General features: G+C 33.9%; 3 protein-coding genes and 2 long non-coding RNA genes across 5 annotated transcripts; 1 reads left to right on the forward strand and 4 right to left on the reverse strand.

Annotated features, from left to right (window-relative positions):
* Positions 1-1381: 1381 nt before the first annotated feature.
* Positions 1382-2066, reverse strand: LOC127711405 (uncharacterized). Its single transcript, XR_007986674.1, has 2 exons — positions 1722-2066; positions 1382-1427 (listed from the first exon to the last, which is right to left on the reverse strand). It is a non-coding gene; the product is annotated as an uncharacterized LOC127711405 (long non-coding RNA).
* A 3882-nt stretch (positions 2067-5948) lies between these two features.
* Positions 5949-6362, reverse strand: LOC127711408 (uncharacterized). The gene is made up of 2 exons (XR_007986678.1): positions 6289-6362; positions 5949-5994 (listed from the first exon to the last, which is right to left on the reverse strand). It is a non-coding gene; the product is annotated as an uncharacterized LOC127711408 (long non-coding RNA).
* Positions 6363-14088: 7726 nt separating this feature from the next.
* Positions 14089-15565, forward strand: LOC127711398 (E3 ubiquitin-protein ligase TRIM33-like). Its single transcript, XM_052217429.1, has one exon. The coding sequence runs from the start codon at positions 14099-14101 to the stop codon at positions 15449-15451; it is 1353 nt and encodes a 450-aa protein (XP_052073389.1). The 5' UTR covers positions 14089-14098; the 3' UTR covers positions 15452-15565.
* An 8224-nt stretch (positions 15566-23789) lies between these two features.
* Positions 23790-32977, reverse strand: LOC127711399 (uncharacterized). The gene is made up of 3 exons (XM_052217430.1): positions 32888-32977; positions 26643-26788; positions 23790-24508 (listed from the first exon to the last, which is right to left on the reverse strand). Exons 2-3 carry the CDS (start codon positions 26784-26786, stop codon positions 23831-23833), a joined length of 822 nt encoding a protein of 273 aa, XP_052073390.1. The 5' UTR covers positions 26787-26788; positions 32888-32977; the 3' UTR covers positions 23790-23830.
* A 10709-nt stretch (positions 32978-43686) lies between these two features.
* On the reverse strand, positions 43687-51150 carry LOC127712817 (uncharacterized). Its single transcript, XM_052219425.1, has 2 exons — positions 51097-51150; positions 43687-44421 (listed from the first exon to the last, which is right to left on the reverse strand). The coding sequence occupies exons 1-2, from the start codon at positions 51148-51150 to the stop codon at positions 43744-43746; spliced, it is 732 nt and encodes a 243-aa protein (XP_052075385.1). The 3' UTR covers positions 43687-43743.
* Positions 51151-58755: the final 7605 nt, after the last annotated feature.

The raw sequence follows: 58755 nt of genomic DNA on the forward strand, positions 1-58755 counted from the left end.
CAGAGAAGAAGATTTTTTAAAAAGTAATTAGACTTTCACAAAAAATGTATAAAAAAAAAATGTTTTAAGGACAATAACTTTTTAAGGGGTCAACTGACTATTTTGATCATGTTGACTTATTTGTAGATCTTACTTAGCTGAATATTTATTTCCATTTATATATTATATATACCTTTCTATCTATTATAATATTAAAGAAAATAACCAAAAATAGTAAAATTTAATAATAAACTGTTATCACAGAGATATGTCTCGGATAATGCAAATGTTGAAATTAAAACAGCAATACTTTTACATGTAAGTTATGTAAATTTTCAAAGTCGATGAACCATAACTGAAGGTACATGGCTAAACAATCTCCATGGAAATGAGATATGCCAATGCTAATAAAACTGCATACCAAATACCAAAGTCGTTCCCTTTAAACAAACCTAAACACAAACATTAACTTGTAAACTATGTAAAAGTTTCAAAGTCAATGAACCATGATGAGGGGGTTTGGGCTATATAACTCCATGGAAACCATACTTGCAAATGCCAATAAATTTGCAGACCAAATATCATTGACTAAACATAAGCAGTTCATCTTAAACTGATCTAAGCACAAACTAATACATGTAAACTAAGCAAAAGTTTCAAAGTCTATAGACCATGACTGAGGGGGCGGGGCCAAATATTCTCCATGGAATTGAGATGTGCTAATGCTTATACAACTGAATACCAATTAACATTGGCCTACCACAAATAGTTCCCCTTGAACTGACCTAATCACAAACTAATACATGTAAACTAAGCAAAAATTTTCAAAATCAATAGTCCATGAAAGGGGGCGGAGCCAAATAATCTCCATGGCAAGGAGATATGCCAATGCTTATACAACTGCATACCAAATATCATTCACCATAAACTAGACCTAATAACAAACTAATACATTGTTGACGCTGCCGCCGCCGCAAACAGCATACCTATGTCTTGCTTTTTGACTCCATCAAGGCGAGACAAAAATAAACTGTTTCCAACAGTAACCAACAATGGGTTGTCGAACTTGTCTGAAAATTTCATAACAGATAGATTATGACCCATTTATTACTTTAGCTCCCTTTCACTTCTGCTCTTACTGCTGTAGTTTTTGAGAAATGAGACAAAAAATGCATTTGACCCCTATGTTCTATTTTTAGCCATGGTGGCCATGTTTGTTGATGGATCAAAACTTTGGATACAATTTATAAACTAAGATACTATAAGGAACATTCAGTTTAAGTTTAAAGGTATTTTCAGAGGAGAAGATTCTTGAAATAGTTTATGACGAAGACGACGACGGATGTACTGGCCGGACCAGCGAGTTTAACCAAGATGACTGGGTTTATGTAAAGATAAAACAATCAGGAGCTGACTTTTATTTCACTACCAATCCAAATGGTGAAAAACTAAAAATACAAATATAAATACAATTTTACAATGTGTTCAATGATAATTAAAGTCCATTAAAAATACGGATAAACAGTTCGTAGATTTATAAAGCTGTTAATGTTCTTTATAATAATAAATAGATGAATATTCTTGCACACGTCGGGTTCTGTCTGAATTAAATTGTGTAATCGCAGATACGAACAGTTTGAACGGTTAAATGTTCATAGTTTCTTTATAACATAGGAAAACATATTAAAACAGTTCATCGCTGATGTAAAGACATAATTTGTAATGTTTTGAAGGTAACTCACGCTGTGGTTAGCCACGAATTGTTCCTTTGGACAACGTGTCCGCTGAATGTTCCTTGCAGTTGTGCACACGGCCTGCTGAGCAGTTTTCGTCACTCAGAAGAGAGGGGAAAGTAACATGGGTTCCTACACTGTCCTGTATAAAACTCCTAAAACTGGAGCATATAAAGTGATGTACGCAATGAAACATAAACAATATAAAATGATGATCACATGAAGAACAAATGATGAATGAGTTCCAGAACACTCCCCGTCTGAGGTCTATATGACATCACTATTCCATTATTAAAACAAATAAAATGTTAAATATATAACAGCAGTCCAAAGTTCCACTTATATGAACTTAGAATTAAGTAATCCAACGGGAGGCTGGGTATTTCACAGCTTCTTTCCTAGATAAGGTGGTGTTTCCGACGAGATCGCGGCGATCTAAGATCCAATTCCATTGCTGTAGTTCTGATGGATGAATCTCCTTTCGACACAGATATGCGATCCAACAGGGACGTCTTGCAAAACGGACGCTTTCCTTTACATTTACGGCATACAGTAGACCAGCCGGTGCCATGTTCCTTTTCTCTGTGACTTAAGTCCGAATTGTCTATTCTACTTTCCTCTTGTCCTTGCGTATCCAAAGGCAAATTGAAGCTTTCCTTGGGAATTGAATGTTTTCGGATGTACTTTTCTTTGTCGGCATTCACTTTGGTGATGTTGCTTCCGAAATGAACTTTTCGTCTTCTGCAAATTTGACGATCGAAGTCGCTGATTTCGTTTTTGGTTGCCAATGTAAACGGGAATATTGTTTAAACGAATCAGGTCGAATTCCATTTGACTGGGTGTTGGTTTTATTACACTCAGGTAATTTCTTTGTATGTGGTTTCACAACACTGCAAGTTGGATTTGTTTCCTTTGTAGTGAGTTCAAGGTGAACATGTTGCTTATCGGAGCGTATTTCACCAACGATAATCCAACCCAGGTTTAACTTTTGCGCAAATGGAGCCTTTGGTGGTCCTAGACGTTGATCAAGGACGTGATGTGCCTCTATTAGGTCTCTTCCAATGAGCAATAGGATTTTGCATTTTCCATCAATCGGGAGAATATTTTTTTGTAGTTCTTGCAAGTGTTGATATTGCAATATATCCTCAGTTGTAGCAATTTCGTTCCGATTATTGGGAATGTTATCGCATTCAATCAGTTCAGGCAGATTGAATCTAGTATTGTCTTGTACAGACTTTACGACAAAGCCGTTTCCTCGTTTTCCGGAAGTAACCTTGCTGCCGGAGCATGTGGATAACATATAGTCTTTTGTTTCTTCCTGTACGTTGAATAGGCTGAAGAATTCAGGAGCGGCGAGAGACCGGTTTCTTTGGTCGTCAATAATTGCATACATGCAAATTACTTTGTCCTGATTATTTTTGTGAAAGACATTCACAGGGAGTATCTTGGCACACGATTTACTACTGTTGCCATCTTTACAGATATCTGTGCAAGTTGAACTAACAGAGGTTAGCTATGTTTCAGCTTACTCAAGTTGCTCCCCGCCGTAGGCTGTATCAATTAGCTCCCCGCCGTCGACTGATCTAGGCGGTGAAGGCGGTGCACCTTTGGGTTGGTACACTCGATTTGTGTGTAATGCGGTGGTGTGTTGTTTACTTCCGCATTCATTGCAACTGATACTTGCCTTGCAATCACGACTTCTGTGCATAGTCGAATCACAGCATTTGTAACAAAGATTGTTTTGCCTCAACAGTTCCTTGCGTTCCTCGATTGATTTGGCACGGAACGCTCGGCATTCGTTTAAGGTATGCTTTGTATTATGCAAAATGCAAAGACTTTGTTGTTCACTGCTGTCTCCAGGTTGCTGTTCAACTGCTTTCTTATGAACATTGACTTTAGAATATGTTTGAGGTGTGAACTTTGGCGCAGCACCTTTTGTACTTGGTGTGACTCTTGACCCAAAAATGAACCCAGGATCGTTCTTTATTTTGCTAATTTCCCTGATGAAGGCAGAGAATTCTGTGAAAGGTGGAAATGCAACTTCATATTTAGACTTGTATCTTGAAGCCCTTGTTATCCACTTTTCTTGGAGTCCGTATGGCAGTTTTTTCCACTATAGGATTTATCCCGGATGAAGAGTCGAAATACGCAAGCAAACATCCCAGCTTGGGATTTTCCTTGTGATATTCTATTTCTGAGATAATATCAGACAAATCGTAAAGGAGTAAGTTGTCCTTATTCGTCAGTGTTGGGAAGTTGACGAGTTTGTTAACGAGAGACGCCTCCAACATTTCTGGAGCACCATATCGGTCGTCAAGTCTCTCCCATAGTCTCTGTAGGCCTCTTGTTGGGTTGTTGGCATTTGATGCCCTTATACTCATGGCATGTTTGGCAGACTCTGGTCCAAGCCATTTAATAAGTAGGTCTATCTGTTCCGAGTCCGAAACTTGTAATTCGTCTATGACGTTTTTAAAGCTGGCTTTCCATGTATGGAAGGATTCTGCCCGGTCGTTAAAGCTTGTTAGCCGGGAGAACAATAGGTCCTTGCGTAGGAGAAATCTGGTTATCTCCGACGTAGGATTGATTTGTTGCTGGTATGCAACAGGGTTCTCTTCTATTACGCCTTGTTTTTGGTGTGAAACAGGGATCTCTTCTATAACGCCTTGTTTTTGTTGTAAGACAGGGATCTCTTCTATAACGCCTTGTTTTTGTTGTAAGACAGGGATCTCTTCAATAATGCCTTGTTTTTGTTGTAAGACAGGGATCTTTTCTGAAACGCCCTGTTTTCCTATGCCAGTTATTGTTCCCAGATCTGGGAATACATTAACTTCTGGTGACTTAGCATGTGTAGGCAAGACCTCAGGTGTTTGTGATGGCAAGTTCAGTGCCACAGATGGCACGAACGCTGGTGCTTCATGACTCAGCTCAATCTTAACAGGAATTTGTTTTAACTTTTGAGGTCCTGTTACTTCCTGTACAGCAGTTGGTACAGGATGTTTATTGACGAAATCTTGCACACGCTGAAGAGGGTCTTCCGTTTCGCCAGGGAGATCGCTAAATGCTTGGCTGCCGTCGTGTTCAAGGATACGAGCCTCGGCTTCTGCGGTTGCGGCTTCTCTTTGTGCTTCTAGAATGTTCATAGCAGCCTTAATTTCGGCTTTTTCTCGTATTGCACGTGCAGCCTCTTGTTCCATTATAGTTTTCCTGCGTACGGCCTCACGCTTCAGCCTTTATTTCATTTTGCTTGAAAAGAGCCTGTTCTTCTATCATTGCCTCCTGCTTTAGTAGCAAGGCCTGTTTTTCAGCAAAGGCTATCTGAGATCTAGCAGCCTCTGCTTTGGCACGCTTCCTCTGTGCAAGACTTGACATGTTAGAGACGTTGGAGCTCCCACTGTGCGAGGTTTTCTTGCCCTTAGATGTCTTGGTTTTTGTAGATTTAGCCTTTGTCAGGGTGAGGCGATGCTCGTGTAAGGTTTCAATTGCTAGGTCAACTTTAGACATTCGGATATCTGTTGAAAGTTTACACGTATCAATGTCTTGAAGGCTGTCTAACGTTCTTGTATTTTTAAGAAATTTCAAGTACTCGTCTGTGAGCCTCCGATAATTAGTACAGGCTTGTACAATTCTATCTTGTGCTGTTAGCAATTGTTGGAGGTCGTTAGGAGGCGTGGTCGTTTCCAATAACTGAGATTCTAGGTCTGACCATAGGGCCTCTAAGTCATGATAGAACTTGTCACGTTTTTCTGTAAAAACTCCTTGTCCCTTTTCTGTGAGTTCACGTACTCGCCTAGTCTCAGCATCTTCATCTAAAGGTGTTGTAGTAGACGTATTCTCTATTTGTTCTTTAGAGACGTCTCCCTCTGGGTTTTGAATCTCGTCTTGCTGTTCCGCGTGGCTGGGATCCATGATGTAAATCAACTAACTGTAGGCAATGTTTGTTCAACGTTGTTGGTTTGCTGCCTAGGACACACAAGCTGTGTTGCGTAGTGTCAAGGTAACAGCTACGAACGATGCTCCGTTGTATTTCCTGTTCAGGAGATGTGTAGACAAGTTGTTGTCAATTTACTAGCACGAAACGTTGTCGTTGAAACTACGTTATAACTTATGGGTCTGCTGACTGTCGTGGAGTGGCGTACGTTATCCAAGAAAAACAACAGGCAAGTTGTAGCTTTTTCACTGTACTGGCCGGACCAGCGAGTTTAACCAAGATGACTGGGTTTATGTAAAGATAAAACAATCAGGAGCTGACTTTTATTTCACTACCAATCCAAATGGTGAAAAACTAAAAATACAAATATAAATACAATTTTACAATGTGTTCAATGATAATTAAAGTCCATTAAAAATACGGATAAACAGCTCGTAGATTTATAAAGCTGTTAATGTTCTTTATAATAATAAATAGATGAATATTCTTGCACACGTCGGGTTCTGTCTGAATTAAATTGTGTAATCGCAGATACGAACAGTTTGAACGGTTAAATGTTCATAGTTTCTTTATAACATAGGAAAACATATTAAAACAGTTCATCGCTGATGTAAAGACATAATTTGTAATGTTTTAAAGGTAACTCACGCTGTGGTTAGCCACGAATTGTTCCTTTGGACAACGTGTCCGCTGAATGTTCCTTGCAGTTGTGCACACGGCCTCCTGCTGAGCAGTTTTTCGTCACTCAGAAGAGAGGGGAAAGTAACATGGGTTCCTATACTGTCCTGTATAAAACTCCTAAAACTGGAGCATATAAAGTGATGTACGCAATGAAACATAAACAATATAAAATGATGATCACATGAAGAACAAATGATGAATGAGTTCCAGAACAACGGACGCCAAGTGAATGCATAAGCTCAAAATTCATCAAATGAAACTTATCATTGACCTTTGAATCATGAAAATGAGGTCATGGTCAGATGAAACCTTCACGTCCAATGTGTACACCTTACAATCATTCTATACACCAAAAATATTTGCCCTATTGCTGAAAGTATCTGGGAAATGGACCAAACCACAAAAACTTAATATTGTCCAATGAACCATAAAAAAAAAGGTGGAGGCCAGATGAAACCTGCCAGATGGACACCAAAAAACGCTATAGGAAAAAACCAACCTGTATTTTATCATAGTGTACAATTCATTTTTTGGTACAACCTTTATAAAATTGATGTCAAATACTACAAAATTATTCCAAAATAAAAGAAAGAATGTGTCTGAGGACACAAATGCCCCTGTTCAAGCTGGCTTATAATAAGTGAAAACACATATTGAGAGCATTTGATGTCACTGCCAGTGTGGAAACAAAAATATTTGCAATTTTCCAAGTTATAAAGGGCATAACTCTAGAATGGTAAGTGACTCACTGCCCAATTTTCCAACTGAGTGTTTTGGTTCTAAGCACTGTGCATGAATTTCGTAAAATTTGGATGAGAAAAAATTAAGTTAAGAGTGTGGAAACGAAAATGGGAGGACCTAGAGGCAGGGGGCATAAAATGCTTTAATGAGGGTGGTAAAAGGTTATTTTCGTGCAACGTGTTTTGCCATTTTTATTTCACGTGCAGCCGTGAAAAAGGTTTGTTATTCACCGTGTTTTGTGAAATCGGTAAAAAGATCAACGTGCAAAAATTTTTAATTGTTCATTCATCGTGAAATGGCAATTTTATTTCGTGTTCTTCCGTGCAGATACACCCCTTTACGCACGCCCCTCTTTAATACCTACCAACATGTTAACAGTATCAGATATCCAAGTCTTACTCCCAATTCCATGAAAACATTGTCATATTACAACCACCTAAAATAAAAATAAATAAGAAAATATATTGTTTTATTGATCAACCTAAAGAAGACAGATGAAATGATGCTGTGTTTTATTTTTTACAAAATTGTTGTATACAGTGGATTCATTATTTTTTGTGGGAAACAAAGTTTTGTGGATTTTGTGGGTATAGGTGAACCACAAATTCAAACGTTCCACAAAATATAAATTTTCTATAGGCTTTTATGCAGACTTTGGCCAAATTGTGAAATCAAATATCCATGAAAATACAATTTTTCCTCAATCCACGAAAATCGGTACCCACGAAAAACAAATGAATCCACAGTATTATCATCTTCAACATGTAAACTTGAAACCAAAGGTAGAAAACAAACAAGAATGTGTCCATAGTACACGGATGCCCCACTCGCACTATCATTTTCTATGTTCAGTGGACCGCGAAACTGGGGGTCAAAACTCTAATTTGACATTAAAATTAGAAAGATCATATCATAGGGAACATGTGTACTAAGCTTCAAGTTGATTGGACTTCAACTTCATCAAAAACTACCTTGACCAAAAACTTTAACCTGAAGCGGGACAGACGGACGGACGAACGGAAGGACGGACGGACGGACAAACGAACGGACGCACAGACCGAAAAACATAATGCCCCTAGGTGGGGCATAAAAATCATCAGCTGATCTTCTTTTTACTTGTCATTACTTTTGATTAAGTTAATGTCTGAATTTAAATAAAGTATGGTTTTAAATGATAAAATCTTGTACCCACCATAGATGCTTTTCTTGTAGAAGTAGGTCATTGTGATCTAATTTTCTATTGGAATTTGATAAGTTGAAATGCACTGTAGTGTATCAGTTCATTGAGTCTAGTATGTAGTAGCTGCCCTTCTGGCAAAAGTAGGTCACTGGGACCTAACTTGTACCAGACACATATGTGTTTATATGTCTCTGCTTTTACACATGTTTAAAACCTGATTAAGTCCAATTTAAACATGTAGCCACTGTTTAATGTCAGTGTCCAATTCACTACCTAAATGAATAGTTGAACTTGGTGAAAAGCAGGTAACAGAGACCTTATTTTTTAGGACACAAGGGAAATGTGATAGAATAACTTGGGGGAGGGGGGTTTAATGTATTTAGCTGAAGAACAAAACCATACACTTATACTGTAAACATATTTAAATGAGAGTGAATATATCCTGCATTTAGTCATTCAAACTTGATTTTAAGGGAGGTGAGATGGGGATAGATTAAGCATTTCTCATGGGTTACATCTAAGTTAAAATCTTTCTTGAAATTTTTCTGGGATTTAAATTTATATAGTTATACAAGTGATGAGTATTACAATTGTATGATAACTTAACTATGCATTTTTTTCCAAAATTAAGTTTTTAACTTTCATATATTTTTTGTGGAGAGGAAAAGGGGTTCAATATTTATTTAATTGCTCCCTTTTTTAAATTAACTGGTGAAAAACTGCATTGCTGTAAAAACAGGGTTTACTTAAATCAAATTTGCATTATGAATGTGCTACATGATTTGCAGATGGTGCGACCTTTTGCTGGCATGATGAGGTCATAAGTATTTGGCGTGTATGAAATAAGACCGTAAACTTGACCTGCTTCACATCAGATAGTTTCTGCACCATTTTATATTTGTAAATCCAAAATTCTACAATATAAAAGATTTATTTTTAGGAAAATTGGCTTTTTAAATTGTAGATCTATATTGTGTTTTGATTGAAATTTGGCAAATTTAACTTGATTATTCAATTTACATTACTGTACTTTTTTTTTCATATTTAATTCAAATTTGTTTATCTGTTTATTAAATCTATATTAACTTTTTTAATCAAACTTTCAATATTTATATCACTCCATGTTTTTTTTTTCTTTGTTGTGAGGGAGGTTCATTTATATTCTTCTGCTTATTTATTTGCGACTTTTTTTTTAATTTTATTTTTTACTGGTGAAAAAAAAAAAAATTTGTTTATTCTGGGGTGATATTGGTATCAATTCAACTGCATGTTAAGTAATGCAAATTTTTATCTGAAATAATATTTTTGTTGACAAATGGCTTTTGGTTGCATTTTTTTCAGTTGCAATTTGACCTTTCAATTGGTAAAATAACATATCTAATGGGGATTTCTACTAAACATTTTATGTTTTGGTTTGTGTTCATCTGTTAAAATTAATAGTAGCTTTTTTATATTTTACTGAGGAGTATTAATATTATGTTGTTGTCATTTGCTGAATATAGATAAAGGAAGATGTGGTATGAGTGCCAATGAGACAACTCTTCCATCCCAGTTACAATTTATAAAAGTAAACCATTATAGGTCAAGGTACGGCCTTCAACACGGAGCATTGGCTCCGACACCGACTGGTATTGTAAAAACAATAACGTATATATATGAATAAAAAGAGATGTGGGTTATACATCAATGACTTTTATATTTTAGACAGAAACCTAAACACAAACAAAAATACTATCTATAAGACATTTCGAGGAAAAACTGTAAATTCCGAGTTGAATGAGTGCATGCATTATTGCAAATCACTGATCATTACTGGTAAACATGACTTTTTGTGAGATCTTATTAATACGATTGCAAACATTTTGTGAAAATCCCTACTGAAATTATGCAAGTTTTTATTGCAAATCAAAACTGTCACATTTTTATTTATACATTGCGCATACATGAAAATTTACATATTTTTCAAAAATATAAAAATTACTTGAACAAGTTGTACCTCCGGTCTTTAAACATAATACAGTTTTTCGGTCTCTTTAAATTTGAAGTGTGATGGACAAATAACTCCTGAATGACAATAAAAAAAACTTAATATCGTTTTTTGTACTTCATCATTAACAGGTTATGTCATTTGGTCTCTGATGGAGAATTGTCTCATTGACAATTATACCACATCCTCTTACTTTTATATTCCAAGTTTAATTTTAGACCCTTTGGACCTTATTGTGAACCAATTTGAAAACGGGGTCCAAAAATTCAAAATCTCAATATACGGTTTGATTCGTCATATCAAAGAACTCCAATCATCCAATTTTTGTGGAAATCAAACAAAGTTTAATTTTGAACACTTTGGACCTTAATGTGTACCAATTTGAAAACGGGGCTCAAAATTAAAAACCTAAAGCTAAATTAACCAAAAACACAAATACTAGTAACCAAAATTATATATATGTAGGGCAACATACAGACTTCACCAAGGACAGGTGTTTATACAATACATGCAGCTATAAATCCCTTTGAATCCCAAAAGTTGTGAGTAAACTTAACAGCAATTGTAAAAGATCTGCCAAACCAGACAAGATTCCGACTTTGGACATGCACATACCTGAATATGTTAAAAGATGAGTTTGTGTTGTGGTAATCTACTTTTGACTTAATTACTATAAACTTGGGTAATTTTATTGGGTGTTATTTTTAAGAGTTATATGACTAAACTCATATGACAAGGGTAAAATTAGCATCAGTCAAGAATAACCCTTTCCCCTTTCTGCCCTACTTTTATAATTCCATGAGTCAGATTAACACCTCTTGAAATCAGTCAATGATAACAATTTAGTGCTGCCATAAATGGGGAGCACACCTGTTAAATTTAAAGATATTTCCTGTTTTTCCCACTGCAATTGTGGTTTATGCTCAGTGAAATTCAAAGCAAAAGTTCACAACCTAAGAACTCCCAGCTCCATAATCATGCAAATTGTTTGTGCTTATGATTCTAGGATATATTTATACTTCTCATAATAACCCTTTATTTCCAATCACTTCCCTCAAAATCAACATACTTGCCAACTTCATACTTACTGTATTTCTAAAATAAAATGCTCCGCAGTGCGCAGCTGGACACGACCGCAGAGGTCGAACCCTGAATAGCTTGGGCAAGTTTGGACACTACATTCAAGCTTGATACAGCTCTGATTTTGGAATATCCAAAATCTAAATACACGGTTAGATTGAGTATATCCAAGTACATCAACAATTCAATTTATTGATTTATTGATGGACAAAATTAGCTAAGTTTTCAAAGGAGTTCGCCTACCATAAAGTTCTTAAAAATATTTACAAAAAAAAAAAAAAAAAACAATTTCCGTAATAGCATATATCATTAATACAATGTCTTTAAAAATCTACAAAACTTACCTTTATTTTTCAAAATATCTAATAATGAACAGTAAATTTTAAACTATAATATTTATACATAATTTCTTGAATTAGAATATGATATTGATCTAATACTTACTATGATTCTACTTTCAATTTCTAATAATTGTGCAATACATCTCTGAATCTGAATTGTGATTAAATATTTGACTTAGCATAAGTTTCTGACCCAGAATAAATGTGGCCTAATAATATAAACATTCAAAATTGGACATATACCTTTTATGGTCCAATATCCAAAATCTAAATTTGACCCCAATTTGAACCAACTTGAAAAATGTGCCCAAAAATCAAAAATCTAAATACACGCTTAAATTCAGCATATCAAAGAACCCCAAGTGTTCAATTTTTGATAAAATCAAACTAAGTTTAATTTTGGACCCTTTGGACCTTAATCTTGACCAGTTTGAAAATCGGGCCCAAAATAAAAAATCTAAATACACTGTTAGATTGGGCATACCAAAGAACACCAATAATTCAATTTTGATAAAATCAAACAAAGTTTAATTTTTGACCCCAATTTGGACCAACTTAAATACTGTGCCCAAAATCAAAAATCTAAATACACGCTTAGATTCAGCATATAAAAGAAACCGAACAATTTTTTTTTTTAAATCAAACAAAGTTTAATTTTGGACCAAAATATGGATCAATTAAAAAACAGGGCCCAAAATCCAAATTCTAAATACTCGGTTAGATTCAGCATATTAAAGAACCCCTAGAATTCAAGACTTTTTTTTCATAGAGATCCATACTCTTGTACACAAATTATTGTCTCGAAACATGAAAAATGCTTGTTTGTGGCCCATTTTTAACCCCTAATTACTCAACAGCTACGACAATAACCTAAAATATAAATTCCAACCTTCCTATTGTGGTATGGAACCTTGTGCTAAAATTTGATAGAGATCTACACACTTATACTCAAGTTATTGTCTGCAAACCAGAAAAATAATTGTTTCTAGTCCCTTTTTGGCGCTTAATTACAAAACGGGTAGGACAATAACCCCAAAAATCAATCCATATGAATCAATTGTGGTAAAGCACCTTGTGGTAAACTTTCATACAGATAAATACACTTGTTCTCAAGTTATTGTCTGCGAACCAATTTATTGTCTATGAACCGGTAAACATGCTTGGTTTTTGGACACTTTTTGGCCCCTTATTACAAAACGGCTACGACAATACCCCCAAAATCAATCCCAACCTTCCTATTGTGGTAAGGAACCTTGTGCTAAAATTTCATAGAGATCCATACACTTACACTCAAGTTATTGTCTGCGAACCAAAAGTCTGCGGACGCCGACATCGCCATAACATTATACGAACGCAAAAAAATGCGGTTGTATAAAAAAAATGTATAATTGTCCACTGTTGGTCCATGTTATGACAAAATAAAAACATTACATATACGGCAATTGATTTTTGGCTTAGTACGACAAAATTATCTCAAATTTCTCAAGCGCATATTGTACTTTGTTGACCATTTAAAGATGTTGAAACAGATCATTTGAAAATAAAGATATTGTTGTTACTAAATTTTGGAAATTATTTAAAATCAAGGAATATATCTCCGTCATGCAAAGCTCTGATTCCTTGCCCGACTTTGGCTATACTTTTTGTCCTATTTGGTTTTATCATCTCTTCATTTTTTTTTTCAAGTTTTTGGAATTTAAAATATTTTGGCCTCATGCATCACTGAAGAGACATTAATTGTCGAAATGCGCATCTGGTGCAGTAAAAGTGTACCGTTAATGTTATAAAAAAAGTAAAATAACAAAAATACCGAACTCCACGGAAAATTCAAAATGGAAAGTCCTTTATCATATGGCAAAATCAAACCCTAAAACAAATGGAAAACAACTTCCATATTCCTGACTTGTTACAGGCATTTTCTTATGTAGAAAATTGTGGATTAAACCTGGTATCATAGCTGCTAAACCTCTCATTTGTATGACAGTCGCATAGAATTCCATTATATTACATGTATATTGAATTGGTGGTTTACATATACATCAGAGGTAATTATGCATTGTTCAAACGGGAATTTTACCGGGACCGAGAAATTACTTCGACTCATCCGAGTTTTCGACACAACCGAGTTCGACACAACGAGGTTCGACTGTATATTGAATTGGTGGTCTAAATATACATATGTATTCAAGACATCCAAGCAAATTGGTATCCAACAAATAATAATGAATCCACAGTATGACATATAGACCTCACATTTCTATAGTGCATGTATATCTTGTCTTGTTATACATGGTATATATGTGTTACCAGTTCTTTAAATATCTGAATGATCAAAACACTATTATTAACTTACTTAAATGTAAGCTATGACCTTGTGATAGTTTTCTTTCAATGAGGAAGTAAAACCTATTTTTAGATCACCAATAGTGACTGGATAATATACACAAAATGGCGTTTTCTCAGTCCATAGGGAAAGCACAAACTCCAGCTATGTGCCAATTCTGCGAAGAATCACCAGAGATTAAGTGGAAGTGTATAAACTGTGAACTATTTCTATGTAATCTGTGCTGTTCAAAGATACATAGTAAAAGTAAGGCCTCCATGGATCATGAAATTATAAATTTAAAAGATATTGATACAGAGAATTTTGCCAAAACAATGCGTAAAGTTGACCTCCAAAATTTGCAATGTACAATTCATAGTAACCAAAAGTGTTTTATCTATTGCAAAGACTGCAGTGAGCCTGTTTGTTCCAAATGTTTAACCGAGACTCATAAAATGCATGACTATAGAGAAATTGATGAAGTGTATAATAAAATTATCTCTGAAATGAAGGAACTTATAGACACATTTGAATCAAATCTTAAGTTCTTTACTAATGAAAGGGATCGACTGGAAATCAAGCTTTCGGATGGTGATAAAAAATTTCAAGAAACCAGGAATATAATTCTACAAACTGAGAAAGAGATGAAAGAGGCTATTTCAAAATATGCTAATGACCTCTTGCAAGATCTAGATGCAAAATGGAAACTGTCAGAAAATATGATCAAAATTGAACTTTCTGCCTTAAAACAGAATGGAGATGAGTTGGAAATCAGGAAGAAAAATCTATACCAAGCGCTGCAGACTCATCAGGTGACAGACATTTTCTCTACAACTCAAACTTTAGATAAGTCATTACCAAAATATTCAGTTAAACAATTCAAACAGAGCGAGACACAGTTCATTCCTAACAGTAGGCAAGTGAAAATAGGAAGTAACATTCTTGGTGACCTTTATTCAGTTCCAGACTTTGAACTTATAAAAAAATATCAAAGTAATAATAAAAGTGTGACAAATATTCTATTTTGTGATGACAATACTGCATTAATAGGAAGTATTGCAAGCCGAAAACTACAACAAGTCAAATTTGAAAATGACAACACGAAAGTAGAGAGAGACGTTGAGATAATAGTGAATGATATGGAAAAGACACAGGATGGTAAAGTAATTGTGTCATTTGGAGAAAGTGATCTAAAACTTTATACCTCAGATGGAACATTTAAGACTTTTATGGCCTTTACTCCCTTAAAAACTTTAGGTGTACATGTAACAAAAAACAATAACGTAATAGTAGGTTTGTCTGATTCCTTAGAGGTGATTGATACAGAAAATAGTATCAGAAGACTTGTGGTTATGAACCTGAATGGTGACTTACAACATACTATTGAATATGACAAAGATAATCAGAGATTGTTATCATGGCCTTATAGAATCAAAACTTTAAATGATAAGATAGTAGTTGTGGAGTTTTTAAAATAATGAATGGGACGGTCAAGTCGTAATGTTGGATAATTGTGAACAACTCCATTGGACCTACAATGGTTGTGAAAGTATCAGTTCTGGTCAGAATAAATTTATTCCAAGAGATTTGGCAATAACCTCTCTCGATATGATTTTAGTTTCTGATTTTATGAATCATGCTATACATGTATTAAATCATGCTGGAGAGATTATTGTATGCAAGGATGTAAGAAACTTAGGAATAGAGTATCCTGTAAGTCTTTGTATTGACAAAAATGAAGTTTTATGGATTGGGGAAGTGTCAAAAGAGAAACCTAAGACGGCTGGGATAAGCTGTGTTAAATTATCTTAAGAGTGTCTTACAAAATAGATCTGACATGTTCACTGAAGCTTCTTCTTCTTTATAATTCATCACTCCATCAACATACTGATGATAACGTGCCGAGCACTGATGTCACCTTGCCGCACGTGCATGGGATATAATTTCTATTTACATTTGATATATACAAATAAAAGTTCAAGTAATTTCTTTTTCTCTTCTGTTTTGTGCTATACATTTTGGTTAAAACTGTACACAGTGTATGTTTAATTTATATGTGAAGGTGTTTGTTGCATGAGAACAGATATTGGAATCTGTTCTCGGAAACAACCAAGTGTAGTACATTTACTGCAGTTACAATTAGAAGGTGCCATTGTTATATTGTTCTTGGATAAAATGAGTATTTATATGAGTCTTTAGTGGTCTGTGTTGGTCCTTAAGAATCATAGTGTGAATTTTGTCTTTTTCTTGTGTCGGATTGAATAAGCCACCAAACTTCTCCATAACATTCAAAGTTTAATTCTAGGATGTGATCTGCAAATATTATCAAAGAAGATCATCGGAACTGTAGTTTCATAGATTCATTTATACTTAAGGCAGCTAGATCATGTTATTGTGTAACTAGCTGCAGTGTTGGACTAGCTAAAAATCAATAATTGTTCACAAAGAATTCATCTGCCATTTTTAAATCAGTAAGTCATTGGTTCTCAAAAAGAATACAAACAGAATTTGCTTTGCATTTATACATCCTGCACAGTTACACTTTCTTCCGGATTTTAATTGCCAGATTGAGGATTTTAGTCAAATGTGACCAACTTCTTTACACATCACGTTGGCCACAGAGTGCTTAATAAAGGGATATTTCGGGTAGAGACCAATGAGCAACACTAAGACAATAAATGGGGAATTTGTCCACGGGACACAGATGATGCCCTCGCTTGTCTATCATATAAAGGGACATAACTGAAAAACAGCAATAGTGACGCTACCCAAATTTATACTTGATCTGAGTTTTGTGGAAATAACTATTGTGTATAAGTTTCATAACATTTGGTTGAGGCAAACTAAAGTAAGAGAACGAAAACGAAAAATTCAGCAATTTTTCCATTTGTAAAGGGGCATAACTCTAGAACAATAAGAGTGACACCCCAAAAAACAAACCTGATCTGTATTTTGTAGTAATAAGCATTGTGTATAAGTTTCATAACATTTGGTTGATGCTAACGTAAGTTAGAGAACGGAAACAAAAAATTCAGCAATTTTTCCATTTGTAAAGAGACCACAGAGGTCGAACCCTGAACAGTTGGGGCAAGTATGGACACTACATTCAAGCTTGATACAGCTCTGGATTTTGATTGTGATTAAATAGTTGACATAGCATAGGTTTCTGACACAGAATGAATGTGGTCGAAAAACTGAAAAAATTGAAATTGGACTTTTACCTATCACGAGCCAATTTGCAAAATCTAAATACACGGTTAGATTCAGCATATCAAAGAATCCCAAGAATTCAATTTTGTTTTAATTCAAACAAAGTTCAATTTTGGGCCCTTTGGGCATCAATGTGGACCATCTAAAGTTTAATTTTGGATCCCAATTTAGACCAACTGAAAAATTGGCCCGAAATCAAAAATCTAAATACATGCTTAGATTCATTTTAGCAAAGAACCCCTTGAATTCATTTTTTCATAAAATCAAAATAAGTTTAATTTTGGAATATGTGGACCAATTTGAAAATCGGTCCCAAAATCAAAAACTTAAAATACACAGTTAGATTCAGATTCAGATGTCAAAGAACCAAAATAATTCATTTTTTTTAAATCAAACAAAGTATAATTTTGACCCTTTGAGCCTTAATGTGGACCAATTTGAAAGAAGGCCCCAAAATTAAAATCTAAATACATTCTTAGATTCGGCATATCAAAGAACACCAATAATTGAATATTTGATGAAATCAAACAAAGTTAAATTTTGGATCCTTGTACCAATTCAAATATGGAGCCCAAAATCTGAAATCTAAATACACGGTTAGATACAGCATATCAAAGAACCACATGAATACAAGACTTTGAATTACACCACATTGAAGTTGGTCAAGAAATAAGCAATTTATACAAAGTAATTAGAAAAGTATTGTAAAAAAAAATGAAGAAAAAAACAATTCCAAAATATTATTCCTCATAAATGCAAAGTCTTTAATAAATCTATAAAACTTACCTTTAATTATTTTTTAAATATCTAATAATGAACAGTAAATTTCAAACTATATCAAAACATAATTTCTTCTCTAAAATTAGATATGATGCTGTATCTATTTTCAACTATGACTCAACTTAAAATTTCTGTTGCTTGCACAATACATCTCTGAATTTAGATTCTGATTGAATATTTAATAATAGCATAATTTCTGACACAGAATGAATGTGGTATTAGTTCTTAAATAATTTAAAATTGGACATTTACCAATTATGGTCAAATATCCAAATTCTAAATACATGGTTGAAAATCAGCATATCAAAGAACCCCAATAATTCAATGTTTGAAAAAATCCAACAAAGTTTTATTTTTGACCTTTTGGACCTCAATATTTTTTTACGATCATTTCTTATCATTAATGTAGATTTTCTTTTCAGTATGGGCATGGTATTTCACAGTTATCATAATGGAAAACAAACAACAACAAAAAGTTAAAGAAGGCAAATAAATTTTAGATCGTATAAAAACACTTACTGTAATCAAACTTTATTTATATAATTAATAGTTCCCGATATTTTTTTCTTTCATTTGTCACAAACTTTATCTACACATTAATGTATTGTAATGAAATATATCCTTTAATAAAAATAGATTATTATCTAAAAATAACATTTTTTTTTATCAAGATGTAACATAACATAATGTATGGCACAATTGTATTTAAAAACTTCACTTACCTACACTTCCACTTCAACAGATGCACAAAAGTCTATTTTAAGTTCCAAGGGAATTTTCAACCATAAGAAAATATTCAAGTATGTTAACAATCTTTAAATAGAACACAATGCATACACAATTATCACCACAAATAATATATCTAAAAGAGCAAATCTATTTTAAACTATTAGTTGTGCAATAAATCTATAAATGTAGAGCTTCATTAACTATTGAATATCCCAACCCTCCTATTGTGGTATGGAACCTTGTGTTAAAATTTCTTACACATCCATATACTTATACTAAAGTTATTGTCTGTGAACCAATTTATTTTCCATGAACCAGTGATGAAAACCACAAAAATAGTTCTCTAAAATTAGATATGATGTTATATCTATTTTCAACTATGACCCATAATTAATTGTGCAATAATATCTCTGAATTTAGATTCTGAGCAAATATGTAATAAAAGCATAGTTTCTGACACAGAATGAATGTGGTATAAGTTCTTAAATAATTTTAAAATTAGACATTTACCAATCATGGTCCAATATTCAAATTCTAAATACATGGTTGGATTCAACATATCAAATAACCACATTGTTTCATTTTTTGTTAAAATCAAACTAAGTTTTTTTTTTTTGATACTTTGGACCTTTATGGGGTCCAGTTTGAAAAACGGGGCCAAAATAAAAAATTTAAAACAATGCTAGATTGCACACATTAAAGAACACAAATGATTTAAATTTTGAAGAAATCAAACAAAGTTTAATTTTGGACCTAAATTTGGACCAACTTGGAAAACCAAGCACAAAATAAAAAAATCAAAAACACTGTTAGATTGACCATATCAAATAACGCAAACAATTTAATTTTTGATGAAATCAAACAATGTTCAATTTTGGACCCCAATTTGGACGTTCTTGAATATTATGCCCAAAATCAAATATCTAAATACCACTTAGATTCAGCATATCAAAGAACCCCAATCATTCTTTTTTTTCTTAAATCAAACAAAGTTTAATTTTGGACCCTTTGGACCTTAATGTGGGCCGACCATGCACCAATCAAAAATCTAAATACACGCTCAGATTCAGCATATCAAAGAGCCCGAAGAATTCAATTTTTTTTCTTAAATAAAAAAAAAGTTGTGTTTTGGACCCTTTGGACCTTAATGTGAACCAACTTGAAGACAAGCCTCAAAATTAAAAAAAAACCTAAATACACAATTAGATTCAGCATATCAAAGAACACCAATAATTTAATTTTTAAAGAAATCAAACAAAGTTTAATTTTAGACCCTTTGGACCTCAATATGAATCATTTCAAAAACAGACCCTAAAATCCAAATATTAAATACCCAATTATATTCAGCATATTTAAGACTCACAAGAATTCAAGACTTTTGAATTAAAGCCCATTGAAATTGCTAAAAAAATAAGCAATTTATACAAAGTATTGGTTTTTGTCCCTTTTAACTAAACCAATAGGGTCATAACCCCTAAAATCAATCCCAAACTTTATTTTATGGTATAACACCTTGTGGCACAATTAAATAGCAATAAATAGACTTATACTCAAGTTATTGTCCAGAAATAAGAAAATCCTAGTTTTTTGCCCCTTTTCAGCCCCTTATTATTAAACAGTTTGAACCGTGACCCCTAAAATCAATCCCAACTTTCCGTTTGAAGTATGGAACCTTGAGGTAAAATTTCATAGAAATCTATACTCTTATAAACCAATTATTGTCCTGAAACATGAAAAATGCTTCTTTTTGGCCCCTAATTCCTAAACAGGAACGACAATAACCCCCAAAATAAATCCCAATCTTCCTATTGTGGTATGAAACCTTGTGCTAAAATTTGATAGAGATCCATACACTTATACTCAAGTTTTTGTCTGTGAACCTGACAAAAATTGATTTTGTTAGACCCCAATTCCAAAAATTAATCCCAACCTTCCTATTGTGGTGTGGAACCTTGTGTTAGAATTTTGACCGAATAAATATCTCTTATACTCAAGTTATTGTCTTAAAACCAGACAAATAATTGTTTTGGCCCCTTTCTGGTCCCTAATTACAAAACATCTACGACAATAACCCCCAAAATCAATCCCAACCCTCCTATTGTGGTATGGAACCTTGTACTAAAATTTCTTACACATCCGTACACTTACACTAAAGTTATTGTCTGCGAACCAATTCATTTTCCGTGAACTAGTAAAACTGACCTTTTTTTGGCCCCTAATTACACAAGGACAATAGCCCCTAAAAAACAATCCCAACCATCCTTTACTGGTATGAAACCTTGTTTTAAAATTTTATAGAGATCCATGAACTTATACTCAAGTTATTGTCTGAGAACCAAAATGTCTTCAGACGCAGACGCAGACAACACCATAACATAATACTACCTGTGGTCGTATAAAAAATAAAAGAACATAGTTCCAATGTCCCCAGCATTGCACATATTTTATCTATCCAAGGTACAAGGACAATAACTTAATAAATGGGGAATGTGTCCATGGGACACAGATGATGCCCCCGCTTGCATATCATATAAAGTTATAAAGGGACATAACTCAAGGACGGTAAACGTGACACTACCCAAATTTGTACTTGATCTGAGTTTTGTGGTAATAAGTTTTGTGTATAAGTTTCATAACATTTGGTTTAAGCAAACTTAAGTTAGAGAACGGAAACGAAAAATTCAGCAATTTTTCCGTTTGTAAAGGGCAGAACTCTAGAACCCTTTTCACGAATGTGACCTACCGAATTAGACTATTTACCGGATTTGTAATAACATAAGCAACACGATGGGTGCCACATGTGGAGCAGGATCTGCTTACCCTTCTGGAGCACCTAAGATCACCCCCTGTTTTGGTGGGGTTCGTGTTGCTTAGTCTTTAGTTTTCTATGTTGTGTCATCTGTACTATTATTTGTCTGTTTGTCTTTTTATTTTTGGCCATGGCGTTGTCAGTTTGTTTTCGATCTATGAGTTTGACTGTCCCTCTGGTATCTTTCGTCCCTCTTTTAAAGTGATACCACCAAATTCCTACATGATCTGTATTTTGTGGTAATTAGCATTGTGTATAAGTTTCATAACATTTGGTTGAGGCAAACTAAAGTTAGAGAACGGAAACGAAAAATTCAGCAATTTTTATGTTTATAAAGGGGCATAACTCAAGAACCGTTATCGTGACGGATACGAATTTCAAACTTGATCTGTGTTTTGTGGTAATAAGCATTGTGTATAAGTTTCATAACATTTAGTTGAGGCAAACTAAAGTTAGAAAACGGAAACCAACTTTGGGACGTACGGACGGACGTACGTACAGACGGACAAGGCTAAAACTTAATGACCCCTCCGCTACGGCGAGGGCATAAAAAGTATTTCTTGAGGAATAATAATTTTGATGCAATATGTATGTCACAGATGACAGCAGATATGTTCCAGTTGTCATTAATACAATCTTGTCCTGTTTTCCTCTATTGTGACATCACCATATGAGACTTTTCACAAATATGCTTGTGTACTTAATTTATAAAATAAAGACATGTCTCAATAATTTGCAGTTACTTTTAGATAATTTATATCTCAACTGGTTAATGAAATGCAGGGCGCAGCTTGACACGACCACAGAGGTTGAACCCTGAACCGTTGGACCCAACATGCAAGCTTGATACAGCTCTGAATTCGGATTGTGATTACATATTTGACACAGCACAGGTTTCTGACACAGAATAAATGTGGTCGAAGAACTTAGGAATTTGAAATTGGACATTTATGTATTATGGTCCAATATCCAAAATCTAAATAAATGGTTATCAGCATATCAAAGAACCCGAAGAATTCAATTTGTGATGAAATCAAACAAAGTTTAATTTTGTACCCTTTTGACCTCAATGTGTACCAATTTGAAAACTGGGCCCAAAATCTAAAATCTAAATACCATAGATTCAGCATATCAAAAAACCCTAAGAATTCATTTTTTTTAAATCAAACTAACGCAACATTATGTGTGTGCCTGTAGTAAGTCAGGAGCCTGTAATTCAGTGGTTGTCGTTTGTTGCTGTATATCATATTTGTATTTCGTTCATTGTTTTTTTTTACATAACTCAGGCCGTTAGTTTTCTCGTTTGAATTGTTTTACATTTTTCATTTCGGGACCTTTTATAGCTGACTATGCGGTATGGGTTGTGCTCATTGTTGAAGGCTGCTGGCGGAGAGTTGTCTCATTTGCAATTTGACCACATCTTCTTATTTTTTATAAGTTTAATTTTGTACCCTTTGAACCAAATGTGGACCAATTTGAAAACAGGTCCCAAAATCCAAAATCTAAATACACGGTTAGATTCGGCATATTAAAGAAACCAAAAAATTCAAGACTGTGAATTAAACACCATTGAAATCGGTCAAGAAATAAGCAATTTATCTTAGAAAAGTATTGTTTTTTACCCCTTTTTCCTACACGGTTAGGGCCATAACCTGCTAAATCAACTCCAACCTTCCATTTTTAGTATGGAACCTTGTGGTACAATTTGAAAAAGATCCACAGATTTATTATCAATTTATTGTCCGGAAACAAGAAAATCCCTGCTATTGGCCCCTTTTTGGCCCTTTATTCCTGAATGGTTTGGGCCATAACCCCGAAAATCAATCCCAACCTTCCTTTTGATGTACGGACCCTTGTGGTAAAATTTCATAGAGATCCATACACTTATACACAAGGTATTGTCCTGAAACAAGAAAAAAATTGCGGTCTTATAAAAAGTTCATATATATAGTTGGGAGTTTTTATCTAACAAGCATTCTGAGAGTATTGCATGACAATACATAGTCCCCTACCGGTTAAAAATTCATTGTACTGGAACAAAATGCCAACTTGGTCTATAACTTGTCATGGTGTAAACATTATAGCAAAAATCAAGTCAATATCTTCAAACATGACGAAAAAAAGTGTGGAAAACTGATTATTTGAGTGTCAGTTTTTCATCGACTAATGAGGTTTGAATATCCCATTGGTATTTTCTGTCTCACTTTTATAATAAACAATTTGAAAATAAAAATAAAGTTATCAGCTTCAAATAACAAATGAATTATATGTATTATACAACACTTACAACCAGTATTTAAAGATTTATTATTGACTTTTTTCGAACTTATTAGAAAGCACAATCATAGCCTGTATCTTTTAGAGTAGTTTTCCCATTTTTTTCAATTACATGGTCTTGCTCACTTCCACCCACTACACGACAAAAACTGTGAACTTTTATGCCATCATTATATTTTCTTACGTTGAATCCACCATACATCATTGGAACTGAATAATGAAACGGACCTTTTTCATATAAAAATACAAGCTGTGGGAGTTGAACTCCATGTTCTTGGATTAGTTTCTCCGCTCTTCCCAATATAACAGTATGTAGAGATTTTTCCATTGTTGCGATAGATTCTGAATTTTTCTGTATATTTTCTGGTACCTCAAGAAGTCTTAATATATCATCATCTAAGGATTTTTTCACTGCTAAATCATATGCTGTTTCTCCATTTGTTGTTTTCAGGCATTTAGATGCACCTTTTTCCAAAAGATCTTCAAAGACATGTTTTGGGGCTTTCCCTGCAGCAGCATGGTGAAGTGGTGTGTACAAAGATGCTAAAGAATTTGAATCATCTTTAATGGGGAGTCTACAGTAGTATACATTTCCAGTGTTAACCAAAGAAACGAGCTCGTCCCAGTTCCTGTCTTCACCGAGTTTGTCAAGTTTTTGATGGGATTCGGCAACTCCTTCATGGAAGAGATTCTTATATAAATTTATTGGATAGTCGTATAAGGAAAACATCTGAATAAAATGAAATAGGTACCTTATAATAAACCTCAAGTGGAAAAGATAAGATAAGTATATACTAAAGAGCGACGGTTACAAAGACACGGGTGTTTATTATAGTAGTACAAGTTGTACTCAGTATTATAGATACAATGGATATATCGTTGGTTCTTGAAACATAAACCGTGAGCCCGGTGGACGAATGTTTTTTTTCATGAATTAACGATTATCCATTATGTCTCTAACTTAAACTATTGTATTGATGTATTTTCAAAATTAAAGCCTTTTCTTAATTAGAAGGTATTGTAATTGAGTTTAAATAACCATGTTATCATGTTCAACTATGCATTAATAAATCAAAGACCACAATTAATTGGTTAGAGAAATTCAACTATAACATAACACGTCTGTCTTTAAATTATTATGCATCTGAATATTATATGTAATTTACAAAATGAGACAGATTCGAACTGATTTTTAAGTATATATAAGTATGTTATCAAAATTTCTAGCAAGAAACATAATTCTGGGCACATCACGATTTATTCGCAAAACAGATGAAATCATACTATATTTATAAAACAATCAAATGATCCGCGGGGCGCAGCTTGAAACCCTGAAAAACTGGGCAAGTATGGACACTACAATCAAGCTTAATACAGCTCTGAATTTGGATTGACCATGTGATTAAATATTTGAGACAACACAGGTTTCTGACACAGAAGGAAAGTGGTCAAAGAACTGAAAAATTTAAAGTTTACTTTTACCTTTTATGGTCAAATATTCAAAATTTAAATACACACGTGTATATTCAGCCTATCCAAATACACAAATGGTTAATTTATTTATTTATTAATGGACAATATAAGCTAAGTTTTTCAAGGGGTTTACTACATAAAAAAAGATAAGAATAAATGGGGAATGTGTCCGTGGGGCACAGATGATGCCCCCGCTTGCATAGCATATAAAGTTATAAAAGGACATAACTGAAGAACGGAAAAAGCGACTCTACCCAAATTTGTACTTGATCTGAGTTTTGTGGAAATAAGTATTGTGTATAAGTTTCATAACATTTGGTTGAGGTTAACTTAAGTAAGAGAACGGAAACGAAAAATTCAGATATTTTCGAATTGTGAAGGGGCATAACTCTAGAACTGTTAAAGTGACACCACAAAAATTCAAACTTGATCAGTATGTTGTGGTAATTAGCAATGTGTATAAGTTTCATAACATTTGGTTGAGGCAAACTAAAGTTAGAGAACAGAAACGAAAATTTCGGCATTTTTTTACATTTGTAAAGGGACATAACTCTAGAACGGTAAAAGTGACGCAACTAAAATTCCTACTTGATCTGTGTTTTTGTGGTTATAAGCATTGTGTATAAGTTTCATAACATTTGGTTGAGGCTAACTTAGTCAGAAAACGAAAACGGAAAAAAATCAGCAATTTTTCCATTTGTAAAGGGGCATAACTCTAGAACAGTAAAAGTGACGCCACCAAAATTCAAACTTGATCTGTGTTTTGTGGTAATAAGCATTGTGTATAAGTTTCATAACATTGGTTGAGGTATACAAAAGTTAGTGAACGGAAACCAAATTTGGGACGTACGGACGGACAAGGGTAAAACTTAATGCCCCTTCCGCTACGGCGGGGGCATACAAAATCACTTTTTTATGTGTTCTTTAAAACTTTGTATTAATATCTTAAGAGAAATGAAGGCTTCAGAGCAAATGCAATGTTAAATTTCCATTCTAATTTATATTTCTTAAAGTTAGAAATTGGTAAACAAATAAGCAATTTATGCAAAGTATTAGAAAAAGTATTGTTTTTGGTCCCTTTTTAGGACCATTAACCCCCCCCCCCCCCCCCCCCCAAAAAGAAAATAAATAAATCCCAAGCTTTCTTTTTCGGTATGGAACCTTGTGGTACAATTTCATAGAGATCCATAGATTAATACTCAAGTTATTGTCCGTAAACCAGAAAATCCGGATTGTTTGCCTCTTTTTCTTAAACAGTTTGGGCCACAACCCAACCAATATGTAAGTACATACGTAAGCTAGTACGTCGGACGCATCAAGTTTATAAAGTCTTGTTTTTCATTTTTTATAAGCCTGGTAACTTTCAAGGGTTTTAATACAGGTGTACAAACCTGTAAATCTTCAATCTCCCCTGTCAAAGCAAGTCCTTTTGATGAAGAGACATCCCTGTCTTTTCTATCGCATAAGCGCCTACAACAGCATGTATTGTTGACCCAGTTGAGTACACGAAGAAATAAGTTATTTGAACGGACCATATCTGGAAAATATAAATGTTATGATTTTCTTGCGAAAAACACATGTTTCCGGAAAAAACCACAATCAGGAACAATCCAAATCAATGTTTGGAAAGCACAAAATATGAAACATTTGTGAACATAGAAATTTAACAAAATTTAGATAAACAATTAAAACTGAAGACTGAGTGACACTAATCACGTCAAGTTGATGAGATATGGTTGTTATAACCCATTTCAACGGCATGATCACATATAAAACTTTAACTAAATTGCAGCAAGGTCTGATCCATAGTTCTTGAGAAAAATGGGACGAACATTTCATTTATGGCCATCATATATTTGTAAGCATCCGGTCAACAGAACATTGATAAGTGATACATCTGAAAACGCTTCACAATGTATAGCCAATTAAACTTAAGCTCGATACCATATTCCAGGAAGCTATAATTCGCAGGTCCTCAGAAAAGTGTGCTAAAAAAAACATGCTCACATTTTAAGAGGCTTGAGAAAAATGAAACAGAATTTAGAAGGACGGACGGGCGAACGGATAGAATGATGCATAGACCGACGGATGGGCATACGGACAGAAGGATACGGGACCCGACGGACGGGTATACGGATAGATGGATACAGGGACGGACGGACGGACGGGCGTTAACTAGTACACAGAATTTAATTTCAATATCTATACATAAATTATTATTTCTGATTAATGACAAGTTATAATTAAAAAAAATAATAAAGATGAAAACAGTACACGATGTTGTTTAAAAAAAATGTATTTTATATGAAGTATATAGGTGAATTACCGAGCGAAAGTGCAAGACCAGAACTACATTATAACATGTACACACGTTTGAACGACGACATGTATGAGGTGCCGTTTTACTATTTATTCCAAATTTTCTGATATCAAAAAATATTTCTTGATATCAAAAAATTGAATTCCTGGTATCAAAAATTGATTTTTTATATCAGGAATTCAATTTTTATATATCAAAAAATCATTTATATCTCTTGATATCAGAAATTCGATTTTTCTTATATCAAAAAATCCATTTTTTTTATATCAAAAAATAGATTTTCTGATATCAAATAATACTGAATTTTGATATCAAGAAATACATTTTCTAAAATCTAAAAATGATTTTATTGATATAAAAAATTCGAATTCCACAATAAGAAAAAATTAATGATGGATCCCTGTGTGTCAATAAAAGCATCCGAGCTCATCCATGATTCCTAACATAATATCTCGAGTTTCGGTCGTGTTTAAGGAAAGAATATCTCTGAGTTCGGCTTCATCAGCCATAAGAAGTTTTGTGTTTTTGTGTTTCACATATTAATTACTTTAAGGTTTATAGTCAATAATTCTTGTAAGTTCCCGTTTCTTTCATAAGCAATTATTGGTTTCCTCTGAAACAGATTTGTGCAGCCATGAAAAATATGAAACAATTCATTTGAGAAAACTAACAGCCTAATTTATAATAAAACAATGTGCGAAAAACAAATATGACAAACATGAACCAACGACAACCACTGAACAACAGGCTCCTGACTTGGGGCAGGCACATAAAGAATATGGCGGGGTTAAACAAGTTTGAGCCCCTTAACCTGGGACACTGGAGTTACACCACAACATAAGAAATAAAATGCTCCGCGGGGCGCAGCTTGATACGACAGCAGAGGTCGAACCCCGAACAGTAGTGGCAAGTGTGGACACTTACATTCAAACTTGATGCAGCTCTGAATTTGGATTGTGATTAAATATTTGACACATCATAGGTTTCTGACACATAAAAATGTGGTCAAAGAACTAAAAATTTAGAAATTGGACATTTACCTATTATGGTCCAATATGCAAAATTAAATACACGATTAGATTCAGCATATCATTGAACCCCAAGAATTTTAACAATTTTTTATGAAATCAAACAAAGTTTAATTTTGGACCCTCTGGACCTCAATGTGGACCAATTTGATAACAGGCCCCAAATCAAAAATCTAAATACACGGTTAGATTCATTATATCAAAGAACCCGATATATTCAATTTTTGTTAAAATCAAACGAAGTTTAATTTTGGACTCCGATTTCGACCAACTTGAAAGCTGGGCCCAAAAATCAAAAATCTAGATACATGGTTAGATTCAGCATATCAAAGAACCTCATATATTCAATTTTGTTAAAATCAAATAAAGTTTAATTTTGGACCCCAATTTGGATCAACTTGAATACTGGGCCCAAAATCAAAAATCTTAACACATGTTTAGAATTAGCATATCAAAGAACCCCTTGAACTCAATTTTTGTTAAAATCAAACAAAGTTTAATTTTGGACCCTTTCGACTTTAATGTAAACCAATTTGAAAACTGGTCCCAAAATCAAAAATCTAAATACACATGATACACGGTTAGATTCAGCATATCAAAGAACCCCAAATATTCAAAACTTTGAATTAAACTCCATTGAAATTGGTCAAGAAATAATCAATTTATATAAAGTATTACAAAAGTATTGTTTTTGGCCCCTTTTTCCTAAACCGTTAGGGTCATAACCCCCAAAATAAATCCCAACCTTCCTTTTACGGAACTTTGCGGTATAATTTCATAGCGATCCATAGACGTATACTCAAGTTATTGTCCAGAAACCAGAAAATCCTAGTTTTTTGGCCCACTTTCGGCCAGTAATTCCTAAACGGTTTGGGCCATGACCCCCAAAATAAATCCCAATTTTACTTTAGAGGTATAGAACCTTGTGGTAAATTTCATAGAGATCCATACTCTTATACACAAATTATTGTCCTGAAACATGAAAAATGGTATTTTTTGGCCCCATTTTGGCCATTAATCCCTACACAGCTAAAACAATAACCCCCCAAAATAAATCCCAACCTTCCTATTGTGGTGTGGAACCTAGTGCTAAAATTTAACAGAGATATATATCCTTATACTCAAGTTATTGTCTTAAAACCAGACAAATAATTGTTTTTGGCCCTTTTCTAGTCCCTAATAACAAAACAGCTAAGACAATACCCCCAAAAACAATCCCAACCATCCTTTAGTGGTATGGAACCTTGTGCTAAAATTTCATAGAGATCCATACTTATACACAAGTTATTGTCTGAGAACCAACATGTCTTCAGACGCAGCCAACGCCATAACCATGATAAAATAATACGAACGTATTAGAATGTAAAAGGCTTAACTCATCAGATCGATAGAAAGAAGAACAAGCATTCTGTGAGTATTGCATGGCAATACATGGTCCCCTTCCGGTTACAAATTCATTGTAATGGAATGAAATTCTAACTTGATCTATAACTTGTCATTGGGTAAACTACATAAAAGTATCAAGTCAAAATCTTCAAGCATGACGAAAAAAAACTGTTGAAAACTGATTATTTAAGTGAATTTTCTATGTCCGAAGACCATAACTCTGCACAAATTAATCAGACTGGAACAAAATTCCAACTTGATCTGTAACTTGTCATGATAAAACTATATACTAATTATTAAATCAATATCTTCAAGAATGACAAACAAACCCACCACTAAATTCTTCAAACAATTTACCAAAGAAAAGGAAAAAATCCTAAATTTCAATTTGTCATTTAAAAATCTTTTAAAAAAAGAGTTATTTCCCTTTGAACAGAAATCTACCAATTAATAAGTATTCCATCAAACATTTAATTCTAGGGAAAGGGCTTTACTGAACAAAGAGAAAAACTAAAATCGTGAAAATTGAACTTGACCTGTACCTTGTCATGATAAATCAATAAACCAAATATCAAATCAATATCTTCAAGCACGATGAAAAAAAGTCTGGAAAACTGATTTGCTGGACTGACAGATGGACAGACAGACAGACGGACGGAGTGCAAACCTAAAGTTCCCTTCGACTTCGTCGGTAGGGGACTAACAAGCATTCTGTGAGTATTGCATGGCAATACATAGTCCCCTACCGGTTAAAAATTCATTGTATTGGAACATAATTCTAACTTGATCTATAACTTGTCATGGTATAAACTATTTAACAAATATCAAGTCAATATATTGAAACATGACGAAAAAAAGTGTTGAACACTGACTATTTAAGTGAATTTTCTAAGTCCAAGGACCATAACTCTGCACAAAATCACCAGACCGGAACAAAATTCGAACTTGAACTGCAACTTGGCATGATAAAACTGTATACAATTATCAAAACAATATCTTCAAGAATGAAGAAGAAAAAGTGTGGAAAACGGATTTGCCGGACTGACGGATGGACAGACAGACATACGGACGGAGTGCAAACCTAAAGTCCCCTTCGACTTCGTCGGTAGGGGACTAAAAACAGCTAACAAAAAACACAGACCGGACGTGGCAAGGTATTTTATACATTCGAAACAACAACAAAAAGACACGAAGTACAGATGTGAGAGTACTTGCAGTTACTGAAAGCTAGTTCAAAGCCAAAAACAACTAATAAAAAATATTGCATGTCTTGTATTTTCAAATACTTCGTCTATTTCGTCTTTTTAAGAGACTTTTGTTAAAGACTGCTAGTATGTCTTATGTGCGCGCATTGCATAAATCCTTTTATATAAGTTTTTCCTGTGAAGTATTGAAAAGTTTGAGTTTGATGTACATGTACGTTTTTATATCTAAAATACCTTCATTTTGGAAGCGTTTGTCTTTGTATTAGGGGGCCTCGGTGGTCGAGTGGTCTAAGTAGTTACTACTGTAATCACTAGCCAGTCAACACTGAGGTTGTGAGTTCGAACCCCGCTCGTGCGGGTGCACTCGACTCCAATCTTAATTGACTAGGATTGTCAGTTTTCCTATCGTAGGTCGGTGGTTTTCTCCGGGCACTCCGGCTTCCTCCACCAATAAAAACTGGCCGCCACGAAATAGCCCAAAAGCGGTGCTTAAAAGTGGCGTTAAAACACAAAAAATCAATAAAATCAATCTTTGTATTAGAACGACTGTCAAGAAAGTTAACTTCATTTTGAGAAAATTGGTATGTAAAACTTAAGTTGTTATGTATTGTATTAGATATATAAGTAAGGCGAAAAGATCGTGTATTACGTCAGTTGAACCTGAATATATCATCCAGCCATCGTATCTAGATCTTGAACATATCAGTGTTTTGTTTCAAAGACTGTGTCAAGCTTGGTAAAACTTTTTCCAGTAAATTCTTAGGTCGACTAATTCTGCCGATTGAGATTCTAAGTGTTCGACGCAAAAGAAAATATGTTATATTTTAGAATAATTTCTAAAAGTTTCAATATATTGTATTTTAGTGCATGGGACTCGAATTTCGTAAATAGTTGGATCGAGGTAATTCATTACTCGTTCAGTTTCGTCAAACTGAAAACAAGTGTACATGATTTTTGCTTCAAATGTTATTAAATAGCAGTTTTCTGGAGACTAAATCATGTTTATAAAACTTGAGTGTCCTTGATATAAGTATTTTGTTTTGTAACAAGGAACCCTATATCATCAATATAATGACCAATATCATGTAGCGGTACTCCACATTATAAAACAATTGGTCTACCGGAAACATTATTTGCACAAATTTCCTTCTGCTTGGACTCATGGGTGAGCTTGGATGCTTTAATTGACACACGAGGAGCCTTCATTTATTTATTTCTTATTTCTTGATATAAAAAATTCGCGTATTTCTGATATCAAAAAATCGATTTCCTGATACATCAAAAAATTGAATTTTTGATATCAGAAAATAAGGAATAAATAGTAAAACGGCGCATCATAGAAATGATGTTTACCTAGTACACACATTTTAAACATCAATATTTTTATTATGAAATCGAGTGTAATGATAACAGTAAAGAATGATCATAGTTACTGTAATTCTTGAAGTCAATTATAGAAAAACGTATTTAAGTAAACATGATGTTGATGTGTAAATAGCACAAAGCTTTGTCAAATAAAATATATGGCTACATGAAAATGAAATTACACACAAGTATAACATGTGTAATTTATAAGAGAATCGATAAGTTATTATGGTGTATTTTACACAGTAAATACACAGTAAAATAACGTAAACATGGTAAACCTATAGATTTCAATATTAAGTCTTAATCATAAGTTCTATTTAAATAAATACCTTCTATAACATTCCACTTGAACGAATGTAAACAATAATCCACTATAAAGTCTATCTTTAGTAACACACTACCAAATGATGTAATCGCTAAAAATGTTTCCCGTATAATGAGGGATTATGGTAAAGGTTGCACTTTGTATTAAAGACAGCCGATTAAAAAACCTTAATGTTAATAGATTTTTGTTTTGGTGACTTACTATAGTTGCCGCAGATATGCTCTCCACAAGTATAGCTTGTCAAAAAAAAAAATACAATTTACAAAACAAAGTTTATAAAAAAAAAGCGGGAAATACAAAGGAGACATTTAAAACACACTAGTAAAAAAAAAAAAAAAAAAAAAAACCAACAGCGCCATGCATGCCATGGTAAAAAAAAAATCAACAAAAAACGAACAAATCCAAAAACAATGAACAGAAAACTAAATATTGAGAAACATAATTCCCACCGAAACCCGGGGTAAACATGTAAACTCAAGCAGGTGTTCTGGAAGGGCAAGCAGTATACCTGCTCCTCGATTCAAAAATCTGTTAAGCAATAGTTCTTGTCCTCAGTTTAATTGACCGTTTTGTACCTGTTGAGCGTTTGTTGGATTGAGTTTATATCATAGCTTTTTTGTAGGTGAATCGTTTGAGAGACCAGTTCAGAGAAATAGTTGTTTCCATCATTTTTATTTCTTTCTCGATGGAAGAAGAAATGAAATCTTTATCATATATCTAGAGCAAACATAACATAGTCTTTTTTTTTATTGGTATTAATATTGATTTTGTTATCAGTAAATTAAAATCAAACTAAATATTATTTTTAAACAATCTGTCGATACCTGTATCTTTGCATTGCACAAGATCATGTTTTTCTCTGGCTGTTTATGACGTCTTTATACTTTTTTGTTGTGGGGATGTATAAGTACCGCGCCATGTCCTCTCTGTTTTTTTTTTTGTTTTTTTTTGTTACTTGATTTGGCCTTGTATCTATCTGATGAGTTAAGCCTTTTTTAACTGATTTTTTATAGTTTGTTCATATGTTGTACTGTTACACCACTGTCCCAGGTTAGGGGGAGGGTTGGGCATCCGCTAACATGTTTAACCCCGCCACATTCTGTATGTGCCTGTCCCAAATCATGAGCCTGTAATTCAGTGGTTGTCGTTTGTTGCTGTACATCATATTTGTTTTTCATTCATTATTTTGTACATAAATCAGGCCGTCAATTTTCTCGTTTGAATAGTTAAACATTTTTCATTTCGGGGCCTTTTATAGCTGACTATGCGGTATGGGCTTTGCTCATTATTGAAGGCCGTACGGTGACCTATAATTGTTAATTTCTGTGTCATTTGGTCTCTTGTGGAGAGTTGCCTCATTGGCAATCATACCACATCTTATTTTTATAATTAGAATACAATTTTCCTATATTTTATATATCTACCCAATCCAAGATCAAGATTATAATATGATCACATATTCTAATTATCGTAATAAGTTACGAAATTGAAAGTTTGATTTTGATAAGTAAAGTTCTCTCCGAGGCTCTGTATCTTTAATCTCATAGAGAGCTCAGACACATATGTCAGGCACGGTCCAGGCAATTTTAAAAGGGGGGGGGTCCAACCTCCGGAACACCATGAAACTTTCACATAATAAAAAAAAGAGAAAAAGAAAAAGGTGGAAGGGGGTTCAACCCCCGGAACAACCCCTGGAACCGCCAATGTATGTACAATTTGGGAATTTTACCATTATAAAAACAGTTTACAAATGGTTTAAAAGGGGTCAAATTGAACTCCCAGAAATATACTTAAAGTAAGAGAGGATGTAATAGAATTAAGTATACTATGAATCGTTCAAGGCATATAACAAAGACTTTCAAAATTCTGGATCTGCACCTGAGTAACTAGTAGTTTCAGAGAAAATTTGTGTGAAAGTGAACGACGACAGACGAGGATGAGGGACGCCAAGTGAGGAGAAAATTTTAAAATTGGTAAAAATCGTCATCAAAGGGCATTAACTCTAATAAGGAGTCGACTGACGACTTCGACCAAGCAAACTTATTTGTAGAACATGTCTTGCTGATCATTTTTGCAATTTAAAGTTTCTCTACATCTATTATAGTTTTCAAGATAATAGGCAAAAATGAAAAAAAAAATGGTTAAATATGTCATTTGAGGGCAATAACTCCTATAAGAAGTTGTCTGACAGTTTTGACGTATATGAACAATTGGTAGAGCTCAACATTCTGAACATATCAGCTCGTGTCAGATTTTCTCTATTTATAAAGTTTTTCAAAATAATGGACAAAACTTGCATTTTACCCCCATGTTCTATTTTTTGCCATGCCAGGCATTTTGGTTGGCAGGCAGGCTAATCGGAAACATTTTTTAAGCAAGATACTCCAATGATGATTGTGGCCAAGTTTGGCTAAATATGATCCAGTAGTTTCAGAGGAGAAGGTGTTTGTAAGTTAATGACGACGGACGAGGACTCCTATAAGAAGTCTTCAGACAGTTTTGAAATAATGGTACTCCGTCTTTTTGTGCTTAGTATCAATCCAACAAGTAAAAACTTTTCAAATCGATCTATACTCTTTGTTCTGGTGTTGTTACATCACTTGTTAAGGTTAAGGGGAGGATTAAGCACTCACACACATGTTCAAACCAGTAACATTCTGTATGTGGTATTGTTGGTTGCTGTTCGTCATATTTTTATCATTATTGTTGTAACACAAATAAGGCTGTTATGTTTTCTCTTTTGAATTGTGTCACAGTCATACCTTTTATAGCTTACTATATGGTAGAGGTTTTGCTTATTATTGAAGGCATTACAATGATGTGTAACTATTCACACCTTTGTCCTTTGGAATTATGGATAGTTGTCTCATAACAATATCAAATCTCCTTATTCTAATACTTCTTTTTAACTAGATCAAGAAAGATCATGTTTAATCAGATTAAGTTGGTTTTTTAAACATTATTATTCTTCTAAGGAAAACAAGACTACACACACTCAAATGTCTGGCCTGTTTTACTATTCATAACTTATTTTATGTTGATAATCTTGGGTCATGGTCAGATAAACCAAGCCAGAAAGGCATGTACAACTTACAATCATTATATACACCAAATATAATTGACCTATTGCTTACAGTATACAAGAAACAGACCAAACCATGAATACTAGATACTGACCAATGAAAATGAGGTCAAGGTCAGATAAACCCTTCCACAGATATGCACACCTTACAATCATTCCATACATCATAAACACCTATGCGTAGGAACTATTTTGTTTTTAATATGTACTACTTTCCAGTATGTTTTGTATTGACCGGTGGTGTTACATCTTAGTCTATCAGAATCATTTTGCAAAGAATTCCACTTAAACCGGTCCTAAGGGCCGTCTTAAACCTCCATGTTGAAGCCTCACTGTGACTTTGAGATGGAGAACAGCAATAAAAGCGCTGTTCCTTTGCTTTTTGCTGTGCATGTACTGATTTTGTGTCATAGATGGATACTCCATATATATACTTCTTTTAAACTGAGTTTTACTGTGCGTGTGTTTCTTTATTCTACATTGGCTAGAGGTATAGGGGGAGGGTTGAGATCTCACAAAACATGTTTAACCCCGACGCATTTTTGCGCCTGTCCCAAGTCAGGAGCCTCTGGCCTTTGTTAGTCTAGTATGTTTTTTAATTTAAGTTCATTTATATGTTTTGGAGTTTAGTGTGACGTCCATTTTCACTGAACTAGCACACAATTTTAGTTAGGGGCCAGCTGAGGACCACCTCCGGGTGCGGGATTTTCTCGCTGCATTGAAGACCCATTGGTGGCCTTCGGCTGTTGTCTGCTCTTTGGTCGGGTTGTTGTCCCTTGACATATTCCCCATTTCCATTCTCAAATATAGCTTTGTTTTTTCTATCATATATATAGATATAAGAAGATGTGGTATGAGTGCCAACATTAGCCTACCACTAATGGTTCCCCTTGAACTGACCTAATCACAAACCAATACATGCAAACTCAGCAAAAAACCTCAAAGTCAATAGACCATGACTGCGGGGGCGGGACCAAATATTCTCCATGGAAATGAGATATGCCAATGCTTATACAACTGCATACCACATATCACTGACTTACCACTAGTGGTTCCCCTTGAACTGACCTAATCACAAACTAATACATGTAAACTAAGCAAAAATTTTAAAGTCAGTAGACCATGACTGAGGGGGCGTAGACAAATAATCTTCATGGAAATCAGATATGCCAATCCTTATACAACTGCATACCAAATATCATTGACTTACCACTAGTGATTTCCCATAAACTGACCTAATCACAAACTAATACATGTAAACTAAGCAAAAGCTTCAGTCAATAGACCATGACTGAGGAGACAGGGCCAAATAATCTCCATGGAAATGAGATGTGCCAGTGCTAATACACCTGCATACCAAATATTATTGACCAACCACCAGTGGTTCACCTTAAACTAGACCTAATCACAAACTAATACATTGTTGACGCCGCCGCCGCCACCGACGCCGGAAACAGCATACCTTTGTCTCGCTTTTTGACTCCGTCAAGGCGAGACAAAAATTATATAGTTGACCTTATTGCTTATAGTATCTGAGGAACAGACTTAACCAGGAAACTAAACACTGACCGATGAACCGCAACTATGAGGTCAAGGTCAGATAAAACCTGCTAGACTGACATATACGCCTCACAATCATTCCATACACCAACTAAAGTTGACGTACTGCTTACAGTATCTGAGAAACGGATCTAATCATGTAACTTTACCTTTGAATTTGGAGCCATGAAATGAGGTCATGATTAGGTGAACCCTGTCTGACAGACATATAGACCTTGCAAGGAAACCATATATCAAATATAGTTATCCTATTACTCATAATGATAGAGAAATTCACATAAAAATTTTGTTTAAAATGTTTCTTTGAGCGAAGATGTCTTGTGAGAGGACAGTTTTTGTTGGTTTTATACCATGAACGATGGTTATTAAGCCGAATATTAAATTTATTCATTGTTTCTCTCACATACTGAATGCCACAAGTGTTACATGTTAGTACATAAATTGAGGCCTCCTTTTTACAGTTGGAATTTGAGTAGATGGTATAACTTTGTTTTGTAAAGGAGCTGACGAAAGAACTGCTTGTATTGGCAACTTTACAATATAAGCAATTCCTTCTGCCACATTGTTTGTAGCAACCGGGAGGTGGAGAATACAACTGTCACTAATTTGTCACGGATGTTTTTTAGTCTTCTGAAGGCAATGACTGGTGGTGTTGAAAATAATTTTTTTAAATTGGGGTCATTTTCTACAATTTTCCAATGCTTTTGAACAATGGATGACACATTTTCAACATCAGGATGGTAAGTGAGTACAAGAGGTGTTCTGTTGACTCTTTTATTTTTATCCTTGTACTCCAGAAGTTCATGGCGACTAGTGTTGTTTGCTTTTTCGAAAGCTGTATCAATGATGTTGTTATTGTATCCTCGAACAACTAGATGTTTACGTAGTTGTCCAAGTCTAGCATTTTGCTTATTTTCGGTTGAGCATATTCTCTTGATTCGCAATGCCTGACTAAATGGGATACCCCGGGAGCAGTGTTTAGGATGGCAACTTTTAGGAGAAAGAAATTGATGTTTGTCCGTTTTTTTCGTATGAAGGTGCGTTATAATGGTTCCGTTCTGGATGTAACTCGTAGTATCAAGGAAGTTTATTTTCTCCATAGATGTATAGTGTGTAAATTTAATTGAATGGTGGAAAGAGTTACAGTGTTGTAGAAATTCATTCAGATGGTCTTGTGAATCTGTCCTTTTAAAATCAATATCGTCAATAAAACGAAACCATGATAATTGCTGGTATGGAGCAGTGGCCAATAGGCGTTTTTCAAGTTGGCCCATAAATATGTTAGCATATGACGGGGCCATTTTTGTGCCCATACTAGTGCCGTCTATCTGAAGATAGTGTTTGTCATTGAAAGAGAAGTTGTTGTTCTGCAGCGCAAGACTTTTAATATATTTACAGAGCTAGACTTTACATTTGCAGCGCTGGAGTTTACATCTACAGGGCTGGTATTTACATCTTCAACGCTTGACTTTACTTCAACGCTGGCCTGTGCATCAACAGCGCTGGACTTCACATCTACAGCACTGGACTTAGCATCTACAGTGCTGGACTTTATATCTACAGCGCTAGACTTTACATCTTCAGCCCTTGGCTTTAAAAACCACAACTTTACTCTTTATCTGTATAAGACCATCAAGGCTATGTGGTAGTTAGATTCATGATTTATTCGGAGTTATTTTTATTGAAATTAAAAGCTTATAAATCTATTCATTCAATAGTTATTTGGAAAACAGTACTATATTTTACATTTGCAGTCCTGGATATAAAAATAAGAAGATGTGGTATAATTAATTGAGACAACTCTACACCAGAGACCAAATGACATAGAAGTTAACAATTAGTGTTCACCGTACGGCCGTCAACAATGAGCTATAAAAGGCCCCGTATGACATATGTAAAATAATTCAAACGAGAAAACTTACGGCCGGATTTATGTAAAAAACAATGAAGGAAATACAAATATGATATACAACAACAAACGACAACCACTGAATTACAGGCTTCTGACTTGGGACAGGCACATACATAATTTGACGGGGTTAAACATGTTAGCGGGCGTCCACTAACCTGGGACAGAGATGTAACAGTACAACTTATGAACAAACTATAAAAATCAGTTGAAAAAGGTTTAACTCGTCAGATCGATACAATGCAGAAAAAACAAGTAACAAAAACACAGACCGGACGTGGCAGGGTATTTATCCGTCCCTTCAACAAAAAAGACACTAAGTAAAGAGCTGAGAGTACTTGCAGTTACTGACAGCTAGTTCGAAGCCAATAACAACTAATAAAAAAGTCATGTATCTAAGACTAAAGTATCAATCAGTACACAACCAACATCCAATGGATTTAGTGTAAAGACTTCATTAACAGGTAGAGAAAAACATGACCTCGTGCAATGCCAAAACACATCTTCAGCGCTGGACTCTAAATCTACAGTGCTTGACTTTACATCTCCAAAGCTGGACTTTATATTTTCAGCGCGGGACTTACATCTATAGCACTAGACTTTAGATCTAAGCGCTGGACTTCAGATCTCCAGAGCTTGACTTTAAATCTACAGACGGCGGTAGACTTTTCATCTCCAGCGCTTGGCTCTAAAAACCACAACTCTACTCTTTTATCTGTATGAGACCAACAGGGCTCCGAAGTTGTTTGCTACATGATTTATTCGGGAGTTATTTAACTTATTGTCATTCACAAAAATATATTTATTAAATAGTTATTTAGAAAACAGTACACAGTACCCATGTAAATATTAACAACATTTGTACATTTGAAACTATGCATGAAGGAGTGACGTAAGGATCAATATTGTGCCCTGTACTTATATACTGTAAATTCAGAAATTATTGCGTGCATTTATTATTGCGATTTTGTCATTTTAGACTAAAATGCGATTTTAATTTTTGCGATATACAGAAAAATCCTGTTTGGATTCATACAACAAATTTCAAAATGCGAGTTTTAATTATTGCGATTATAACCCTGTCGCATTTTTCGCAATAATAAAAACATCGCAATAATTTCTGAATTTACAGTACATAATTTTTAAAACATGACGGTATTATTTATCATGTTGTAGATGCTATTTTTCATTGGGAATTTGTACATTTTTTCCTTTGATCTTACTGCCTAATATTTTTAAGATTCTGGACAGGATTTGATACTCGAAAATATTAGGCAATGACATCATGTATCAGTGCAGCAACGTCCCGTCCTCAAGTTCACCCGCGTCAATTTATCAATGAAATGCACGCGACTTCAATAATACAACCGAACAACTATCCCAACGTTTTGTACGCGTACAAGTAGTTTTACCTACTATTTCATTTTACTTCATATTCTCAACAACAAAAAACATACAGTTATAAGACAAATTGCCGATAAAAGAATAATGGCATTTTACTTTTTGATACTAACTTCATCAGCTCGAACATCAGCTCGCCCTAGCGGGCTCGCTTGATATTCATGATATTCTTGATGATAAAAGTCAGTATCAAAAACAAAAATGCCATTATTCTATATGTATTATCATGACAGTCCCGAAAATGTAATTAAAAATCTGGAAAATGATGGATTAGTGTGCAATAATTTAATGCAGGCCACTGCAGACAAATTTCAGCGACTTTGGCCATTGGAATTAAAACTTATAATCATAGTTTTGTATTTAATTTGAATTAGAAAAATACAGGAGAGCGAATGTATATAGAGATGTAAAACTATGTAAAGAGCCACAATAGTTTATAAATTAAATTTTGCAAGATAAACAGGTATTAGAAATTTGTGAAAAAAGGGTATCAAGAAGAAGATGCGTTCTGTATCTTTTTAATTCATATTATTAATAATTTAAAAACGCCATGACGGTTTACACACACTAATGCAGATTGTTTTGTCACGAGATAGATTTCAAAAAAAGAAAACCCATTTATGACGATTCATGATCGATTTTTGTTTGAAACATTGCATTTCATATAAAATTCATAAACAAAATATCATGCATTGGGTATGGATAAAAATACGATCTTAAGCAGACGACATAAAAAAATAGAAAGCAAAAGACAAGAAGGTTTACATGAAACGATGAGCTTAAATTAAAAGAGTATTCCTACATTTTATTGTTGTATGAATTTAACAAACTGAAGTTCTCTGCACTCATTTACAAACATTGCAGATTTCATTTTGATTGAAACAGCAAGTGGACATTTTGATCTATGAGTTTGACTGTCCCTCTGGTATCTTTCGCCCCTCTTTTATATATGCATTTAATATATAAAATGGATTTAAAAAGTAAGTATACTGTTGGCATAGAGATATGTCTCTTCTTTTTTGTAATTTTTATAGTTAAATGCAAATGTTGAATTTGAGTATTATTAATTGAGATTAAGAAGTTCGCTACTCTTGTTTTGACATTTTGTCAGATATTCGGAATCCTCTAGTTTTATCCATGAAGTGCCAATAAAAAAATTGCCCGCTAAACCCTACTTTTCCTTTCATATTTTTTTTTACATATTGTTTAAAAAGCCATGTTTGAAAATCTCATAAAATCCTTGTTATTTTTTCATAGTTTTTAAAAGAAATAAAAGTGTCAACGTTAAATGTATGAAAAATCTAGAGAGAATATTTCCCGCCAAATTTTCAATTGATTATATCTCAAAAACAAGGACACGAACATATCATTTTTTCTCTACTTTTTAAATTCCGTTATTTATATACTTTCAATATCTTTTGAAAAGCTTGTTATTTTCATACTGAGCAGCGAACATCCTTAATGCATATTTCATATTTTTGAAGATCCCAATGTCTCTGTCAAATACTTACTGTATCATAAGTTCTGGTAGATCAACTAATACTAATTATGGGTAATAGAAAGATAAACTATTGACAGAGACATTTCTTACTTTTTTGTAATTTTGATAATAAAATGCAAATATTGAAATTAAAATGTCTTAAAAATAGAATAATAACATTTAAGCATGTAATCTATGCAAAACATTCAAAGTCAATGAACAATGACTAAAGATGCAGGGCCGAATAATCTCCATTGAAATGAGACTTGCAAATGCTTATGCAACTGCATACCAACTAATATCGACTTGATATTTGTAGTTTATCTTAAACTGTTATAATCGTAAACTTTGCAAATATTCAAAGTCAATAGATCATGACTGAGGGAAACCCAAATAATCTCTTTGCAAATGGTATGGGCCAATGCTAATACATTTGCATACCAAATAACATTGACCTACAACTAATGGTACCCCTTAAGCTGACATTATCACAAGCTAATATATGTAGAATAAGCAAAAGTTTTAAAGTCAATAGACCATGACTAAGGGAGCGGGGCCAAATAATCTCTGGAAATAAAATATGCCAATGCTTATACATCTGCATGCCAAAGCCATTGACAGACCACTAATGATACCCCATAAACTGAACTTATCATAAACTAATACAGGTAAACTAAGAAAGATTTAAAGTAAATTGACCACGACTGAGGGGGCGGGGACAACAAATCTCCACGGAAATGAGATGTCACTGTGTCAATGCTAGTACAACTATACCATATATCATGGACCTACCATTAGTTGTTCCCCATAAACTGACCTAATCAAAAACTAATACATTGTTGACGCCGCCGCTAGAAACTGCTCGCCTAAACCTGGTTTTTTGTCAAAGCCATCCAATAAAGAAAGACTTTACGGTATTGTTTTCTTTCAAACATGGTTTTAAATAGCTTATATTTTTCTTCGTATTGAATAGCCGATAGAAATTACCTTTCGACTAACAGGCAGCAAGAAATACGATTGGAGTGGGATGTGTCGATAAAAATTGAAAAACAACACTTAGACATCAAATAATTAGATGATTGTGTACTCACATCAGAAACACGACGGGTGCACATGTGGAGCAGGATCTGCTTACCCCTCCTGAAAATCTAAGATCACCATGGTTTTGATGGGGTTCATGTTGTTCAGTTTATATTTTTCTACGTTGTGTGTGTATGCGGTCGTTTTTCTTTTTTGGCCTTTGCTTTGTCAGTTTTTCATCGACTAATGAGTTTGAATATCCCATTGGTATCTTCCGTCTCCCTTTTATAATATACAATTTGAAAATAAAAATAAAGTTATCAGCTTCAAATAACAAATGAACTATATGTATTATACAAAACTTTAAACCACTTTTTAAAGATTTATTATTGACCTTTTTCGTACTTATTAGAAAGCACAATCATAGCCTGTAGCTTTTAGAGTAGTTTTGCCATTTCTTTCAATTACATGGTCTTGCTCACTTCCACCCCATACACGACAAAAACTGTGAACTTTTATGCCATCGTTATATTTCTTTACGTTAAACCCACCATACATCATTGGAACTGAATAATGAAACGGACCTTTTTCATATAAAAAGACTAGCTGTGGGAGTTGAACTCCGTGTTCTTGGATTAGTTTCTCCACTCTTCCCAATATAACAGTATGTAGAGATTTTTCCATTATAGCTATAGATTCTGAATTATTCTTTACATTTTCTGGTAACTCAAGAAGTCTTAATATATCATCATCTAAGGAATTTTTCACTGCTAAATCATATGCCGTTTCTCCATTTGTTGTTTTTAGGCATTTAGATGCACCTTTTTTCAAAAGATCTTCAAAGACATGTTTTGGGGCTTTCCCTGCAGCAGCATGGTGAAGTGGTGTGTACAAGGAAGGTAAAGAATTTGAATCATCTTCAAAGGGGAGTCTGCTGTACAGTACATTTCCACTGTTAACCAAAGTGACGAGCTCGTCCCAGTTCCTGTCTTCACCGAGTTTGTCAAGTTTTTGATGGCATTCTGAAACTCCTTTATGGAAGATATTCGCATATACATTTAGTGGATAGTCATAAGAGACAAACACCTGAATCAAATAAAAAAGGTACATTATTATACACTTCAAATGGAAAAGATAAGATACATAAAAACTAAAGAGGAACGGTTACAAAGACACGAATATAATAATAAAAAAAAAACACTCTAAAGAATGACCAGTTCAAAAACTTCATCACTACTACCAGAACCACTAGTATAATACTTGTGACGTCATGAAACGGATTTATACACGTATAATATATGTTATTTGGGATACTCACATATTCCCTGTTAGTGTATTATATCTCCTGGGCCGTCAGGCGAAGGGGATATAGGACACTGATATGGAATAAGAGCCCATATCCCATGCGAAGCCCGAATAACAATTATATTATACTGGAGTGACCTGATTTCAACATGATATACCATTCTGATCTTCGTTTTTGTTCACAGAGTATATGGGTTCATATACCCTGTTAAAGGGAAATCACACTATTGTTTATACGCATCGCTCTCGGCGCCGCTATAGTGTCGTGACCGTATTATGACGTCGCCGTTTCGAGTCCGTCGTAAAGGTTGCTAATTTCTAAAATGGCGGCCCGCTCAAAGGGACGTTCACTAAAGCAAGAGAAAGCAAATGATGTTTTGATTTAAGTGCAAAAAATGAAAATGCTACTCGAAACAGACAAAATGTATGGCAAAAAAATAGCCGAAAGTGGTCTTGATATGGGTCTTGAATTACCTTACGATTGGGTTTAATTCAAATGAGTTACTCTCTTTAAATAAAGATATTATTATTATTATTATTGAGTTAGTATTTACATACAATACCATTTATACATCTATTTTTCTTAAAGGTTTATTAATTTCACCGAAAAATATTGTTAGATATGAGAAATATCAACATTTTTTTGTTGATCTGGTCTTTATTATTTGTAGCGAAATCCGTCAGATCAACTTTTTTTTGTAGAAAATCTTTTTTTATTTACTGTAAAGTTTATATTTTCATATATTAACAAATTTTTTGATCTCGCAGATTTCGTAGTTTCACGAAGAAAAAAAATATTTAAAAACAAAAGAGATATTTATAACACTTTTTGTCGACCATTTCAGTATAATCAAAGCGTACATCGGCGAATGTAAAATCCGTCCGGTCAACTTTTTTTTTTAGAAAAAACATTTTGTTTTACTATGAAGTTTAAATTTTCATATAAGATAACTATTAATCTCGCAGATTTCTTAGTTGTATGAAAAAATATTGTAAAAACAAAAGAGATATTACTAGTAACACTTTTTGTCGATCAGTTCAATATTGTAAAGCGTACATCAGTGAGTGTGAAATCCGTCCGGTCAACTTTTATTTGTTAGATTTTCATAAAATATAGTCTAATATTTCTAAGGTCTTCAAATATTAAAATAATCTATCAAATCACAAAAAAGTTCTGACTATTTATATCTCATCCGGTCAATACGGGCAATTGTCCTGTCATTAGTGTAACCCAACTGTTGGCAGCGTATCGTCGCGATGCGGTATGTGGGAATATACTGGAAAAAATAACAATATACCAAGAGTAACAGCATGTAAGCGTACAGCTTCCGGAATTTGTAGTTTTCTGTCCAACAGAGGGATGTAAATAAGAACAATGAGTTTCGATGTTCCTTTGGTGTCAAACGCCTCTCTCTCTATATATATATCTCTCTCCCTCTCTCTCTTAGTTTCTTTTTTTTTTGGGAAGTGGGGTATGGGGGGCACAAACACATGAACACGAGTGATTCGTAGAGTAATCATATTTGTTGAAATATCAAACGTTATTTAAGAATAACGCCAGTTAAACATCACTGTAAAAGAAGCATACAAAATTTTACATCGGTTGCTGGCTGTCGAAATCAAAGAAAATTTAGCACCGTATTATATAGTACATTATACGCAATCTTCCTTTAATGCTTTGTACAGGCTTACATAATTTGGGCACAAAAAAAAAATCATATTTTGTAGTATTTCTTCAAACTGTCAATTATAGCGAACTGTACGACCAGCAAGTTAAAAATTAAGGCCGCTAGACGTCAGAGCAATCTGGAAATATCAAACACTATGCCTAGTTATTTTTGTACTATTGATGACCGTACTGCCTACAACAACAACAAAAAATCCACACTGTATATTTGGCTTTACAAGACTTCAACAAGAGAAATATTTAACACACACATGTATTTATGTAAAGTAACATGTCTTTCAGAGTGCTAATCTGTAACCATCACATTAAGGTCCGTCTTGTGAAAGAGTATTCATCTCATATAGAAAAAAATTTTGTGCTGATATTCATGTAATATTTGCCACTGAAAGTTTTGCAAAAATCAAGAAAAAAACGAAAACAAAAACAAAACAAAAACTAGTAATTCAGATGTAGGTTCGTGTTCAGATCACTCAATGTGATCACTTGCCTGCCAACAAACAGTGATATAGGTAGATTGTCAGATTCCGATCATGACTGTAAAGGACAACCATTTGTTTAATACAAAGGTAGCTAATTTACTCTTGATACCTTGGTTCTTTAAAAAAAACCGGCCAACATGATATAGCAGAGTGCTGAAAGTGGCACAAACAATCAATCAGTTATTTTCAAATTACCTATCATTAATCAGTTTTGGCAAAAAAAGTATATAGGCTATACCATACTGACACATAAATGTGATAAAAGAATATACAATTCAAGAAAGAGAGGTGCACCAACAGAAAATAGAAACTGCAATCTTTCTTTTAATTTCATCCGATCTCAGATCTCAAAATTTTAACTCTTACCAGAATTTATTCTATCTTACAGTATAACTCGGAAGTTTCTAAGTGAAACTCGAGCTTTAACTAGAAATCTTACTCGAATAAACATTCGAACTAAAAATAAAACTGGAACTTTAACTCTAAATTTAGCTGGAACTTGAACTCTTATTCTACATCAAAGGTTATCCACACTCTCATTTGTCATCTGATAAAAAAATTCGTAAGGGTTCCACAGAACACTGTGTCTCGCCTACTTTTGCTGTTAATCGCAGGCTCAACAAAAATGAGGAAAAAATCAATAAAAATATTCCTCTCGATACTATCTTTTGATTATAAGAAGCTTCTGTCCAAGTTTGGTATAAATCTAGGATAGTTTATGGGTCTAACAAATGTTTTAAAAACTTTAACTGCATACTGTATGTAATGTTAACTGGAAGAAAAACTAAGTCCATTTATAAGTAAAATACGCATAAACAGGTACAAAATTTTGACAAAATTTTCTTCGAGATACAAGCTTTTGATCATAAACAAGCTTCTGTCCAAGTTTGGTACATATCCAGGATAGTTTAAGAAAGTTATTGAAATCTTGAAAACTTTAACCTCAGAGTGAATGTATTGTTTCCTGGCAGAAAAACTAAGTCAATTTATAAGTAAAATACGGAAAAAATAGATTTTTTTTTACAAAATTTACTTCTGGATACTATCTTATGATCATAAATAAGCTTCTGACAAATTTTGGTACAAATCCAGGATAGTTTAAGAAAGTTATTAAAAATTTAAAAACTCTAACCACAGAGTAAATGTATTGTTTCCTGGCAGAAAAACTAAGTCCATTTATAAGTCAAATATGGAAAAACAGGAATTTTGTTTTTACAAAATTTACTTCTAGATACTATCTTATGATCATAAACAAGCTTCTGTTCAAGTTTGGTAGAAATCCAGGATAGTTTATGAAAGTTATTAAAACTTCAAAAACTTTAACCACAGAGTGAATATTTGTGGACGCCGCCGCCGCCGCCGCCGCCGACGACGACGACGCCGACGCCGACAACGGAATGTAGGATCGCTATGTCTCGCTTTTTTCGACTAAAGTCGAAGGCTCGACAAAAAACTAGAGTTAGATAAAATATATCGACATGTCCACAGAAACACGGATAGATGTAGCAGAACAAGAACAAAAACTAGATCCGTTTATTACAAATTAAAATATTTTTTTAAATACATCAACTGGGAACATTATATGTTCCTGATATCAATATGGCGATGTGTATTTCATTGTCAATTAACTCTAAATTATCAGATGCATTGTTTTTCTCATAACATACCAACGTTGAGCGATTAATCGAACGGTAATAAGATATACGTAATACATAAAGTTTTAATACACAGGCGATGAACATTGAACATATTATGTACAATGAACATGAAACGATGTATGAAAAATGGGTGCGGGATGATAGAACTCAGAAAAAAATTTGGTTTCCACAGTTCAAATAAATTATGAAGCGTTGTGTAATTACGGAACCAATTTTAAATTCCTACCGAAAAAATGTTTCTTTTAACGTGCTGAGTTTGTGGCATTTTTAACACGGCATTTCAGGTTTTATCTTCCCGGTGCGAATGGACAAGCTAGTGAAATTATGATAACGAAATTATTCTGCCTGCAGTCTAAAAAGAACGTGTTACTTTTTCAGCCCGGATACCCTCAGTCTTCCGAGGTAGAAGATTCTTTATCTGGAAGCCGAAAATTATTTCTATAATATGGCATGAGGCAAACATTCGTTTTCCCCATACAACAAATGCAATTTAAAAAATGAGATGACTTCAACTTTTGACAATTACTTTATAATAAACTGTTCAGTATTGTATCTATGTTTAACGATTCGATAGATTGATAAAGATATCAATGAATAATCAAAATACCTTAAAAAATGTTCAAAAATAATATTATATTTTGTAGTGAAAAGGTTTAATTCAACCCAAGCGTTACAAGAAATGCTGTTATGCCAGCAACGTCGTTCTATAACGTTAAAAGGTTATAGTTCCCGCCAAAATTCAATAATAAAGATTATTTCCGTTTTAGCGGATTTAAAACATCGGTGACCCCCCTTTTTTATTTATGCTTTTAAAATCTTCCTTGAAGCTGCAACTTATGCAGAAGTTTGAAGGGAAAAACATTAGTAGATTTTTTTTATTTCAAGAAAAATCTATTATAAATAGCAATTAAAAAAGGCGGGAAATGTTCAAATGCCTTCAAAAATAAAGAAACCGAGACAAACAAATGTTCATAAGGTACAAGTTACATTTGACTGTTTTTGTTATTCCAGTTAAACATGGTTTTTCAATAAGTTTGTCTTTTTTTAACAATTTAGAGCGGTATTTCTATATTTCGTTATAACGCGATTCTTTAAGTTTTTGATGACGTCATATCTCGAAAACAACATCGGTGACCCCAATTTTTTTTTCGCTTAAAATATCTTAATAAGTATGATCTGTCTACATGCAAAATTTCAATGAATTATTATTAGTAGTATAAATAGTGTGATTTCCCTATCAAATTGCAGGATTAACCCAGATGTTTCACTCCAGTATAATATATGTATAAATGAACAATATTCAAATCCATCTTCATGCCTAATAAATCATGTACTGTGTTACAACTCTAGATTCTACTGACGAGGAAAGGTAACACTAGGCCACCCAAAGCTAAATTTTTAGTTCAGTCTAGGTGGCCGAGTGGTCTAGAGCGCTGGACACGGGGCAGGCGGTGTTGTCTCGATATCTCAATAGCATGAGTTCGAATCACGGCGAGGGAAGAACAGAAGTTTGCTTCCACAGATTTAACATTGTTGTTCTGATATTTAGAGTAATTATAAACAACATTATATATATAGTCGGAAAATATAAAATTCATTTGCTCGAATAGCGAGGCTCGCATGGCTATTCTCCTGTTTAGTAGCGAGTATAAATACAATATTTATTTTCTGATAATGTACATATATTGTTTTATCCTGTAATTTACACCCGACACATACAGGTTTAGTTGTTTAATTTCAAAAAGCCGTCGCTCATTTTCCAAAACATTAGACGGACTTTAAACGCGGACCGCGAAGAGGACACCGAAATGAACTGTCATCCAGTTTTAATAAACAAATACTTACAAAAAAAAAAAAAAAAAAAATATATATGCCTGCTATGTAGATTTCAAAAAGGCATTTGATTCTGTCTGGAGAAAAGTCTTACTTTATAATCTCTATAATGCAGGAGCAGGGAAAAAATATTTAATATTATTAAAGAGCAGTATGAGGAAACAAAATCTGCTTATAAGCACGAAGAGTGGCATTCATCATATTTTGAGGTCACACAAGGGGTTATACAAGGGGATTCATTTGAGTCCTACTTTATTTAATTTATTTATATATATATATTTATATACAGCTTAGAAAAATATTGTGAAAAGTGGCAATTGACTTTAAATATTAATAAAACTAAAACAATGATTCTGCATCAATCTAATAAAAAAGTGGAACCATCTTTTACAAAATATAAAAATGAAAATTTAACAAATGTCTCTGAATATTCATTTCTTGGAATTCTTGTAAAAACAAAGTTACAATTCAGAAATTACTTACATGGATACATATGTTTCAAAATTTAGAGCAGAAAACGTGCAAATATTTCAAAACGAATATAAACTGATAAATATAATTTAACTGATAAATCATGTTTAGAAAAATTACATTTGTCTTTCTGTAAGTATATCCTAGGAACAAGAAAATCTTCATCAAACATAGCCGTGAGAACAGAGCTAGGAAGATACCCACTAGAGATGCATATAAAAACTCAGAGTATACTTTACCTAACAAGATTACTAAATTCTGAAATTAATCCATTATTATATGAATCCTTTTTACCTTCTAAAAGTTTGGATGAATCAGGTTGCTATACCTGGTTGACATATGCTAAAAATATTTTGAAAGAGGTAAACATGGAAGTATCCATTCTTAAGGGAAACAAAGGAAAAAATTACTCAAAGTTGTTAAATAAAAAAACAAACCTTAAAACACCAATTTTTAAATTTCTGAAAAAATATATTTGAACAAAAATTTGAAAAAATAGATAAAAAAAGTAAAGTATATTTATATAAAAGTTTGAAGCAAAATTTAGAAATGGAAAATTACTTAAACTGTAAGTCTTTTGAAAAGAGGAGTAACATAACAAAAATGAGAAATAGCGACCATAATTTATTGATAGAAAATGGAAGACATTTAAAAATACCTAGAGAAAAAAAACTATGCCCATCCTGTAATACATTGGAGGATGAAGCTCACTTTATTTTTAGACTGTAAAAAAATTCTAAACTAAGAGATAACATTTTAGGAAATGTAGATAAACATATGCCAGATTTTATGTCCTAGCAAGAAAATGAGAAAGTTAAATATCTTCTTTGCCCATCAACCTCAAAAGAAATAGAAGGCTTAGGGTCATTTTTTAAACAAGAACTAAGGACAGGGGACTCTTGTTTTTTTATATACAGTCCGCCAAAAGTTAAGTACCACCTAAATATAACTGGCAATATTTTTTTTAACTATTGCGAACAAATTATTAATGTTTGGTGTAATGAATTGCCTTTAACATACACTAAGAAAATTCATTACGACCTAAAAGATTGAACACCGATAAACCCGTCAAGCAACTTTTTATTAAAGGTCATCTGCACTTTTACAAATACACTGTTTCGATACCTTTAAATCATCTTCCTATGGTCCCGCGTACAGGTGAAATTTGACCTTTATCAAGTAATTGCGTAATATGGCAAGGCGTAAGTTATCTGTGACTGAACGTTGGCAAGCAATTGGCATGTCAAATGCCGGTAGGAGCACTATAGGAGCATAGGTAACCATTTCAATGTTAATCACACCGTCATTGTCAAACTTTTACAACTTCATGTTGACACAGGAACTGTAAATGATAGGCACAAGGATAATAGTTACGCTGAACGGTGCCCACTGGTCACCTGAACAGAAACGGTTAAAATTGAGTCTATACGCGACAAAAAATAGTACATGATTTCCGGTTTAAAGTGAAAGTACGTTACTAAGGGGATACTCAGTGCAGCATACTCAGTTTATAATTGCTGTTATACAATACGGATATGAGCTGAATGCAAAGTTCTGGAATCACCATATTTCAAAGGATACTGTTGAGAGAGGTACAAAAAGTAAAAAATAATACACAAATAATCAATAATCATAATGATTCACTCAAAACAAACAATTGAAAATGCAAAGAAGATTCATCTGTAACTCTATTAACGAGTGATATGGCTTATTTTTCAGAAAAAAAAATAACCTAATGGCCTATATTGCACTCTCATGAAATATAACTAAAAAGATGGTATGCCTCGAACTCGGGTACCTTTAAACTGCCATTGGTTACCTCTGGTCACCCTATACAGAAAATAATAGTGCATACAGTTACACTGGTCATTTGATACAAAATGCATAGTAACTTTATTAACCTTACTTCCTTTGCAGATAAATTTACAGTGGTTCTTCTAATTAATTGACACAGATATAGATATTGAATGGCCCTTAAACAGATATTGAATTTCTATACATCTTGTCACCTTTTACATAATTAATTATTGTGGTGACCTCTGGTCACCGAACACATGTATTGAATTGCAATAAACATTATAAGATATTGAATTTGGTTACCTCTTGTCAACCCGGCAAGCCTTCACAGATATTGAATTTTGTTGCACCTTGTCACCTTTTACATAATTAATTGTGGTGACCTCTGGTCACCCTACACATATATTCTATTTTTTATCTTTAGACACTGTGCATAACTATTGAATTTATTTAACTTTAATAACCCTACTTAGATGTTTAATTTGGTAATATATGGACACCCTACCAAGATGTTGTATATGGTTAACCCTAATCACTCTACAATGATGTTGAATATGGTTACCTCTGGGCACCCTACAAAGATATTGAATATGGTGACCTCTGGTCACCCTACCAAAATTTTGAATATGGTTCTTTCTGGTCACCCTACACATATATTGAATAAGGTTACCTCTAGTCATCTTACAAAGATATTGCATATGGTTACCTCTGGTCACCCTTCACATATACTGAATATGGAAACCTCTGGTCACCCAACACAGATGTTTGAATTAGTTATAAACTTGCCATCCTACACAGATAATGATCACGGTTATATCTGGACATCTTTCAAATACTTTTAATTGAGTTATGTTCGGTTTCAAAACCTATATACTGGCTTTAACTACCTCTTGTTACCCTAAATATGTCTTGATTTTGGTAATCTCTGGTCACCCTACTAAGACAAATACAATCAAAACCAAGGAGTAAACAGATATACCAAAAGAAATTTACAACAACATTAAAAAAGTAAGGAACAACAGGAATCTTCTTAATCATGTCTTGAACGCTCCCATCGTGTGAGTTCTTTCTTAAGTCCGGTAATAATGAAAATGTACTGATGACTGTGCAAGAGTTTTAATATGATTAATCATACATAAATTACTAAAATATTGAATTTGGTGACCTCTGGTCACCCTATACATATATGAACTTTAAATACCTCAAGTTACCCTACACAAATACTGAATTGGGTTACCTCTGGTCACCCTTCACATATTTTGAATGTGGTTACCTCTTATCTTACACAGATAGAAAACTTGATTACCTCTAGTCACCGTGCATAAATATTTAATTTGGTTACCTATAGTTAGCCTACTTAAATATTTAATTTTGTAAACTTCGGTCATAAATTGAACGTGGTAACCTCTGATCAACGTACACAAATATTGAAAAAGGTAACCTCTGGTAAACAATTACAGATATTGAAAATGGTTACCTCTGGTCAACCTACATTAAATTGGCTTATATTACCTATGGTTACAATTCATAAATAATGAATTTGGTAAGCATCGGTTATCCCGGTTCACACTTTTGCGCTACTTTTATAATTAATATAGCAACTTCTGGTCGCTGTACACATACATTGAATTATATTGCCATTGTCAACACACACATATATATATAGCAATTGCCTTTTTTGAATGTGGTAACCTCGGGTCGCCATACACAGATATAAAGTTATTTATCTTTAGACACCATACTTAAATATTGAATGTAGATACCTTTATTAAACCTACTAGTAAGCTGTTTATTTTGGTAATCTCTGGTCACACTGCCAAGATGATGAATGTGGTAACCTCTTGTCACCCTCCAAAGATATTGAATATGGTTACCTCTGGTCACCCAACCAAAACTTTGAATATGGTTACCTCTGGTCACCCTACACATATATTGAATAAGGTTACTTCTGTTCACCCAACCAAAACTTTAAATATGGTTACCTCTGGTCACCCTACACATATATTGAATAAGATTACTTCTGGTCACCCAACCAAAACTTTAAATATGGTTACCTCTGGTCACCCTCCAAAGATATTGAATATGGTTACCTCTGGTCACCCTACAAAGATATTGAATAGGGTGACCTCTGGTCACCCAACCAAAACTTTGAATATGGTTACCTCTGGTCACCCTACACAGATATTGAATAAGGTTACCTCTGGTCACCCAACTAAAACTTTGAATATGGTTACCTCTGGTCACCCTACACAGATATTGAATAAGGTTACCTCTGGTCACCCAACCAAAACTTTGAATATGGTTACCTCTGGTCACCCTACACATATATTGAATAATGTTACTTCTGGTCACTCAACCAAAACTTTAAATATGGTTACCTCTGGTCACCCTACACAAATATTGAATAAGGTTACCTCTGGTCACTTTACAAAGATATTGCATATGGTTATCTTTGGTCACCTAAAAAGATATTATATGTGGTAACCTCTGGTCTCCCTACACATATATTGACTATGGTTACCTCTGGTCACCCTACACATATTTTGAACATGGTAACCTCTGGTCACCTTACCAAAACTTTGAATATGGTTACCTCTGGTCACCTAACAAAGATATTGGATATGGTTTTTTTTGTCATCTAAAAAGATATTGATTGTGGTTACTTCTGGTCACCCTACAAAATATTGAGTATGGTTAGCTCTTGTTACTCTACACAGATATTGACAATGGTAACCTCTGGTCAACCTACAATAAATTGGCTTATGTTACCTATGGTTACAATTCATAAATAATGTATTTAGTTAGCATCTGTTATCCCGGTTCACACTTTGCGCTACTTTTATAATTAATATAGCAACTTCTGGTCGCTGTACACATACATTGAATTATGTTGCCATTGTCAACACACACACATATATATAGCAATTGCCTTTTTTGAATGTGGTAACCTCGGGTCGCCATACACAGATATAAAGTTATTTATCTTTAGACACCATACATAAATATTGAATGTAGATACCTTTATTAAACCTACTAGTAAGCTGTTTATTTTGGTAATCTCTGGTCACACTGCCAAGATGATGAATGTGGTTACCTCTGGTCACCCTCCAAAGATATTGAATATGGTTACCTCTGGTCGCCCTACAAAGATATTGAATAGGGTGACCTCTGGTCACCCAACCAAAACTTTGAATATGGTTACCTCTGGTCACCCTACACAGATATTGAATAAGGTTACCTCTGGTCACCCAACCAAAACTTTGAATATGGTTACCTCTGGTCACGGTGCACCCTACACATATATTGGATAAGGTTACTTCTGGTCACCCAACCAAAACTTTAAATATGGTTACCTCTGGTCACCCTACACAGATATTGAATAAGGTTACCTCTGGTCACTTTACAAAGATATTGCACATGGTTATCTTTGGTCACCTAAAAAGATATTATATGTGGTAACCTCTGGTCTCCTTACACATATATTGACTATGGTTACCTCTGGTCACCCTACACATGTTTTGAACATGGTAACCTCTGGTCACCTTACCAAAACTTTGAATATGGTTACCTCTGGTCACCTAACAAAGATATTGGATATGGTTTTTTTTGTCATCTAAAAAGATATTGATTGTGGTTACTTCTGGTCACCCTACAAAATATTGAGTATGGTTAGCTCTTGTTACTCTACACAGATATTGAAAATGGTAACCTCTGGTCAACCTACAATAAATTGGCTTATGTTACCTATGGTTACAATTCATAAATAATGTATTTGGTTAGCATCTGTTATCCCGGTTCACACTTTTGCGCTACTTTTATAATTAATATAGCAACTTCTGGTCGCTGTACACATACATTGAATTATGTTGCCATTGTCAACACACACATATATATATAGCAATTGCCTTTTTTGAATGTGGTAACCTCTGGTCACCCTACACATATATTGAAAAAGGTTACCTTTGGTCACCCAACCAAAACTTTGAATATGGTTACTTCTGGTCACCCTACACAGATATTGAATAAGGTTAACTCTGGTCATTTTACAAAGATATTGCATATGGTTATCTTTGGTCACCTAAAAAGATATTATATGTGGTAACCTCTGGTCTCCCTACACATATATTGACTATGGTTACCTCTGGTCACCCTACACATATTTTGAACATGGTAACCTCTGGTCACCTTACCAAAACTTTGAATATGGTTACCTCTGGTCACCTAACAAAGATATTGGATATGGTTTTTTTTGTCATCTAAAAAGATATTGATTGTGGTTACTTCTGGTCACCCTACAAATATATTGAGTATGGTTAGCTCTTGTTACTCTACACAGATATTGAAAATGGTAACCTCTGGTCAACCTACAATAAATTGGCTTATGTTACCTATGGTTACAATTCATAAATAATGTATTTGGTTAGCATCGGTTATCCCGGTTCACACTTTTTACGCTACTTTTATTATTAATATAGCAACTTCTGGTCGATGTACACATATATTAAATTATGTTGCCATTGTCAACAAAAATATATAGCAATTGCCTTTTCTTAATGTAGATACCTCGGGTCACCATACACATATATAAAATTATTTATCTTTAGACACCATGCATAAATATTGAATGTAGGTACTTTTATTAAACCTACTAAGATGTTTATTTTGGTAATCTCTGGTCACACTACTAAGATGTTGAATGTGGTTACCTCTGGTCACCCTCCAAAAATATTGAATATGGTTACCTCTGGTCACCCTACAAAGATATTGAATATAGTAACCTCTGGTCAACCAACCAAAATTTTGAATATGGTTACCTCTGGTCACCCTACTAAAATTTTGAATATGGTTACCTCTGGTCACCTTACACATATATTAAGTATGGTTACCTCTGGTCACTCTACGCATAATTTGAACATGGTCACCTCTGGTCACCCGCACAGATATTGCATATGGTTATCTTTGGTCATCTAAAAAGAGTTTGAATGTGGTTACTTCTGGTCACCCTACACATATATTAAGTATGGTTACCTCTGGTCACTCTACGCATAATTTGAACATGGTCACCTCTGGTCACCCACACAGATATTGGCTATGGTTACCTTTGGTCAATCTACAAAAATTTGGCTTATGTTACCTATGGTTATAATTCATAAATAATGAATTTGGTTAGCAATGGTTATCTCGGTGCACACTTTTTGCGCTACTTTTATAATTAATATAGCCACTTCTGGTCGATGTACACATATATTAAATTATGTAGCCGTTGTCAACAAATATATATAGCAATTGTTTTTTTTTAATGTGGTTACCTCGGGTCACCATACACAGATATACATTTATTTATCTTTAGACACCATGCATAAATATTGAATTTAGGTACCTTTATTAACTCTACTTAGATGTTTAATTTGGTAATCTCTGGTCACACTACAAAGATGTTAAATGTGATTACCTCTGGTCACCGTACAAAAATATTGAATATGGTTACTTCTGGTCAACTTACAAAGATATTAAATAGGGTGATCTCTGGTCACCCTACCAAAATTGTGAATATGGTTACCTCTGGTCACCCTACACAGATATTGAATAAGGTTACCTCTGGACACCTTACACAGATATTGACTAAGGTAACCTCTGGTCACCTTACAAAGATATTGCATATGGTTACCTCTGGTCACCCACACAGATATTGGCTATGGTTACCTCTGGTCATCCTACACAGATATTGAAAATGGTTATTTTTGGTCACCCTACAATAAATTGGCTTATGTTAACTATGGTGACAGTTCATAAGATGAATATCGTTGGTTAATTTTAAAGATATTGAATGTGGTTAACTCAGGTCATTCTACACAGATATTAAATATGTTTACCTCTGGCCCCCCTACACAGATTTCGAATTGGGTAACCCTTTCATATTATTGAATGAGATTACCTCCGGTCATCGTAGACATATATTTACTTAAATTACCTCTGGTCACCCTTTACAGATTTGGAATGTGGTTACCTTTGGTCACCATACACAGGTATTAACTTTAGGTTCTGGTCACAATTCATAATTAATGAATCTTTATTGGCATCGATTATCTCGTTTCACACTATCCAGATGTTAAATTTGGTTAACACTTCCCGCAACATTTATATTGAATATGAATATTGCTCATCATAAACAGATAATGATTATGGATAT

The sequence above is a fragment of the Mytilus californianus genome, unplaced genomic scaffold, assembly GCF_021869535.1.
Source record: "Mytilus californianus isolate M0D057914Y unplaced genomic scaffold, xbMytCali1.0.p SCAF_8, whole genome shotgun sequence".
Classification (NCBI taxonomy): domain Eukaryota; kingdom Metazoa; phylum Mollusca; class Bivalvia; order Mytilida; family Mytilidae; genus Mytilus; species Mytilus californianus.

Excerpts from the sequence above, each read along its gene's own strand:
- LOC127711398 (XM_052217429.1), top strand. The coding sequence starts at position 14,099 with ATGGCGTTTTCTCAGTCCATAGGGAAAGCACAAACTCCAGCTATGTGC.
- LOC127711399 (XM_052217430.1), bottom strand. The coding sequence starts at position 26,786 with ATGGTCCGTTCAAATAACTTATTTCTTCGTGTACTCAACTGGGTCAAC. Across the intron at positions 24,509-26,642 it reads GGGAGATTGAAGATTTACAG|ATGTTTTCCTTATACGACTA; the intron begins GTTTGTACACCT and ends CATTTTATTCAG.
- LOC127712817 (XM_052219425.1), bottom strand. The coding sequence starts at position 51,150 with ATGGATACTTCCATGTTTACCTCTTTCAAAATATTTTTAGCATATGTC. Across the intron at positions 44,422-51,096 it reads TTTTAGCATATGTCAACCAG|GTGTTTGTCTCTTATGACTA; the intron begins GTATAGCAACCT and ends TATTTGATTCAG.